We start from the raw sequence: 51,451 nt of genomic DNA, 5'->3' as shown, positions 1-51,451 counted from the left end.
AGGGGTTTGGAATGTGAAAATATTATTTCACTCCTATTAATTTTTAAAATTGCATAAATAGTCATTGTTATTATTAATTTAATAGTAATTGCTATAATATTACTACTATCTATGACTTAGGTAATTAAATTAAATTATATAAATATTATTTAATTTAATTTTAAAGATAAGTATAATAAATGTTATCTAATTATTTTATTTTTTTAATCATCTAACTATAAAAATTATAAAATAATCGCTCGATTATTCAATTTTATTTTGTCATCAATGACTAACGTAAAAATAGAATTACCGAAAAGTCTAAGATAATTGGATAACAAAAAAAATTTATAGTTTGAATGACTATTAATGTAGTTGACCCTAACTTTAATAATAATTCTTATTGTGGAACTATTAACACTAGTTATTACATGAATTTTTTTAATTTTAATATGGACATTCTGACTTTCAACAACAATTTTTTTCAATAATGCTAAACACATTAAATTAATAAATCACACTTTTTACAGCACTTTCTCACAGTATTTTTTTAAACACAATTTTTTAAAATCATTTTTGCACAACAACAATAATGTCAACTTAATTAAAGGTGAGTATTCAATTGAATCGAGTCGAATCGAGTAAAAAATTTTCGAGTTAGTCGAGTTAACAAATCCTATTTTAGCAACTAAAATCAATTTAAATTTTTTTCGAATCGAGTCAAATCGAGTTGACTTAATGAATCATATTATTTATCCTTAATGTTGCATTTACATGGACCGATTATTTAACTAGTAGACAAAGTACAAGATTATTTAACTACATGAACAATATAATGATTTTTCCTTTTTAACTTAATGGGTAAACATTTATCAAAACAACGTAGTTTTGCACTTAATTATTTTGAATTTTAACTTTTAAAAAAATAAACATTTATCAAAACGATGTAGTTTTGTCTTTTTTTATTCGAATTTTCGGATAACTCGAATTGTGTAATTCATATTCGAGTTAAAATGAAAATTTTATTTTTATTTAAGTTGATCCGAATAATTTAATTAACTCAAATAACTTGAACTATTTAATTCAAAATTTAAATTTTATCAAATTTTTGAATCGAATCGAATTTTACTTACCTCTTAAATTTAACCTTAAATTGAGAGATTTTAAATTTTTGGAGTGTAACCTGCAAAAAAAAAAAGTTTGGAGTATGGATTGGATTGTTATGATTGAGTTTATATACATTATATATATAATAACCCTAAAAATTTTAATTTTTAAGAACTAATGAAATAAAGATATGTGATCAATTTTTAAACACAAAAATTATTAATATACACATCTATATAAAATCTCCTCTTTATTTTATTTTAAATGAGTTATTTAAAAAAAAAAATTAAACACAGTTCTTTTGCGCAGACATCCCTTTTCCAACCCTCTCATGCTGTTGCCTTCTCCATTAATAGGTTCAAAGGACCTACTTAAAAATTCTTCTTGATTGCAATCAATGCTTCTGGACAAAGTCTTTGCGCAACTGCTCGATACATTCATTTATATTCTCTTCCTTTTTTTCTTCTTCTGCAACCATGCGGATTTGTACTTCTAAGGGTAAGAATTTCGTGATTTTGTTTATCTAACAACTTTGCATTCGTCTTTCTTCAAACCTATCATCACTTTGCAACCCAATTTTTATTTCCTTGTCGAAAGCCCTTTTTAAAATATGTATAATCAACACAATTTAATATGGCTGTTTCAAGCATTAAAATATGTTGGTCAATATGCTTTATAAATCATCAAATTCCATTCGTTTGCATAGTTTTAACCGTTCATTATAAACATTCTATCAATTTAATCATAATTTTAAAAAATTAATAAATTTACACATTCGATCAATTTAATTTTAATTCTAAAATATTCAAAAATAATAAGTAAATTTTTTTTAAATGGAATATTATTAAAACTTTTGATAAAAATTCCAAAATTTTATAATAAAAAAACATAAAATATAAAACTGAAGAAATATATTTATATTATTTGTAATACATTATATTAGGTTTTAAAAAACTAAATATCAATAATAAACTTCTGAAAGCATGAAATGAAACAAAAGATTCACAATAATTGGATAATTGTCGCAGCTGAGGCTAATCTTTGTCTCAAATCAGAAAAGGTTGTTTACATTACTTTTATTTAATCATACATAGTTGTATTCAATTTAATCACTTAGACAACATGCTCATTTCTTAATCTCTTACTTGAAAGCTTAGAATTTCAAGATTCTACATGTCATGTTTTATTACATACTTTCTATTTGAAGAATTTAGATTAAAATACACATTTCATATATTTTATTCACAACATATTTAATTCATACAAGTATGATTTTGTATGAAAATTTACCTTTTTCGTCATGAGTTTCTTCCCTTTTTCCCCACTTCCATTTCTTTCTCATCATCCTCACTATCCTTCTATTTTCTTTTAATTTTTTTCACTTTCATCTACCTATTTCTTGCTTCTAAAGTGATCAACATGCTCTCTAGGATCTCTATTTCCTCTTTCCTATTCAGTGTTTATTGAAATTTCCAAGAATTTTGGGTGAAATAGTGAGATTTCTTGGTAAGGGACTAAATTGCATAAAAAGCAAAACTCTTCTCCTATTCATATTAGTGTTGGACGATTGAAGCATGGAGAAATGGAGAATTTTATCCAATTTTCTATCAAAATATCTTTAATAAAATATTATTAATTAATAAAATAATCTAAGTTTTAATTATTTCAATCCAATAGCCATAACTTTTTTCTTTTTACTTTTCAATTTAATCCAAAGGCCCAAATTTGTCTATATCCAAGATATTTTCTTATAATTATCTTATTTAGGAAATAACTCTTTTACCCTAATACTTTCTCTACAATTCCATCATTTTCATGACATATTTTTGGTAAAATTTTCAATTTAATCCTTCTCATTTTTTATATGTTCAATTTGGTCCTTATTCATCCATTTTTCTTATTTTCTAGACCCTTTCACCCTTAAGATTCTGCACTATTGGGCCTTCAACTTTTTTATATTTATACTTTAACCTCTCGCATTTTAAATATTTACACTTGAACCACAGAACTTTTCATATTTTTATGATTTAATCCCTAACTCAAATTAATATTTCACAACATACTTCTTATTTCATTTTTCTCTAACACCCCTTATCATTTACTTTCTTTATATCTTATTTCACTAAAAATCTATCTTATATTATTTTCAAGCAATCAGGTTTTGGGGATGTTACATATTGAGTGGCTGACAAGTGACATATTTTGACTTTTGACTAAATCTAGAGACCTTTCTATAATTAGGTGAAAATATTTTTTTTTCTTCTCTTCTCTCGCTTTTTTTTTTTAGATGGCAAAGCTTTTCTGAAGCCGAACCCGAGACAACTATTACATGTTGGATCCATTAAAAAATTCAATCAAAAGTTTCTAAAAAATTGTCATGTATCTGTCACTCAATGGGCTAATGTGCCACATTAGTAAGCCGTCGGTGAATTGACGAAAATTTTAATGGCAGTGACTACTTTGAACAATTATCTTAATTATAATGACTAAATTGAGAAAAAAAAATTAGAGTGACCATGGGTGTAATTTACCCCCAAATTTATTGATTTTTTAGAATTATGACCAAATTGATATAATATATAAATATTTGAGAGTTAAATTTGTAATTATGTCAATAAAAAGGGCCACGTCAGCCTTCCGCTAAAGTTTTAATGGCAAAATGATCAAAAATCAAAATTTGAAAATATTAATGGCTAAATTGAATTTTTTTTAAAGTTGAATGACAAATAAAAAATACTCTCATAACTACGTTAATTATTCGTAAGATTTACTTTACTTCTAAAAAGGTATTAAACTATAACTTATGACATTCGACTCAATGTCTAAAAGGTAAACTACACAGTTAGTTATTGAACTTTCATAAATTTCATTTTGGGCATTAAAAATAAAAAATTACATCTTGGCCACTTTTGTTAATAGCCGTTTTCATTTTAATCATCTGCCGTTAATTTGATGTTATGTAATGTTATTTTAAACTCATTTTAGTCATCTAACTTTAGTAAATTTTCATTTTGAATACCTATACCATTTTTAGAATTAATTTTATTATTATTTTTAAAAAATCTAAATTTTACAAAGAATTGAATTATTCAACTCATCGATATGAAACCATAGTTTTTTTCCTTTTATGAAAAAAACTAAAATTAATTCTACAAAAATGAAATTAAAGAGACAAAATGATTTTTCCCTATAGAAACATAAGTTTTCTATTTTTATTGAAAAAATGAATTTTCGTGTAAAAACAAAAATCTTCTATTAAAACTTAGGTAATCTTTTGTAAAATTCCAAGTTTTCTCCTTTGTTGAGAAAAATTAAAACTAAATCTAGAAAACATAAAAAGTTAAAAAGATAAAATAAGTGATAAAAATAAAAGCCTACTAAAATTGGATAGAACATTGGTACCCAAAATGCAATTTTTTTTTTATTTTATATTTTCGATATCAAAAATCAAAACTTATAAAAATTCCCTTTATCTAAATTGACGGCTCGAATCTTAGTCCGAGGCAAATGGGGACGTTAGGCAGTTTTAGGTTTGGTCTTTTCTATTTTTAAGTATCATTTTCTTCTTACATTTTTTTTCAGAATTTATGTTTTCATTTAGAGTGTTGGAGTTAATTAGATTACTTTTAGATTTTGCTAACTAAATCATCATTTTAACATACTTTTCAATTTTAGATATTTTCAATTTAGTTCTTTTTTTCAATATTTAAACTTTTGTAAGTTCATATATAATTCAACTTAAATTTTTATTTTATTTACTGGACTTTAAACAGTCAACTACAAAGTGGAAACGTGGGACTAGTTATAAGATTAGGGCCAACAAGGCATTAGGAGCCAAAAATTAGATAAAACTATACAAATAATTTTTATTTCTATTTTCACCATCCCCTTCCTCACTAAACACACACACACACACACAAAAAAAAGAAGAAGAAGCAGCAATGTAAATGCAAGAAATGCAGCAGCAGCATAAGATTAAAGAGGAGTTGGAATACTTAAACCTTCAATCATATCAAAAGACTAACTCCCTGAACCCAGCAACTGAACATCTTCTCTACAAAAGAATCAGTATACTCGTCGGTAGTCAGATCGCGAGATCATATGTTATGTCCTGCTACCAGTCTCATTCTGAAACCTCCATCTTCTTGTTGCATTTATTATATGATTGATTGATAAGTGCTGAACCCAAAACAACCAAATGCATGCAACAGGTAACGGGCCACCATTTTTGAATCAAATCAATCGAGATGATGTTTTCTTTTCCGACACCTACTGACATACCAAGTTGCATGTTTTTGTAGTCCCATACCGATCATCACTTTTAAGCTTGTGAGCATGATATAGGTCATGGAAATCAATACAAGGATCCAAAAGAATCTCCATGCCAGAGGACTGCATGGAAGGTGAGCTGCATACACCGGAGTCAATACTCGAATTACCTTAAAAACACCAAAAAAAACACAAAACAATAAGTAATTTGTAATATGGTTAGCTGGTGAATATCTGTCAGGTTTTCCCTTAATATTTGAAAAATTGGGCTCTACTTTCAAACGTTATTATGCCATCAAAGAGTGTTTAGGGAAGAATATGCAATCATGGAGAAACCTTTTCATTTAACATTGAAACGAGAAGGAAAAAGAACTGCAAAAGAAAAGACATACGAGAAAACAATGTAAAGATAAACAACTGAACAAAACATAACAGGCACTTACCACACAAGCTGGTGCAAGAGGTACAAAAGTGAGATTTTTCTTGCAATCTTCAGTTTGTATATTCAAGGTCTGAAAATGTTGACATTGATTAACTTTAAAATTTTATTAATACAAGATTATTAAAGCAACTAAAGAATGATCTTTTTCTTTTACTTTTTTCCTTCTTTTATAAATAAAGAAGCTAATCTACAAAAGGAAAAATGGAAGAAGAGAAGTATGACAGACGAAATTATATACGAGGGCAATTTTAGTTGCCAAAATGACAGTTTCAGGGGAAATGATCAGCAATCATTAGCTACAGAAGCACGTACCTGCTTGCATAAATCTTCGAGAAACTCGGAGTATGCAATGGGTTTTATATCATTGAATTTGGCGAGGAATGAATGCTTTATGATATCAATTAACATTTCACAGACGAAAACCACAAACGCGTTCTGCAGAGTTCAGTTCATACATGACATATGAGCAAACTACAGAAAATCCTCTAAAGTATTCTGATAAGAAAATATCTTAAAACATAAAGTACCATGATTTTATACAGTGACTTACAAATAGAAAACTTTCAAACCAAGGACCTTCTGCTTCCAAAATATTTTGAGCTAAAACGAATAAGAGACATGCTGAAATGTGGAATCTCTCTACTGAGTCTGAGAGGTAAAATAATTCGATAGTTTATATTTGAATAAAAAGATAAAAGAACAGCAATTAGCCATACCACAAAAAAGAAACATTGTTATTTTGGTATCAACAAATAGGAAACATGGAAACGAAATGATATGTGTGTGTGTGTGTGTGTGTGCACACGTACATGTATTTTAATAGTTCCAAGTTTGTTGTTACATACTAACTGATACAGGTATACGAAGTGTGCATTCTGCAGTTACTTCTTGTGCTTTCTAACTGATATTTCAATCAGCTTGGCAGCTCAATATTTTCAAAAGATATGTGCATTTTCAAGCATACTCAACCACAATGGCCAGTAAGAAAAATCCTAACCATCATGTAAGATAGGTTTCAAGAACAAAGATTAAAATCGGTGAGGGGTCCATCGCCTTCCCCCGAAGTATTCATAAATACCTTCTAAAAACACTATCTCTCAGAGGAAGGGAATAAGGCAGTTTGCAGCAACAAACAAGGTAGAACACAAGGAGTCAAAAAAAATATACCAAAAAAGGAAGAGAAGTCAACAATAAAATCGGATGGAAAGGATGGAAAGAGAATGAGAGGTATTGAAAAAGGGAAAGAAGAGAGTGTAAAGCGGTAAATTTCAACTAATCTGCCAAAAAAGAATACATGTACTTTACAGAAAAATAAATATAAAAAAAGATACAGCCTAAAGCAAAGCAAGCCAAATATGACAACCATGATAGATATGAGATATTATCAGGTATATGGAACATTAAAGACCATGGCCATAACTTGGATTCTGGTTTCATAACTTTCAAAATGACTTTAACAGGAAACCATCTACAACATTTCCCATGAATCAAAAAAACATCAAGAATCCAAAACATCAGCAATCACAACACACAATTATCATAAAAAGAAATGTGCAAAGGGCAACTCACCTGAGTATGCCAGACTGTGGATGTTATCCCTGCTAAAGCGCTTGAAGACATTGCTCTTTATCTCAGCAAAGTTATTGGATACCAACAAAGCAAATAGTGCATTATTATGAGCAACGATGCAAGTCGATAAAGTAATTGCCTGAGCTAATAAAATAAAAGAATGAAGAAGTATTAATAGTCAAGGAAACAAATAGAACAAGAATATTTATGAAGAAGGGAAAAAGTCAGATAGAGAACAGTGCTTGAGCATAAGGATATTTGAGAAAGCCATAGTCAATGCTTGGTCAGAAACAAATCTGCGAATCCAGAATGCCATGTTTTCCTGAGAGCAATTAGCTAGTCCTTCTGCAGAATTAAATAGGGTTTCTAACACATCTCCACCGAATCTTTGGCATAATTTATCGAATATCTGTATGTGGACACAAGAAATAATGTATAGAAAATTCAGCTAGATATTGTGAAAAGATATAGCTAATGGTGGTAGAATAAAATGAATACTAGAGGAACACGTGCTAGTTATAAAATACAAAATGAATGAAACCCTAGATACCACCCAACAATCATAAAAATCCCCCCACCCTCCCAAAAAAAAAAAACAAAAAAGAAAAAGAAAAAAGAAACTCTAAAAGACTTTCTAATCTTACTTTAGAAAACCTTCATATGACTCTTTGAAAATAACATACTAGTAATTATTTTACTGTGATGAAAATAAACAACATATTCCAAAAGCATAGAATTTATTTAAGTGTAAGCAGCATACTAAGCAAACTTTGAATCCATGACCTTAATTTCTTTCCTTTGAGATATTCTTCTATACTTCTCCCTCAGAAAAGAAATGTCCCAACTCCCAACTCTAATTAGTTTGATTAACAGCATGGAAGAATATATGAAATAAGCAATTGTGCAGACAAATTTCAATTATGGAGCTTAATGATTAAAAGGCTGGGAGCTAAAATTTCTCATTTTTCAATATATGAAACAAGCAATAATAAATTCTCAACAAGTAGCACTTGTTAGTGTCTCCTGAAGTTAGGAAAACCAAAGTGGACTCCAATTATGAACACCACCACGGTCCAATAGTGTAAACACCTCTAATAGCACTTGCTGAGTTTGTTTGACTCTAGCATTACTAGACTGTGAGATCCGAAAATTCTATTAGTAACAAAGAAAGTCTGCTTGAAGAAGTTATTTTGCATCCTGTTGATGATGACATTCAATCAAAAATCTTTGGAGAGAAATTCCAAAAGCTTTTCCCATATGTTTCCACTTTTTTCCCTCACTGCTTTTATGCAAACTTTTAACCTATAAGTAGAAGAAAAGAACTCCACCCCCCCCCCAAAAAAAAATTTCTAACCAACATGTTCATCAAAGTCAGCCCCTAAATCCATTAAGTACCGAAATGTCAGACAGTTCATTGCTTGGTTTATTGTAACATCTGGTCTGTGCCCTTAAATGCATATCCTGAACCCCTCAAAGTAATTTAAAAATATCCTAAACCCCTCAAAGTAATTTAAAAATAAGTAAAAATCAGGTTCTGCTGTTCATTCTCACCTCCCACACATTGTAAACCACATAGAGTTTGATTGTTCCTTGACCACGAATCATGTGATATATCAGGCTGATATCTGGAAAGCCAAAACTAAAAATTAGAAAAGAACACCGCTTAATAAATCAGTACCACTGGTTCAACTCTTGGTCCACTTGTGGAAGAGCACTAATTATGCCTCAAAGTCTTAAGAAGCAGCAATAACACAATATGTTAATGATTTTATATTACAAACATGCATGCAGTGATAGGGCAGATATACCTGTTCGACCCAAGACAATGACTCCACAGGCCAGAACAAGAAAGCAGCCAAAATCACACAGTTCTGCTGCAGAAGGCCATTTGAACTGCCTGCCACAAACATGGTTAGGTTATTTTGCAATCATTACAAGTTACAATAACTGCGCTATGTCCCAAAATAGAATAATACACCCTAATTTCACCATCTTTCTTTTTTTTTTTTTTTGTTGGGGGGGGGGCGGGTGTCATTTAAATTTATTTCTGCCTACCATTAAAAAAAACACCCTGAAAATTTTCAGGTTTCCAATTTTAGCACCTACTATCACAATACTACAGTTTGGGCTACACAATGTCCAGAAATCACAAGCCAGAATCTACACTCATCTGCTGAAGCATAATTATTTTTTGAATAAAGTGGTTTTCTCAACAAAATAAAAAGAATAATCAGGAAAAGTAAGAGGAAGTATTAAATATATGCATGGATCAGAGTTCTAATAGCCCAATTAAGAAAAAAAAAAGAATGATTATGAGGACTGTCTTTAAGAAAAGCGAAGCTTCCAAATTAAAGGATGAGTCATAATTTAAGGGAATAGTTATACTCTTTCAAGCGTGAGCAGAAAAGAGAAAGTGCAGAGCTGTATGATACAATTTTGTTACAGGAATGGGGAATCCAAATCATTTTAAATGAGTAACGAGGTGTAGTAAGATCAACCCAATAATGCTCATCTATTTGCATATATTTCAGTTGTACATTTCCATGCATGCATTTCCAACAAATCATATGTAACAAAAGTAAGTATGTGCATATACATCTTAAAATGATAGCTAACCTTGTAGTCAGGAGCCTCCAAAACGTAATCAGAACCCTTGTCGGCATGATAGTTAACAAGGACAGAAATGAATCGAAGCAGATGAAGAACCCAACAGATATTAGCTGAAATAATGTTACTACACTTGAGAATGTTTCAAAAAGTAAGCTACCGGAACATAAATTGAAGATTAAGCAATCGACCAGTAGTACACCATTATTTCAGCGTTCTAAAAAATAGAGTAGACATTTATTTTCAATTCACACAATTCAATCTTAACTAAGTAATCAAATGGGGTAAAATTTAAATCAAAGAAAGACTGAATAAGAAGTGTAAGGAAACTTACTATCCGTAAAGATACAGGTAGAAAATTACCAACAAAACCCATCTATTTGTTTTCTCTATTTTCTTTTATCTATATTAAAATTCAAAAAAGGAGAGCTAAGATTACCACTTCACATCTCCATGGCAAGCGGAAGATGGTGTCATATACTCTTTCTCGTTCTTTCTCACTACCAAGTGTTGTAGTGTTCCGCAATGAATTTCCATTATGCATTTCGTCCAAAAAATATTTTAATGGCGATTTATCCACAGTATAAAGATCTGACAAGCCAAGGACCAAAACAAGAGTAGATCTTAAACTTACATTTCCACAACAGATAACTGAAATAAACCACAGAATGTATATATAGAAATATATAATTGTCAGTTTCCCTAATTTTTACCCAAGAAACCTAACTTAAGGTCAGAATCCTCAGTTAATAAAAAAAGAGGACATCTTTCTAAGGAAAGTTCCACAAAGAATTTAGACTGTATGTCAGCATTCATAACTTTCTTGATCCAACATCAGGAGCATTGCTCAGAGAATCAAAAGATAAGAAGATATAAAAATATGATAGTCAACCATTCAATAACCGGTACATGCTTCTGCCAGCACCTTTAGATTCCCTTTGAATCAAAGAGACAAAGACAAAAAACAGGGAGTTGCAACTTACAACAAAAGAAAAGCAAAGGCTATCACAAAAAAGAAAAGCAAAGGCTTTTTTGTACAGCATGCCAAACTCTACCTATGATGCATGCATAAGTAGCATTCTCTTTCATGTTTTACAGAATTATGATGCACATTTGCCACCATTTTGATAACATACATTAATACAAGTCAGCCTCAATCAGAAACTACTTCAGGTCTGCCACATGATTTCCTCCGTTTGACTCAACTATGGTTTGTGAAGAGGTTTGATGGACATCAGACCAGGAGCTCTAAAAAGCTCTTGAACTCATTGAACCGCTTTAATGAGTTACATTTGTTTCTCCAAAAGATTAAAATTTGTGCTCCATAGCAATCTCTTTTCTCAGTCTCTACAACATCAACCAAGACCATTTTAATAACTGCTAATGCTGACATATGAATTATGATTGACACTCTACCATCACCCACCATCATTTATAAAATTATAATAACTGTTTTATTGAATTGGGCAGGAAATAATGATTAAAATCATCTTTGAGCAGCTTATCAGGAAAAAAAATCTTCTTTGAACAGTTTATTTATACTTGTTTCTTAGTTTCGTCTCTATTATGTTCCATACACCAAAATAGATTCTCATCAATTTCGAAACCAAAGAAACTCATAAAAGAATGGAATTGCGAAAAAAAACTCACAGTTAGGATCCTCTGCCATGACCCGTTTCCAATCTAGCGACTCAGATGTTTCCAGCGTATTCACCACATTCCCATTGGCCATTGACTGAGGCGCCACTGGCGGAAACGGCTCCTTCGAACTACTCACCTCAACAACACTCTCGTCCGCCCTTGCTGCCACGGTCTCCATATCATCCCCTCCGCTAGCGACAACTCCATTTACATTCCTCTGCCTCAATTCTCCAAAACCACAAAAATTCTGGCACACGCTCTCGTCCAGAACCACGACGCTCCCGCCACCAACGTAACTGATCCTGTTAACGTTTCCATTGTCTCTGCTCCCATAGTTCTCTGATTTCGACTCAGCCAAGACGCTGCCGCCACTGCTCCCGCGCTGTTTTTCGACCAAATCTTCCGCGATAATCGGGAGGTCAGTCGTAGAATCCTTTCTCTTCTTATGTTTCTTCTTCTTGCGATTATGGCGGGAGGGATTACAGCCGTTTTGGGATTGGAATGGATCTGAATTCGATTGGTAGATTAAAGATGGGTCTCCTCCTTCTAAATATTTATTCTTGCTTAAAATCTCGAAAGAGAGCTTTCGACTACCTGACGATCTCAACGCCATGGTTAGTCGTTACACAAAAAGCACCTGAGGGAAATCCAGAACTAATAATAATTATAATAAAATTGATATAAAATTTATACTCTAGATTTCAAAATTAGATTCGGATGATTTGTTTTGGGCCAAATTGGAGCTAAGCGGGTTGTTACCGGAAATTCGAAGTTTACAGAAATGTGTTCCAGACAAATCTCAAAATTATACATAAAATTTAATTTAGTATACAATTTGATACATAATTTTAATTTAATATAATTATACATATAAAACTTTGATTATGGTTTAAATATATATATATTAAATTTTAATTTTGATTCAACCACACACATTTGAATAAATAAATATATTAATTTATTTTTATGTTAAATAAATATAATTATTCGTGTATAGTGTATACAAGATATAAACAAAAAATGATATGATACACACGTTAGCCTCTAAACTTTGACAACTTTTCTCAGTTTTAGTCGTGACACTTTGAGATTGTGTCACATCACCTAAATATTTTAGAAAAAATTATAATTTTTAATGTGATGATGTGGCACAATCTTAGAGCACCATATCATCACATGGACCAAAACTAGAGAAAATGCCAAGTTTAAGGGCTAATGTGAACCAACAAAAAATTCAGGGATCAAATTGAGAAAAATACTAAATTTAATGACTAAATATTATCGTATCCCTTTCATTTTTTCAACATCTCACATGCTATTGGTGCAAGTGACAACCTTGGAGAAATCACCTTCTACACATAATTTCTTTTAACAAACTATCGGTTCTATTGGTGTTATTTTTTTGGTGGTTGGAGGAATTTTGGGTAACAAAACAAATTTTAATCATGAGCAGCTAGAGTAGAGTAGATTCTCTTGTTAGCGGCTGACTTCGTCATTCGATCCATTTAATGTTATAGCACGTCTTTGGACTAATTGTCGTGTACACAAATTTCACTTTGTAATATGTGTATATCTTTCATTTACCTAAATAGATCGCTTCCTCAATTTAATGCTCGAGGGTAAGAAATTATTGTAGCATTTCAAAATAAACACGCATACCCTAAAAGGGATTTTTATGCTCCATAATTTAGTCTAATTAAATCCAAAACCTTGAGTCATGTTATTACCATAGTATGTTTGCCATAAATCTTCATATGCACTATTAACAAAAAAAATTAATCTCGAACAATTATGCTTCCAAACAAACCTGTCAACACCTTTGAAGAGTGAGAAGCCCCTATCAGTCCACTTTTTCAGCCATTCCTTACTTAATTCATGATAAGATCTGTTGATAGTCCAATGTTTTATGAATAGGGTGAATAAAATTATCAAAGTGTGTACCAACTTGATTATTTTGATCACAAAAATACAAAAAAAAAATGAATTTCACGTGGATGCACATTGCAACAATGCCTCGACACTTCAGCGTCACCATGTGTTTAGCTAGAGCGTCATGCCCTAACCTCTAGCTCGGTTTTCTTGATTTAGTTCATTTTGTTCGTCTTGATTATGTGTTCATCATGCTTTTCCGAATTTCACCAAACACATACGATCACCCGTAACATGATTTGAACACCCAATATCAATAATCCAATTATTCTTGGACTTATCATTCCATCGAGTGGAAGTTGATTGTTTATTACCAAACATCGCCAAAAGAGATTGCCATTGCTCAGCGGTAAAACTAGGAAGTGTCGCCCTTGTTGTGTTCTGTGCTGGTGTTGCTCTATGGTTGGTATCAACGGTAGTAGCGTTGGCTTGCACACTGCCTTTGCCACAAGAAACTTGTTACGTGGAAGATGCGACACTTGTCTTGCCACTGTGGCCATCACTTTTCATCTCCGGCTTCCTATATTTCTCGAGCCACCAATTTGGGTGGCCATGTAAGTCAAAATAGGTAACCACCTCATGCCCCTTGTGACATCAATAAGTTCACAACAAGGTCGACTTATCAATACGATCAGCCCGGCCTTTGTTACTACTCTCCGTATGCACCGCAAAGCCCAGAATTTCGGGCTTCTTTTCCTTAACCTGTGTAATGTTGTGTACACGTTCCTCCTGAGTAATTTGTTGGAATGTCCGATTCAAGGAAGGCAAAGGATCTTAGGAAAGCAATGTAGATCTATTCTGGGCATAATAATCACAAAAGAGACTAAGAAGAAATTTGATGAAACCGGTCATGCTCACAACGTTGTCCATGTGCCTTCCCTAAACATTATGCACACTTGCAACAAATCAAAGGTTCATGATTATCTAATTCATCGCACAAAACCTTTAATTTACTGAAATAAATTGAAACTCTCATATTGGTTTGCTCACAATGACTAATATCTTCTTTTAATTATTAAATATGTGGACCATTGACAACGAAATAACATTCATGTAAATCATCCCACAACGTTTTCACATTATCATAATTGGAAAGCATTGATCTTACCTTCGAATCGATAGTATTGAGAATCCAAGACACAAGCATACAATGGATGGTAACCCAATCATCCTTCGAGTGAGAGGGAACAAGATCTATAATGGTACTGTCAAAAAATCCAAATTTGTGTCGAGAAGATAGAGCGACATGAATAGCATAACCCTAATCATTGAAATTGTCGAGTTTTAATCGAATAGGAGTAATAAAGTCATCAGGTCAATCTTGAGGATCCAAGAAAAATGGAGAGTTAGGTGGAGGAGGAGGAGAAGTCTCACTGCCTATTTAGAATGATGAAAGAAAAAAAGAAGAAGATAATATTCCATAATAATATCATATAATATCCTATTAAGAATCAAATTGCTAAGAGATAATATTATTTAATATCCATTAGAAATCAAATTTCTAAAAGATAATATCACATAATAATATCCTAACAAAAAGTAACTATTCCACAAACTGAATTGGGCGAAAGACGGGAAACAAGAACAAAAAAAGAACAGTGACCTATAAAGTGAAGAAAAGGAGATGAAAGGAATCAAACGTCTCCCACCGCAATTAGAGAAGCCATCAAAATCGATGACAGCAGCACTCCTTGGGATAGCAAGACGATAGAGAAAAAAGAGCAATAACTTATTCAACATATTATAAAAAATGAATATGGAAAAATTTGAGCCTTGATTATTGAAGTAAAATTCAACCCATATTTTAAATAGATTTAATATTATTATCTAAACCTATTTTTAAGCTTTATTTTTGTTCAAACCCTTCAAATATTGTTCAAACCTTCATATTTAAACTAATAACTAAAGAGTTATATGTATTTACAAGCTTCACTTTATAGGAAAAAAAATTAGAACAAAGATCCTCAAAAAGATTTTATCTTTAAAAAGGAAAGAATAAGTTAATGCTTCTATATGAATGAAAAGTCCAAGTCTGAAATAATTAATGCAACTGGAAACACGAAATCTTAAAAGTATTTGTTTCCATATTGGTGAAAATTTCGACTTTAGAATAAAAAATAATAAACTTAAAACACATATATATGAAAACCCAAATTCTCAATTTGAATCATACCATCCTTTCGTCTATTGATATAATGGCAAATTTCAAGTTCTTTTCTATTTGTCTAATTCTCTTATGTATTATCTTCCCTGAAAACTTAAATCTTTACGAATGTAAGTATATATGTGATTGGCATAATTTATATGAGGTTTCAGGTTCAAATTAACTAGAAAATCACATTTCTTACTCCTCAATAAAAATAAAATATATATATCTGTATTATATTTTTTATTTCATTAGAAAAATAATTATATATTGGATGTTTAATTTTGTAAGTAAAACCAGAAAACTTGTAGGTACCAAAAATGATATAGATTGATTTGAAGAAAATGGGAAGAAAATTCAGAGCGATGCGATAACATTGTCCTCATGCCATAGATTGTTTTGCAATGGGTTACATAATTGCTATTGTTGTATTGCAAAACTTGATTTCGGATGTTTTAATGTACAGGTTGATCTGAAAAGATTTGTTCTTATTAATAATCTCATTTATTTTGTATTAATTTCAATAAATTCATGAAATGGATAAATAAAATGATTTCATATTTATCATTTTCTATTAATTGACAATATTTTTATAAATTTTTTAATTTATAATATTTAGCATTTTTTACTTTATATAAATAGTAGAAAATGTTTGGTAAATATGAAAACTATTATAATTTTGTATTCTTTCTCATTCATATATTAGTATTACACCATTGTTTAGCTTGAGGTCACTACAACAAAATAGGTTTTTAGCGGCGCTAGGACCAAAAACGCCACTATAGATTAAGCATTAGCGGCGCTTTTTGAAAAATGCCGTTATAAATCAAGCATCAGCGGCGCTTTTTGAAAAACGCCGCTATAGATCGAGCATTAGCGGTGATTTTTGAAAAACGCCGCTATAGGTTGACCATTAACAGCGCTTTCTAAAAAATGCAACGAAAAAATTAAGCACAATGTGTAATATCCCGATTTTGGGCTTAGTCGGAACAGTAGTTTCGGGACCACAAATTCAATGAGGAAAATTTCATTTTTATTATATTTGTATGGTTTATGATTTCACGGGATGATTTCGTGAAAATTTCGTTCGAAAAATTCGACGTTTGGGCAACCAATTTAGTAAAAAGGACTAAACTGTAAAAAGTGCAAAAGTTGAGTTTTATATGTTAGAGGTGTCTAATTGTCATGAAATTTTAAATGGAAGGTACTTAAATGATAATTAAACCATCGTATAACCTGTTGGATAAAAATGGCCTTGGTTGGGTAAAATTTGAAAGAATAGTAAAAAGGGCATTTTGGTCATTTAGGGGTAAAATGAATTAAAAGACAAATTTTAAACCCCAAATGTGTCCCTTTCTTCTTGCTACAGCAGAGTGTACCAAGAGCAGCTATGGTTAGGGTTTGGCCAAGCTTACAAGCTTAATAGTAAGTGATTTTGAGCTCCGTTTTTAATGTTCTATATATTTTTAAAATCCCGGTAACATGATTTGCTCATTTCTACCATTATTTTGAGTTACGATTTATGTTTAAAAATTTACCCATGAATGATATGCATGTATTTTGATGTTTAATGGTAGAATATGAAGCTTGAAATTGTGTTAAACAACTTTTGCTAAGCGATTTTACGTGAAAATGAGTAAAATGACATAATCGATAAAAATACCTAATGTTCATAAGTACATGTTAAAGTGAGAATTTGATGTTTCCATAGAAGGGAAAAATTATCAGAATGTCATAAAACATAATAAAATAGGAAGAAGTTTAATTTCTGAACCTTGGGGCAAAAATGAAAATATGCAAAAGTTTAGGGGTCAAAATAAAAATTTGTAAAAATATGATTTTTAGACCCATATGAATAATGTGACTAATTATTAGGCTAAATGTGATATTATAGATCAAGGAAATCGAGATTTGGGCTTAAATCGGGAAAATACAAGGTTATGAACTAGAATGGTAAATTGCCATTTCTAGATCCAAGGTAAGTTCGTACAGTTAAATTATTAAATTTCAATATTATTTTATGAATAGTGATTAATATTTATGTATGTTAATTATCGAAAATAAGTAAATTATGTACAAAAGTTACGAAATTGAACTGAGTATTTCGGAGGAATTGAACACAGGAAATGAGTACGATCATTCAGTGAAAAAGATGAATTGACGGTAAATTACCCAAGTAAACCAAGATTCAGAATTTGTTGCGAATTCTCGTGTTTGCTTTCCGTTTAGCTCTTACGAGCTTCCGTTAACTCATATGAGTTTCGATTAACCCTTTTGGGGTTTCATTCACTCGATGAGCTTCAGCTTAGCCTTCTAAGCCTGCTTAGCACTTGTTTGTTTCAGTTAGCCTTTGGGCTTCCGTTTAACACTTGCATGCTTCAGCTAGACTTCGGGCTTCAGATCACGATGTACTCAAATCCGTAAGTCGTTCCTTGAATGGACAAGTTGGTAAGTCGTAAATGTAACGTATGGAAAAAGAAATGTAAGTAATGTTATCATTATTATTATTGAGCTCCATTTTGAAAAATGAGTAAGGGGTCCATGAAATGGTGAGTTCATGATAGTTGGAAATGATCTTATGATAGTGATCATTATATTGTACCAAAACAGATTTGGATAGCAACATTGGTCCAAATTTGAAAATCCATTAAAAATAGTGGAAATTGAATTTGAAGCTTAATAAAATATGAAATTAAATTTTAATGAGCCTAGTTTCACATAAAGGAAACGGTGAAAGTAAAAGAATTCTGTATCATGAGATATTTGAATTCTTGTGAGACAGAGTCGGAGTGATTCCAAAATCCCCTGTCTCAACTTTGGAAAATCAGTAGAAATTGTACAAAAATGATTATGAGTTAAGATTCATATGAATGAAATACTTAATGAGTATACTTTCAGGAGAAAGAGACAGGAACATTATCTGAGTCTCGTACTATGAGATAATTAAATTTTAGTGAAGAAAGGTCGAAGCTGTCAAATAGAAAAATAGGGGATACTTTAAATAATAAAATGTACTTATTTGTTGGACAAAAAATTCTAAAAATTTTATGGTGGGAAGATTTATGATTCTAGTTTCTAGGAAAATTTACGGGTCTTAATTTGAATTTCCGTAGCTCCAAATATGAATAATTTAGTGTCTGTGACTCAAGAAAACAGCTTAACCAGAACATGTGTAAATGTACAATTGAGATAGTTTTACTATGGAAAGCATGTTAGTAAATTGCTTATTATTTTCATGCGAGCTTACTAAGCGTAAAACCTACCCCCTCCTTTCAATTTCTTTTAGTGTTGTCAGGTTAGCTCAGGGTTGGAGATCGTCGGAGGCAGCATCACACTATCAAGCCAACACTTTGAAAGTATAAACAAATATGCTAGAATTATCAAGTGAGTGGCATGTATAGGGACCTAGTTTTATAACATGTGTTATTATAATTTGGCCAAATATATTGGTCTTTAGTGAGCTAATGATTCTGACTTATAAATCTAGCTATTCATGTTATGTCTGATATTGGTGATGTGCATATGCTTATTTGCCATGCATGGTTGGTAATGTGTTATGTGTTGTTATGAGAATGCCATGCTTGTGTCTTGATTGTGGATATATATAATTACTCAAATATGCCATGTCAATTTCTACGAAATGTATAAGTGTATGTAGGTAATTAAGGGTGACAATTGGCTTGGAAAATAGCCTTGAAATTGTCCACACGGGTAGATACATGGGCGTGTGTCTAGGCCATGTGTGACACACGGCTTAAGCACACGGGCGTTTGCCTTGGCCGTGTGACCCTAACTTGTTCATGACCAAATGGACAGAGAGCTCCATGGGCACAGGACACAGGCGTGTCCCAACCCACACGGACGTGTGTGACCACACGGCCCAATCCACACGGGCGTGTGACTCTCCGAAGCAAGAAAATTTAGTTAAGTTGCCCAAAGATTTTCAAAGTTCTTGGTTTAGTCCCGAACCACCTCAATATATGTTATAGGTTTCGAAGACCTATATAAGAGACGATATGCATGTGTCTGAGATGTTTTAATTTTTTGTGATAATTTTGTGGCCCGGTTTTGCATGTTGTGAATGTTTAAGTCCGGTAACGCCTCGAACCCTATCTCGGCGTTGGATACAGGTGATGGGTGTTACACAACGCCATCGTTTTATGTGACCTTTAGTGGAATTAGCGGCGCTTTTTGAAAAATGCCGCTATAGATCGAGCATTAGCAGCGCTTTTTGAAAAACGCCGTAAAAAATCAATTTAGTTTATGCCTTATGGTTTAGGGTTTAGGGTTTAGGGTTTGGAGTTTAGGGGTTTAAGGGTGAATATGGTGAACTACTTGTGTGTGGATTTTTTTATAATATAAATCTAAATAAGATAAATAATAAATTATTATTTTAAAAATATATATGTCAAAATGGGTTAAATCCCAAAAGCATACATGAACAATGGTTTAGTGTGCAATGGGTTAAATCCCAAAAGCATAAATTATGAACAACACAATTATTGTTATAACATCATTTTATATTTATATATTGCATACATAAATATTTATATTTATTCAATATAAAAATATATTGATGTATTTATTTTTAAAATGTGTATGATTAAATCAAAATTAAAGTTTCAACTATACATTTAAACCACAATTAGAATTTCACGTCTACAATTACACATTAAACCGAAATTCATATATAATTCGAGATGTATCTCTATCAAAATTTAGGTGTATACATATAATTAAATATTTAATTATGGTTTAAGGGTTGGGGTTAAGGGTTTATGGTGTATGTTTTATGGTTTAGAGTTTAAGGGATTGGGGTTATGATATAATGTTTATTATTTTAGGGTTTAGAGTTTATAATTTAAGATTTAAGGTTTAATGTCTATGGTTTAAGAGTTTAAGGTTTATGGTATAATGTTTATTATTTTAGGTTTAGAGTTTTTAATTTAGGGTTTATGGTTTAGAGTTTGTGGTTTTCTGTTTTATAGTTAGGGTCGTAGTACTGTTCATGGTTTTAGAGGTTAGGCTATTAAGGTTTAAGGGTTAGGGTTTTTGATAAAATAACAAAAAATCAAATTATTTTAAGGTTTAGGTAAGCAATAAGGTTCTTTTTTAATAACTTTTATCCCTTGTAATATATATATTTAGGGTTTAGGGTGTAGGTTTATGGTTTGGGGTTTAAAGTTTAGGGTTTAGGGTTTATTGTTAGAAAATTGAAACAACATTTGGATTTTACTGAGAAAAATTTTGAAAGTAAAATCATAGAAAAATACATGTCAAAAATAATTTTAAGTTTTTTTGGGTATATGACTGATTTTTTAATTTATATATTAATTAATTTCTTATATAATTGTAAAGAAGATAATATTTATTTTAATATATTAAAATTATCAATATAGTTTAAATTATTTAAGAGATAACGATAAAGTTTATATATATTAAAACAAAATAAGGGATTTTTAGCGGAGCAAAACGGCTCTATTTTGTGTAAAGAAAAATGACTATTTGCGGCGTTTTTTAAAAAAAGAGGCCACAAAAGGTAAGTAATAGCGGCGTTTTTATAAAAACACCGCAAAAAATATTATACAAAACGGCACCGTTTTTTTACCCTAAAATGCCTTAAGACTTTTTCCCAAAATCAGTTCCCCTTCCCCCAAATCCCAAAATTCGACATGAAATCTCTTTTTTTTCCCTCCTTTCTTTTTCAGAAAATCGGTTCCCTCCCCCCTCCCCAAAGAAATCCTAAAACTTCACCTGAAATTAGTAGAAGCAATGATCAAAGAAGCAATGGAGTTTATGTTACCTTCTCTATTTCATTTCTCCAATAGAAAAAGAAAAAACCCTAGCGGCTACACTCTTCCCTCACTTTCTAAACTAACAGATGAAAACAATCACGGAAATGGAGGTTTCTCAAGCTGACTTCGATCTCCTTTTAGTCGCGGAACACACTCATAAAACCTCTGAAGTCAACTACGCCTAGGACCCTCTTGATGCTGAGGTTCCTTCTTTATTTCTTTTCCTTTCAATTTTTTTATAATTTGTTTCTTTGTTTGCAGCTACTTTCCTCTGTTAATCGATTTTAATAGCAATGAGGTTTTAATTATTTTATTCTTATTTTCTTCTTTGGTTTGAGTTTTTTTTTTAAAGAAATCGTGCGGCGTTTCCTATTATCGGTTAAAAATGGTTGTAGAATTTAACCAAATGGGGAGGGGCTTTACTCGAATTAGCTAAATTTCAGACTGTTTTAGGTGCAAAGCAGATGATAAATGGTACTCTACCATGTTCTTGCGTTTACTCCTATTATTAGTTTTTGCTAATGCAATGAATATTGATCATTTAGATGAATATTGGCACGTATGACCAAGGTGCTTATTTGTTTTTACCATCATATGTCATGCGGACACATGGCGCAAAACAACAACGTGAAACTGTTAAAAGAACTCCAAGGAAGCAATTAGAGCTTGTTTTTGAGGTTTGAAATCCTTGAGATTTATATTTATATCTCTATGTTCTGCACTTCCAAGTGTCGACTTATTTCACTTAATTTAATACGTAATTACATATTTTATTCATTTTTTATGAATATTTATTAAATATTATATTATTATTTTTATATAAGATTGCTGTTTTAATTACATAATTGAATAAATGTATAAGTTTGAGCTTAAAAATGAGAATAGTTCTGATAAATAACAGAAGCATTCCATTTTTTTGTGAAACCTCTAGTTTTTCTTGATATGAGTTAACTATGGAATATTATTTTCATTTTCTCATACATATGTATTTGGTGATGCATTTATTGCTTGAGATTTTTTTCAGCAAAAGGATATTCTTAGATATGGAGGTTAGTTCCTTTAATTCCCTCTTGCTCCTAAGCCTGTGCAGTTATGCTGTTCTGTTTTTTTTTTTGTTCTATCTGGTTATTAGCAACAATGTTTTATTTCTCTTTTGTTGAAACAAATTCTTATTCTTGCTTTATGGTGGCATTATTAAAAATTTATCTTTCCATATCATAACTCAAAAAGATCAGTTAATGTGCTTTGACATATGTGGCTTTGAGTGTCGTATAAGTGATTTCCTTACTAGCCTGACTTTGGCTTACAGGTGCATACTTTGGATTGAGCCATTTTTTGCGTTTGAAATGTAGTCAACATGACTGATGATATAAGATGCCATTTCTTATTCTTCATGAGGCTCAGTACTATTGCAATGCCTTGGTCAGGTACTGTGAATGCTTTGGTCAGGTACTGTGAATGCTTTGCATCTGGCATGTATTGTGATGAGTGCAATTGTGTTAATTGTTATAACAATGTTGAGTATGAAGCTGTGAGACGAGATTCTGTTGGAGCAACTTTGAAGAGCAGTCTAAATGCTTTCAGGCCAAAAATTAATAGCAGTTCACATGGTGCAAAAGATAACAAGGTACGCGGGTCAAACTCTTTCTTTTTTCTCTTCACATTATCAAGTACAAAGTTACCTCATAGGTTTTACAGTATTGATTCAACAAAAAGCTGTATGTTCTTTTAGTTGGTTCTTTTATTATTGGGGATGTTATTCTTCATGAGGCTCAGTTAACACGTTTAGCAAGGTCATAACTTTGTTGCCTTTAATTATTGATGGTCCAATAGTAATATACATAATCATTTAAAATGATTTCCTTCTGTTGAAATGTATGACCATGCATTTGATTTTATTACATATTTGATATCCTCTTCTCTAAATTCTGTCTGGTTACATTCTTGGAAAATGGGTTTGAGCTGAGCTTTTTTTTTTTTTTAATAGCAAAACATAAAATTTAAAGTATAACATGAATGCCTTTTTATTTGATAAATCTTACTGCAATTGGCAAACTATTCAATTATTTTAATTTTATAAATTAATTTTATGCTTTATTTATTTTATCTAATCATTTAATATTTCACTATTGACTATTTTTCACCTTTTCTTACTTTCATTATTTTTGAAATATTATTATTTTTAATTATTTCTTTCAAAATAAAAACATTTAGTATAAATTAAATTAATATTAGTGGATTTTTTTTAAATTGTAAATGTATATTTAATGAATTAAAAAACAGTTAAAATCACGTAAATGTTTATACGAGTCTATGTTATGAAACACGTTGAAAATTAACATAGTGATAAGTAAGGAGCAGAGGTTGAAATGGTTAAGGAAATGAAGAAGCGACAACTTGATGGCATGAAGCAGAATTTTAAAGGGTATACAGACACCAAATATTCTACTAATCCACTCACCTTTGGCATAAGAATCAATTCAAATGGATACGAATTGTTAAATGTTAACTAATGATGTCCAAATAGATACGAATTTATGATGTTAGTAAGCTGAAAATTTAGGTGTTAAATGTTGCAATTTATGGTGTCTGAAAGTTGTGATTTATGATATTCGAATGATGTATTTTAAGTTGTTCGAATGTGTCAAAGAGTTGATTTAATATAATGCCTAATGGTTGTTTATTGTTGTTCAAAGCATGATGAAATAAACATGTTAGGCGTGGTTTAATACATGCCTTGCTAACCTGTAAGGTTGTCCAAAACAAGACAAAATTTAGTTGTCTTTAAGATGTTCGAATGTGGTTGTTCAAATGGTTTTTCAAATTTTCCAAATCTGTCTTTAAGGTGCTCGAAAATGTCATATTAATGTTGTCCATATATGATTTTGAATGCTGGAAATTTACAGCATTTAATTTGTTGCTTGAAGTTGATTAAACCATGCTGTAAATGCAAAACATTTATATGTTGTTCACATGCTAAATTAACCATTAGTGAGCTTAAAATTGATCTATTCGACTGTGTTAAATTCATTGTTCAATGTGATGTTATTTATGCTAATGTATTGAGTATCTTGCCTTCATATGTCATTCATTAACTTTTGTTTCTTTTTTCTCAAAATTGGCATGTCATTCATTTGCTGCCTTATGCTGGGCCTACAAGTTATTCAAGCAATTACTACAATCCTGGTGATTATCAGACAGCTGGATCTTACCCAAGCAGTAGTTACACTCATCAGACTACCACATGGAATGGGAGTAATTATGCAAATTATACTACTTAGCAGTGTTCAAACTATACTCAAGATTCAAGTGGGACTTATGCCGTTGGTAATGCAGGTGCAAATTCTTTGCATTATCAGCAGCATTACAAGCAATGGGTTGATTATTACAATCAAACGGAAGTTAGTGGTGCCCTTGGAACAGAAAATTTGTCTGTTGCTAGTACATCCACTCAACTGCCAAGCCCCTACAACTTTTGCTCCACCTTGGAGGCCAGAGACCGGTTCATCTCAAACACCATTGTTGCAGGTTTGAGTTTTTGTTGGATGCATGGTCCAAGATTAGCTGAATTCATGCATAGTGACGACTTGTTTGAGCTAACTGCTGATCTTAAAGTGTGCATTCTATCATTATTTTGTTCTATTTGTATTTTGTTAGATTTTTGGTGTAGTATGATAAGTGTTGTATTTTGTTTGATTGTTCTTGATCAACTTTTTGTTTGATGGGATATATATTTATAACTTGAATATTATTCTTCTTCTCAATATTTTGATAATTAATTTTAATTTTTTTATATTTTTCATGACCTTTATAATATCTTATAATATATTTTTTAAATTTCATAACCTTTAGCGACGTTTGTGGAGAAAGCGCCACTAAAGGCCATGTTCTTTAGTGGCGTTTGTGGGAGAAATACTGCTAAAGGTCATGTTCTTTAGTGGCGTTTGTGGGAAAAGTGCCGCTAAAGGTTATGCTCTTTAGCGGCGTTTGTGGCTAAAGAGCCACTAAAGGTCATGCTCTTTAGCGGCGTTTTTTGCGGCACTTGTAAAAACGTCGCAAATAGTTCTAGTGGCACTTAAAAGCGCCTCTAAAGGCCTAAAAAAACGCCGTTAAAAGTCAATTCTGTTGCAGTGGGTTAAAATTAAAATTAAGATTAAGGGTTATTTGTATAGTAATTACACTTTCTTGTAATTATAAAGAATTATAATTTTCACATATTTGGTTGACGGAGTAATTTATATGCTTATGTGCTATAATATATGCATATATAGGAAGGAATTCATTTATATAGGTATAAAGTATGCATATATTTACATGCATTTTTGTATGATTAATATTTTAATAATCTAATAATCACATTTCATTTTCTAGTTATTAAGATCATGTACGTAAATTTTGTAGTAAATTAAAAATTCTAACTATTTATAGTTGTTTAACGTAAAAACTTTCAATAGTTAAACAATATTTAGAGGTTTCATATCTATTAAAAGATTTACATTCATTAAAAGTACAATTATATTAAATCTATTCAATTGTTCGATTAATTTTCAACTTCAAAATAATCAAAATTTCGCTTTCGAAAAAAGTGTTATACATATATAAGAATTTAATTTTGACATAATATCAAATTTAGCCTTAATGTTTATATATTTTATCAATTTTACCCTTATTATTTTTTAAGTTAAAGTTGGCACTCTACATTTTAAAAGAGTCAAATTTAATCATAAATTTTAAAAGAGTTAAATTGAGAGTTTTTTAACAAAATACTAACTAAAACTTTAAATTTTTGAACATTTTAGTCTACATGACAATCCACATGTACTCCATGCTAACATTTTTTAATTTTTATAATTTATAGTTATAATTTTTAATATATTTCTTTTATAAATTTTAAATTATTTGTTGGCATAATATATATAAGACAAATAGTATTATGCTAGTATAAAGTATTTGCCATTATTTGGTGTCATGCCAACATCGTTAAAAATTTAATATTTTAGTCAACATTTCTGTTAAAAAGCAATTTAACTCTTTTGGAAATATTAACAACCAAATTTAGCTCCAAAAGAAAAAATAATGATCCAATTGACAAAAGATATAAACATTAAGAGCTAAATTTGACATTATGCCTTTAATTTTTCATATTGACGAAGAAAATTAGATTCAAAATAATTAATCCAAAGCTATATATAAACTAAGATCTTAAAAAATACTAGAAATTCTATCACAACGTATGCATATGGAAACTACTTATTTAGAACACGTTTAAAACTAATATACAATAATTAATGAAATGTAATATTCAAAGCTAATAATAATGATGTTATATCAATAATTGTGTTAATAATTTACAAGAATTAAATCAAATCAAAATTTCATGTATAAAATTGCCCAAAATCAAAGTTCATGTATACAATTACACATTAAACCATAATTCATGTATAGTTTTGGGATATATCTATTGATTTTATTAAAATAATAAAAAGACAAAAGTACCCTTAAAATGATATAATTTATTTATAATCAAATGGTATTTTCATAATTTATTTAACTAAATTAAAATTCGATGACACCAACTCAATAAAAAATTTAAATAATAGTATAGATGGGTGAAAACTAAAAACCTTAAAAGGTTCAAAAGATCTTAATACATTAATTTTTTCTTATTAGTAAAAATTCATATTCCCTTTTCAAAAAACCCTTAAAAGATTAAGTGCCATATGAATAAACCCAACATCTTAAGCACATTCGAATACAATAATTCTTCCATATTAGTGAAAAATCATATTCACTTTAAGGAAAAAATTAGTGGCAAAGCTAGAAAATTTTTTGGAGGGTCAGAATTAAATTGTATATTTTTATGATAATAAAAATGTAATTTCACCATTTTAATAGTCTATATCTTTATAATTTTAAAATATTAAATCAAATTTTTATCATTTTTTGGGGCTAAAGTGTAATTTTATCATTAATAATTTAAAATTTTATAAATTATAAAAGGTTTAAATGAAAAATTTTCTATTTTAGAAAGGCCAAAACCCTTGCCAACCCCATTAACTCCGCTACTAGAAAAAACGAAGACCCTAAATTCTCAACATGAATACTATCAAAATTTCATATCATATAATGGCAAATACCAAATTTCTTTCAAGTTATCTCATTCTTTTATGCATTATATTTGTTGACAACTCGAATCTTTACGAATGTATGTTCTTTTTCATATATTTTATTATCATTTTCGAATTTGTTTCAAAAGATGAATTTATAAAATAAATTTTTATATGAAGTTTAAAATAAATTTATGATGTCTAATTTTATTTATTATTGGGTTTTATTTATATTTTTAAAATGTTTTAGGCAAGAACAGAAGAGTTGGTGGTTTGATTGGAAAGAAAAAGGAAGGTGTGAATATAACATTAATAACATGTCGTATAGCCGAATGCCCAGGCCCTCGTGTATGTTATTGTTGTATGATTTGGGATGTTTTGATGAACTCTGAATGTGAACAAGTTTGCCCTATTTAATACTTTTATGTATTTATTCCAATAAAATTCAAATTTATCTTCTACTATACTGCATTCTCGTTAACTTATTATTTGGTTTTTCTTAATGCTAAACTATTAAAATAATCATTTTATTTGTCTCATATTATATTTTAATTATTTATGTTTGAAATTCTATGTTTTAGTCACTTATGTTATTATATTGTAACATTTTAGTAATTGAGCGTTAATTGCCGTTAACAGTATAATAATACACTAACGTGGCACGTTAAATCATCTTTTCACAAAAAAAAATTAAATTATACAATTTGTCCCTATATTTTTTTCGTTTTGAACAATTTAATTTTTTTTCTTTTATATTCTTTGAACTTTCTTCTCTTTTTTTCTTTATTTTCTATTCTCCTCTCCTTCTCTCTCTGTTTTCCTCCCTTCTCCATTTCTTTTAACTTACTTTCTTTATGTTTTCCATAAATATAAAAAAGTTTTAACAAATGGAAAACATAAAAACAACTATCTTAAAAGATATAGAGAAGGGAGAAAAATAGAGAGAGAAGTAGAAGAGAATAGAAAATAAAGAAAAGTTAAAAAGAACATAAAAGGAAAAAAGTAAATTAATCAAAACGGAAAAATATGAGGACTAATTGTAAAATTTAACCTAAAATTTTTATTTGAAATTATGATTTAATGGGCCATGTCAGGTTACTCAGTGACTACATTATTACAGCACGTTAATGTAAGTCACTAAAACATAACATTTCAAATATAAATAACTAAAATATAACCTAAGATAAATAAAAGTGATTATTTTAATAGTTTACCCTTTCTTAATTTAGTTTCAATCTTTAACTTGATATATAATTTTTTAGTCTCAATTTAATACTTGAATTTATTGTCAAAGCTTAGTTTAATACTTATACTTAAGTGTAAATATTAAATAAATGCAGGGGCATAGCCAATGGGGGTTGACAGGGGCCAACGTCCTAAAATGAAAAAATATTTATTTAGGCTCTTTAAATTTTTAAAATTTTAAATTAATAAAAATAAATTTGCACTTTAGCTTTTTTAAAAAGAATAAAAATTCAATTTAATCCTTTAAAGATTATAAAGGTATAGGTTTTTAAATTATGAAATTATATTTTTATTATCGTAAAAATTAAAACTTAATTTTGACCCCTAAAAATTTTTAAATTTCACCCTGAATATAAGTATATTTTCAAGAGGGATATATTGATTTTTGTTTTTTGAGAATTTTTGAGGAATATATCCCTATACACATATATGAGTATGTACAAGATACAAATATCTATTATTTTAAGATTTAATATATATTCTAGTTATTATCCACAATAAATTTAGAGCAGATACAAATATTAACAATTAAATATATATTATTTTAAGATTTTGATATCGACCTACTATAGCTTTAGATGTGGGAGACGAATACTCTTTAAAAAAGAAACCTGAAGTCTCACTCATCTACCAAGTAAAAGATTGTGGGTTTTCTAGGTTCCGTAATTTCCACAGTCCCTTCCAACATCTTAGCAACCTTCCCCATTGATGGTCTCGCCTCTGGCCTATCTTGTAGGCACCAAAGAGCCGTCTTTACCATCCGATCCACCAATTCCAAATGCATTCGATTGTCGAAACAATGCTTAATTTGACGGTCCAAAATGTCTTCCACTTTCATTTCTTTAAACACTTTGTCGAATGCCCACCTTGGGAAATACCAATCTTCACTATTATCCAACAATGAGTCTTGCATATCAAAGTTTCGAGCCCCACTCACCAGCTCTAGCAACACCATCCCAAAGCTATAAACGTCTGCTTTCGGTGTTATTGGATCCATTTTCACCCACTCTGGTGCCATATAACCTCGAGTCCCCCTTATACGTGACATACTAACCATGTCCTCCTTTTTTCGCAGCTTTGCTAGCCCGAAATCAGATATCTTGGGGCAAAAATCATCCCCCAAAAGTATGTTTTCGGGCTTTATGTCGCAATGTAACACCCATTCTAAGCATTCTTCATGTAAATATGCAACCGATCTTGCCACCCCGAGGGCGATCCTGTATCGGATGTTCCAATCAAGAATAGGGGCATTGAGGACTTGGGCCAACGATTCATTAGAGGGGACTGGAGTGGATCGAAAGAGGTACTTGTCGAGTGAACCATTTGGGACAAACTCATACACCAAGATTCGTTGGCCTTTCTCGGCACAAAAACCCCACAACCTGACCAGGTTTAGATGGTGCATTCGAGCGATGATGGTAACCTCTGCCCAAAACTCCCCATCCCCACCGGCCACATTCTTCAAGCACTTCACCGCAACAACGCGGTGATCAGGTAATTCCCCTTTATAAACATCGCCAAACCCTCCTTTCCCAATAAGATTCGAGAAGTCATTTGTCGCCGCTTTCAGCTCAGCGTAGGTGAATCGTTTAGGCCCGCCTGCAGGCAAGAACTCGAGTCCGAACGTTCGAGCCATGTCTCTATACTTGATGTACTTTCTGAGGAACCCCCAAAAGAAAAAAATCCCAGAAATAAGCTCAGCAGCGAAAAGGGTACATATTATCACTAAATTCCTCGTCGTTGTATCGGATTCTTCAGGCGGTAAAGGAAGGCTTATAGTAACGGGACATGTTGTTTCTAACAAGCTCGTCATGCCTCTGAACTCGGATTGTTCTGTCTCGGATTTATCGACGCGCAAGTAGAATGCGGCCTCCGTCCCTGGAGACCAATACCCGAACAACAACCGATCAATCTGGAGTACACAGTAGCCGTGTCCATCAAGTTTGAACGCAAATCCCAAACAATTTGGATTTGCCAAGCATCTGGATTGACACATGGAGAAATTTTGAACCTTGAGATTACTTTGATCTGCACCGCCAGAGAAATTAACGTAATCCAGCTGAAGAAACTTGGTGTTTTCCCCCAGCGGGATTTTGATCTCGCATGAAGAATTATCACCCGATTTTTTCTTGAATCCCGGCGGGCATACGCAAGATGTTGAATCCGAGTTCGTTGCATCCTTCATACAAATAGCGTTAGGCCCGCAAGTTCCATGAACGGTGCAGATTTCTTGAACGGCTAACCAGACGATTTCCCACTCACCGGATCTCAAATCAAAGCTGTAAATCCTGATATTTCCATCGGAATCCAATTTCAGTCTTCGTAAACGATTGGGTTCGCCGAAATCGGAAGAAACCAAAGTCGCCCCATTAGCTTGAACCACTTCCCCACTTGATTCCAGTCTCAGAAACGGATTATCAGTGGCCCAGTATTGAGACGAATTGAAAACAAGGCTTTTGCTGTTCTGGAAGATGAATTTATCGTTATTTGAACGAATAGTCGTTTTCATCTTCTGGTTGGGTAAAATGGTATCGGTTGGAAAATCGAAACTCTGCCAATTCCCATAAACCAGTTTTCCCTCATCTTCCAATACCAGCCTCGTCGAATTCCGATTACCAGTCGCTGATGGCTGCCCCGGCAACAAGTTTTGGCCCGAAGAGTTTATTAAACGAAGCTCGCCATTGTCCCCGATCACAAGAGATGAATTTCGGGTCAGCGGAGAATCATCATTAGCCGACCAAACAAGGGTGTTATTTCCAGATATGTTGTAATACCAAACAGAGAAAGTGTAGAGATTTGCAGAAGAACCTATTGACTTAAACCCAGCAGCGAAGACTTTGTTTGAAGAGATAAGAAACTTGTTTTGAGATGGAGTCCATGGGAAATCCGAGAAGTTGAAGGATCGGTCTTGCTGGGACAACAATGGCGGAAGGTTACAGAGGAAGAGAGCCAAGAAATAGAAGAAGAAGAAAAGCAAAGACATGGTGCTTCAATGGCTGCTTTGTTAATGGAGAAATTGGAGATAGTTTCTTTATAGTATGGACAGAGTTAAAAGTCGAGTATTAATGGCGGCTTTGAATGGATTGAGTTGGTATAACGTAAAGACTTTTTGACTATTGATTTGGTTGGTTACAAAAATTTTCATATATTTATTAATCCATTTATGGGGGAACTGGGTGATGCTTGACTTGAAATCTGAGTGGAAGTTTTTTTTGGGTAAAATATATTTTGGGATTTGAACTTTGTTTCATGGTTTAATTTGGTATTTTCGTTTTTTTTTTTTTGTTTAATTAGGCACATAAATTTAATATTTTTGGTTGAAATTGGTAATTGAATTTGGTTTTATAATTTAAATCGGTTAAAATAAATTATTTATTGTAAATATTAATTTGAACTAAAAAAGTCATAAATACCAATTTAAATTAAAAAATAAAGTTCAAGTAATTAATGGAAAAAAAAACCTTTTTAGTATCAAATTTAACTTTTTATTATTAGATATTTTATCGTGCAGATGAACAAAGACTTTGAGGGGATGTTGATTGTATAGTTAGAAGCTTTCCTTTCACATATATAATTAAGGGAAATTAGCCGGTGGCTGCCGCTTCATACAAGTCAAAGTTTAAATAATTGATAAATTAAGTCATTACTAAATTTGTGATGGTCTTGTGGTAAGTAACCAACGCCGCCTATGGCTATGATGATGGAATACCCTACGCAATACGCCCAAATCAGAAACAAACGACAATCGTATAAAGGTACAGTAACCTTGATACTGAATTATTTTTATGAAATTCCAACCTTAAATATCTTTAAGTAGTAAAAAAAAAAAAAAAAAAAACAAATCATGTGAACGTCTTACTCAATTCTTATATTATCTGAATTTTTCATTTTTTTGAATTTTTATATTCAAAATTTGTAACAGTTAATTCTTTAAATATATAGATAGTCATAATCGGACACTCGGTATTGATGCTGAGACTATAAAAATAGTAGTGATAATAAAATTAGATACTATAATAATGTTGTAATAATTAAACGCACCGTACTACACTCAACTGTCTATCCAAACTCCACCTTAATTCACCAACGCTAGATCAATTTCCAACTTCTCCTAAACATGTTTTACTTCCTCCCCCATTTTCAAATATAAATTATTGGAGCAAAACTAAAGAACCGATGAAGCAAAACACGTAACAAGCCGAGAGTTACATGTGCGCCGTGCTCAAACATTGATTAGACATTGAAGCCTCCCCAAGACATGTCTAAAAAAGGTATAAGCAACCCTCTTCATTACACCCTTCGTCCTAATATTATATTACTATTCTTGATTTTCTCTATCTTCAGGCACCATACAATGACTTAAAAACCACCTTTGCTTTACCCTACATCAACAACATAAATATATAATCTTCTAAATATGTAAAAATCGAAAAATTAAAGGAAAACATCGCTATGAATATTATTATATTGAAAAGAAACTGAGTAAAGATGTTTATACCTACTGTAATAGGCTAATTTCCCAAAAAATAATAACAGAATGAATAAAACTAATGCAATCGGTAGAAAACAAGTTAAAAAATACTAAATTAAAAAACAATCACTAAATTGTGGCCAAATCTTTTTAGATGGAGAAAGCTAAGGAGTTATTAAATTTTATTGACATGGTAAAAGGTTAAAAATAGGAAGATATTATTTTATTTTTATTTTTATTTTTGTTTTAATTATTTTTATTTTATTTTATTTTATTTTATTTTATTATTAAATTAGTTAGACTATTTTAGTAAACTCCATCTATATAAATAGATGTATTTTGTTATTTGAAAAGGATCAATTGTTTTTATATTCCGACTTCAATTTGAAATTGGATTATTTTCTCTTTTCCTATTTCTATTAGAATTAAATTATTTTCTTTTCTCTTTCAATTACATGGGAATTTTGTCCATTTCATTTCAATTTCTTTGTTTTTTCTAAATTCGTCCAATTACTTTTAGCCCTTCCATTTTTTTTATTGTTTTCCAATTAAGTTTTCATTATTTTCTTTGGCCCTAAAATTTGTTTTGACTGCATTTAGGTTCTCCTTGAAGTTGTGCGTTTTGGAGGGTGGAGATTATTTCCCTTTTGGTCTCTCCTTATTATTCGCACGTTCAAATTGGTCAATTTCCTTTTATTTATTTTTGATTCACCCCAAAATTTTGTTTTAAGATTCGATTTAATATTTTTTATTTTCTCTATTTTATTATCAAATTAACTAATTTAATATATTATTGCTATTATTATTATGTTTCTATTTATATTTATTTTGTTATTCTAATACTATTATTATTTATCTAATTTTTAATTATCTATCTATATTTCAACTATTATTATATTTTTATTTATTATATTTATATTTGTATTTATATACTAATATTATTTTCTTTATTATTTTTCTTATATATGTTTTTTACTCTTTTATTAATATTCTATTTTTTTATTTTTTTACATTTTTGTTATTATCTATTTTAAGTTTTATATAACATTCATTTCAAATTTTTATACATTATTTACTTTAATATTTTCATATATTATGTATTTTAAACTTTTTTACACATTATATATTTTGAATTGTTTATATATTTAAAGAGTTTTATATATTATTTTATCTTGAATGGATACTAATCTTTTTTAAATTATTTTATATACTTTAGATCGTTTTTATAATATCCATTTTAAATTCTTTTTATGTATTATTTGCTTAGAATTGTTTTATATTTTATTTTAGATTTTCTTTTTGTATTTATTTGTTATTTGTGATTCATTATTATAACATTTTGTTTATGAATTATTACTTTATGTTGTATATTATTATTCCATCGCATTTTATTCGCTTAAAAGGTCGTGTTTTAATATCGTTTAAGTTTTAAAATCATTTTATTCAAAAGTTTTCAAAATAAGGCAATACTTGAAATTTGACATCTTCGAGAAGATTGTGCCCGAACTAACTGAGTTTCGATTTTCCGTTTGACCAAATAACCAAGTATCCTTTTAAAATTTCGTCTGTACTTTCTTAAATTAAAAAACAAGGCAATATTTTGTGTTTGGAAATTCGGGAAATAATGCCCTAACGTGTTGGGTGTCGAGTTTCCGTTTGACCAAATAACTGAATTTATGCATGAGTTTTGTAAACCCTGAGAGGATCTTGGTTTCGAGGGTTTAAAATGTCACATCCTAATGTATTGGACGTGATATTTTGTTCTTTCGGAACAGGAGAATCTTAAAATCCAACTTGAGTTGTTTGCACATTTTTAAAGGGATCATATTTTAACATTTTTTTTTTTGTAAATTTTCAAGGTTAGGACATTAATTAATCAATTGGTACCAATTTTGAGCGTTACGAGTGTGCTAACCCTTCCTCGTGTGTAACTGACTCCCGAACCCTTTTTCTTGAATTTCGTAGACCCAAAATCATTGTTTTAATAAATCAAAATGTTTTATTAAAATGATCAATCTCAAGGTGATCCGATCACACCTCGAAAATAAATCGGTGGCGACTCAATTTTTGTTTTTAAGTCGACTCTCGTTTTTCAAATAAAAAATAATTTTAACACCTATTAATAGAGATAATTTATAGATTTGACAGACATAATGAAGATGGAAATAATGTCGAAAAGGGAAACCAACCAATACAAGTTGCCGTGACTCATTGGCAAATGGCATTTTGGCTTTTGCAATTTAAAATTTCTATAGTCCAAACAGTAATTTGTGGCCTAAAATCAATGTTGCTGTTGCATTTCCATATTTCCCCTTTATCCTTCCATCAACCATTTCCAAAACTGCTTTTTTTTATTTTCCTTTGGTGCTTCGGTGCTGATATTGAGAATAATTTCTTTTGTTGCACCAAACTTGATCAGTTTAGATTCTTTTATTCTTATGATAATAGCAAGCATAATTTATTTATAATTTATGATTCAGTTGTTTAACTTGACCTAATATTGTCAAAAGCATGATAGAATGCATTCAAACACACCTGAGCATACGGTGTTTTTTTTTTTTTTTTTTTTTGGCATTTTTCTTTCAAATATAGAATCAGCAATGAGCAATTTGATTTTAGTGGGTTTTTATTAAGATTTAAAGTTCTAAAATTTGAAAAATTATTTGCGTGTTTAATATTTAGTTAAAAAATATAAATTTTTATTTTTATTATATATAATGTGTAATAATCACAATGTGAATGTTCCAAAACTTTTACTTCTTCCATTTCCTTCCTTCGTCTTTTCTCGACTCGAGAAATTTTCCGCATACTCTTTTTCAAACTTTTCGGATTTCACCCGAATCATCTTATAACTCTCAACTTCTCTTCGTGCTTTAAAACATCGTTATTTCTGCTTCCTTAATCCTTACCATGCTTTCTATGCTATCGAATCCATCGTTGTTTGATTACCACCGGCCAAACCGGTACTCATCTTCGATTTTAAGTTCATTAGCAAGAGCAATTGGCCATACATGTTTGACAAATTTAGCTTTTTTTTTATGGAAATTAAATTGAGTTTAGATTTTACGCAGGATATTAATATATTTTATATTTACTTAAACATATTCTAGTCCAAATCAAAATATTAACATAAAATTTCATTCAAATTTATCTTTTTTTAAATGAATTATATTAATTTTAATTTAATAATTAATATTTTTATGTATTAGAAACTTAACATATTTTAAATGGGTGTTTACATTATTATATTTTATATTACTATAAATTTAATTGATTTAATTTTATGTGATATAAATTACATAATATATAAAAATAATATAATATAATATATCACAAAATTAGAAACTGAGTCGAGTTAGGCTTGGACCTTGAATGCATGAGCTTAAGTTTAACCCATATTTTAAATGAGACCAATTTTTTTGTTCAAACTCAATTTTAAGACTTAATATTTTTATTCGTACCTTCCAAAAATTTGATCCAACCTTGAGGCTTTGACGGATATATTGACCCTAAAACAACTCTAAGACAAACTCGTGCTACAAAAATACTAAAGTCCTTTACAATTATGTAAAAAAATTATATGAATCCATTACTTTACATCCTTTTATTTTTACCAACCATTTATTGCTCGGAGCTCCTTGAATTCTCAAGTGGTCTGTTGTTGCGTTCCTTCCATATCAACTCCAAGCCAATCGCAAAAGGATTGAAATGAGTGTCTTCCCTTTTAAGCGATTGATTGTTGTAGTAGGTAAATTTTAGCTTGGACCCAAAAAAAATAATACCCGAAGCTAAATGATGCAATCGGTCAGAAATAAATTAAAAAATAGTTAAATTGAAAGATAATTATTAAATTGTGACCAAATCAAAAAGATGGAGAAAGACAATAAGTTATTAAAATTTGTTGACTTGGTAAAATGCTAAAAATAGGAAGATATAATTTTTATTTTATTTTATTTTATTATTAAATTATTTAGGCTATTTTTAGTAAACTCTATGTATATAAATAGGGGTATTTTGTTCTTTGAAAGGGAATCAATTACTTTTGGAGAACTTTTGGTATTCTTACTTCAATTTAGAATTGGATTATTCTCTCTTTTCCTATTTTTCTTGGAATTGAATTATTTCCTTTTCTCTTTCAATTACGTGGGAATTTTGTCCGTTTCATTTCAATTTCTTTGTTTTTTCTAAATTCGTCCGATTGCTTTTAGCCCTTTTATTTTTTATTTCTTTTGCAATTAAGTTTTCATTATTCTTAATTTTAGCCCTAAAATTTGTTTTGACTACATTTTGATCTTCCTTGAAGCTGTGTGTTTTGGAGGGTGGGGATTATTTCCCTTTTGGTCCCTCCTTATTATTCGCACGTTCAAATTGGTCCATTTTCTTTTATTTATTTCTGATTTGCTCCAGAATTTTGCTTTAAGGTTCGATTTAATCCTTTTTATTTTCGCTATTTTATTATCAAATTAACTAATTTAATATATTATTGCTATTATTTTTATGTTTCCATTTATATTTATTTTGTTATTCTAATACTATTATTATTTATCAATTTTTATTTCTATTTATATACTAATATTATTTTCATTATTATTTTTCTTATATATGTTTTTCACTCTTGTTATTAACATTCTATTTATTTATCTTTTCTTTTTACTTTTTTTTGTTATTATCTATTTTAACTTTTTATATAACGCTCATTTCAAATTTTTATACACTATTTGCTTTAATATTTTCATATATTATATATTTCAAACTTTTTTACACATTATATATTTTGAATTGTTTATATATTATTTTTAAAGAGTTTTATATATTATTTTATCTTGAATGGATACTAATTTTTAAAAAATTATTTTATATACTTTAGATCGCTTTTATAATCATCCTCATTTTAAAAAACCTCTCAAAATAAGAAAATATTTCGTGTTTAGAAATTCGAGAATCGTGTCCTACCGTGCTGGGTTTCGATTTTTCGTTCAACTGAATAACTGAATATCCTTTTGAAATTTCGTCCATGTTTTCTTAAATTAAAATGAGGCAATATTTTGTGTTTGAAAATTCGAGAAATCGTGCCCAATCGTGCTGGGTTTCGACTTACCTTTTGACCAGATAGCCAAATATCCTTTTGAAATTTCAAATGCATGAGTTTTGGAAATTATAAGATGATCTTGTATCGAGGGTTTGAAATGTTGTGTCCTATCGTGCTAGATATGATATTTTATTCCTTCTAAGCATGTAATACCCCTACCCGTATTCATTGCCGGAATAGGGTACGAGGCATTACCGGAGTTTACGAATTAAATTTTTTTTTATATTCAATATAGCCCTTTTATAAATATCTAACCTTCCCTGTAATATTAAATCGAGACCAATCCACATCAACCAAATCAATTCAACATATTTTCATGATAGATTCATGCATTTATATAAGATAACGTCATCACATATCTATAACCAGGTTTGTTAACCATACTAATGGCTAACTTTACATTCATTTCACGTTAACATTTACTTTGTTAGCTTATACATGCCATTGATTTCCAAAATAAAGTTTCTTTATATATCGAAATCCTGAGGTTGACAGTGTGATATGTCTCCGACCAAATCCGACCTTCGAGCTCTTAACACTACAAAACAGGGAAAAAGGAAACGGGGTAAGCACTTTGTGCTTAGTAAGCTCATGTAACAAGAATTATACTTACCTAATATTTTCAATACAATATAATAAACATTCATATATCCATTCAATGCATTATTACCCTAACATGCACAAACTCAACATTCAAGTTAGTACAATAATTTCCATGTATCAATAATATATATACCATGATTGATGAGCTCGTCAATACCATGATTTCCATTTCCTTGTTATTTTTCCATATTTATCCCGTTGAATTTATCGGAATTTCGATGGATTTTCAGAGGTACACGTTTAGTGTACAATTCTGGGCCCGTCAATTCATATTCATGTGCGCACATTTCCATTTCAGAGAGCACACTCCCTGAACCTCAACCTTGCGGCGGAATTACCATTCAAAGCTAAATCCCAGCAATATAAACTCATAGAGTATTGTCGGATTACCGGTCAAAGCTAAATCTGCAACGACAATTACTCTAATGAGCTTGGATTTAAATTACCAGTCTAGGCTAAATTCAGACCTAATTCGGATTACCCGTCCGGCTAAATCCATTTTACACATATTCTTCTGGAGGGCTATATCAGATAGGATCACCCGTCCGGCTAGATCCTTTTACCGTCAATTCCTTTTCAGAGATCCATCGAATTTTCCTTTCATTCAATCGGGATTTCTTCCCATTTTATCAAATATATCAATGTTTCATTAATTTTCATACAATGAACACTTAAATCATATTCACATCAATAACATACAATCTCAAGCATTTAAGAATATAATTCAAGTTACACGAACTTACCTTGATACTTGTTTGTAAACAAGAAAATCTACTAATCCCGAACTTTTCCTTTTCTCGATCTAGCTTCAGATTTGAATCTTCTGGATCTAAATAAATAAATTTAATTATCAATTTAATACATTTTATGTTCATATGCAACATTCTCTATAATTCAACTATTATTTATAGTTCATTCAAAGCTGTCTACTTGAGTCATAGTCACTAAATTATTTATAACTTGAGCTACGGAACTCCAAATTAAGATCTGTTAATTTTCCCTGAAACTAGACTCATATATATTTTTACCATAAAATTTTCAGAATTTTTGGTTTAGCCAATCAGTACAGTTTATTCTTCAAAGTCACCCCTGTTCTATTGTCTAACAGTTCTGACCCTTCTTCACTAAAAACAAATTATCTCTTTATACAGAATTCAAATGATGTTCTCGTTTGTTTCTATTAAAAATAGACTCATTCAGAATTCTATACATATAAATTTAAGTCCCTAATTATTTTTATTCAATTTTTTATAATTTTTCAAATTCAGAACAGGGGAACCCAAATTCATTCTGACCTTGTCTCACAAAATTCATTATATCTCAAAATTTACAAATCCATTGCTTACAATATTTCTTCTATGAGAAACAAGACTCAATAAAATTTAATTCCATATTTTTTTCATCTTCTAATTCGATTCCTACAATTTTTGGTGATTTTTCAAAGTTAGTCTACTGCTGCTGTCCAAACTGTTTTAGTGCAAGCTGTTTATTACCATTTTTCCCCTAAGCTTTTAATAAATGATAATTTCGTCCCTACTCAATTAGCCTCTCAATTGAGCTGATTTTTCTCAATTAACATTTTATTCTATCACCTTAAACTAGTTTACAACCTTTAGGAATCATAATTTCAGCAATAGACTTTAATTCCAAACATTTTCACAATTAGGTCCTAAAAATCAATTTCCATTGAAATTGCCTAATAAAATCATCTCATAAACAAATTAAAGCTTTAATTTCATTCTATTTCATCATAAAATTACAGCACTCAACCATGGTGACTTTCAATTTCATCCATGAAATCAAAAACTAATGAATTTAATAGTAGGACCTAGTTGTAAAAGTCTTAGAAACAAAAAAAATACAAGAAAAAGGCAAGGATTAACTCACTTGGTGCAAAAATTATGAAATACCAGCTTAGAGAACCCTCCTATGGCGTTTTTAGCTGCTGGAATTGAAGAGAAATGAAGAGAAATCTAGATATTTCCTATTTAGTCCTAGTTTTATTTAGTTAATTTTGCAATATTCCAAATTTACCCTTAATTTATCAATTTTTCTGCTGATTTCATACCCTTGCCGTCCAGCCCAAATAACTTTTGGGTCTAATTGCCTTTTAAATCTTTTCTCATTAGACTCTTAAGCTATTTAATCACTCTAGCAACTTTTACACCTATTACAATTTAGTCCTTTTCATTTAATTGACTACCCAAACATTAAAATTTCCTAACGAAATTTTAATACCACATTAATAACATTTCATAAATATTTATAAAATTATTTTCGACTCGGTTTTACGAGATAGAGGTCCCGATACCTTATTTTACCCAATTTCTTCAATAATTTTTTTTTCTAACTAATCACTAAATCGATAAAATTTTCCTATCAATATTTTCATACGATTTTCCTATCATATCAATTTTCAAGCAAAAATATTGAAATAAATTTCTCTTTAAATCAGATCTATGGTTACGAAACCATTGTTCCGATAACCTTGAATTTAGGCCATTACAAAGCGAGAGAATATTAATATCCAATTCAAGTTATCCAAACGTTTTAAAGGAATTGTATTTTAAAATCTTTTTCAAATTTTCAACATTAGGACGTTAATTGATCAATACGGTATCAATTTTGGGCGTTGCGAGGGTGCTAATCCTTCCTCGCGCGTAACTGACTCCCGAATCCGTTTTCTAGTTTTTCGTAGACCAAAAACGTTGTTTTAATAAACCCAAATACTTTATTAAAATGATCGATCACAAGGTGACCCGATCACACCTAAACAAAAAAAATTGATGGCGACTCCATTTTCGTTTTAAAGTCGACCTCCATTTTTCAAAATAAAAATGGTTTCGACAATTGTTGAGTGAAATCCTTACTATAAACTCATTTTCTGCCTTCTACAATGAGGGTTGTTGCGATTAGTGTTGTTGGTGGGTTGGATGAGAATTGAGATTGGGTTTGAGTCAAGTTATTTTATGGCGTTAATAATTTTTTCTTCTTTATTTAAGCCTAGTTTAATTCAAAACAAAACATGCTTAAATTTATAAATGATTAATCTAAAGTCTAAACCCAATTTAAGTATATCCCTATTTTTCTTAAAAATAAAAAATAATAATAATTCATGCTACTTTTAATTTATTATACAATAATTTTATATGTTTTTCTTCTATTAAAATTTTAAATATATACAACTTAACATTTTTTAATATTGACATTATAACATTAAATTTTATTATAAGTTGAATTTTTATGTGATAAAATTATAAAAATAAAACAACATTTTACAATATCAAATATAGGTTAGGTTGTATATATATTCCTTATTCCTCTCATTTTGTGCTTTTTTAACAAGTGTGAACATTTTAGACTTCATGATTTTGATAAAAGTTTTCGAAATCTAATTAATGGTCAAATCGATCAAGCTACTAGTTCTCGGTTTGTTTGGTTCGTGCGATTCGATCAAATCAATTATTAAAATTTTAAAAAATAAAAAATATTTTAAAATAGAGAACCAATTCAATTGATCAGTATCGGACCATCAGTTTGCGAGTCAATCCATTCAACCCTTATCTTTGGACCAGTACCTTTGTCGGTCCCATTTGAAAATACTGATTTTGATCAATGAAAAAATCTTTTTTGATCCTATCAGGTCGAGCGAGTAGTCAGTGAAGTTTGAAAATAAAATTAATCGCCAACACCTCAACTTCAAGAGGGTAAATTTTGAGCATTGTTGGTTTGTGAAAAAAAATAATGTAAAAGAAAATAAAGGAATTTAAAATTATTTTTAAAAGTTTATATAATGTAATAGCTTATTATTAGTTGAAAATTATTTAATCAATATAATATTTTGATGTAAAATTAGTAATAAAAATAATCTAGGTACCACTTGTGACGGAAAAAGTTTAGGTATCAACTTAAGAAAAATAATATAATTTAGATACTAATTTGTGGGTTAAGCATTTAAAAAAAATTGATGTTAACTGTTTGACTGGAATTTTTAATCAATATAGTATAATATAGTTTAGGTATTATTATTAGCTGGAATTTTTAATCAATATAATATTTTGATGTACAAATGGTAATGAAGAAATAGTTTAGGTACCACTAATGACAGAAAAGGTTTAGATACCAATTTGAGAAAATGATATAGTTTAGGAACTAATTTGTGGGTTAGGCTTTTTTTTTAAAAAAATTGACGTTGCGGTTTGACTAATGTTTGAACTAACAGAGGTACCAACTTGAGAAAAAATAATTTAGGCATCACTTGTGACTAAAAAAAAGTTTAAGTACCAAAATAAAAAAATATAATTTATGTACCAATTTGTTAGTTAAGCCCCTTGTTTTATACATTTCTTAATTTTTTTTAAAGTTCCCAAATCCCAAACTAATTAAATTGAAGGATAATACATTTAAGCATGCTTAAATCCCACATTGTAAAATTACTTTAATAACAATAGTGTTAATTAAATTAAGACCCAATCGACTTTTTTATCGCTTTCTTAAGCTTATTTTAGGGAGAGCTAACTGAGTATTAGCTTAGTAGACATTCGCCTTACTGCTAGTGCAAAAGGATGTAAGTTTCAAGGTGTTAAAACACTTTTATCCTCCGATTTAAAAGTTGATGATGGGTTATAGATAGTTCTAAGTAGACTTGTTCATGGGTCAGGCTACTCGCCCAAGCCTAAAGGTCTGCCCAAAATTTAAAAGAGTTTGTATAAAAATATTTAGCCTAAAAATGGGCTTGAGAAAAAATTAGGCCCTTTTAAAATAAAGGTCAGGCTCGGGCTTAAACATTCAAAGCTTGAGTTTGGTCCGATCCATTTTTAAAGTTTTTAAAGTTTTTATATTATGTTATTTGTATATATTATGTATTTTATAACACATAAAAATTTAATCTATAATAATATTATATACTACTATAATGTAAACATTAAAAATGTTAAAATCATTATATATAAATTTTCAATAAATAAAAATATATAAAATTATTAAATGTTAAATTAAAAGTAATATAAATATATATATTTAATTTTTAAAAATGTAATATAGTTGAGCTTAAAATGAATTTAAATTTACTATTTATAAATATAAATGGTCTTAGACAAAATCTAGCCCAAACTTAAACAAACATAAATATTATCCCTAAACTCAGAGTTCAACCTACCCATAAACACTTTTAGGCATTATTTTGGGGAGAGGTTTCGCTAGCACTCCCATAGCACTACACACCCACACACAGAGTGGGCAATGTTTTACATAGAAAAGGAAAAAGAAAAAAAGAATAGAATTGATGGAGAAGCCTAAATAAGTAGAGGAAACCCAAAGCTATTCTATTGCTATATATCTTTAGAGTCCCTTGTCCTTTCATTACACCAAGGGTCAGATTTTGCATATAAGTTTTATGAATTTAGGCTGGTTTAAATTAATATTTGTTTTAATACGTAGTTTAACTTCTAAAATTATTTAAAAATATTTAGTTGGTATTTAATTTTTTAAATTTAGTTAGTATTTAAATTTATATTCTGTTATTCAAATTGATTTTTTCGTTGTAATCTAATGGTGACAAATAATAGCTTTACAATATAGCATGTGATTTAACATTGATTTAAAAAATAAAAAATATTTAAAATAAATAAATTAATAAAAATATAAATTTTAGTCTAGATTTTTATGCTAAAAAATTATATTTTCTCTTATTAATTTATATATTTTTAGAAGTATTTTTTAATTTTTAATTATATATTTTCCACTCGCATCATCAACAAATTGATTATTAGTGCTACATCAACATAAACTAACAGTGTTAGTATAGAGGTAGCAATCTAGGTGACAAAATATAAGTTCAAATGCCGATTAGATCCAAAATAAAATTTCGGTACCAACTAAATGGTTTCAAATAAATTCATGGAACAAACTACAAATTAATCATTAATGTTTAATATCTATAAAAATTGTTGTTTAATAATAAAATTGTGTTTAAATTTAACTGTAATAATATATATATATATATATATATATAAAGTTAAGGTATATTTAATATTATTTTTGGCTGTCTAAAAATATTAACTTAATTTTTTGGTAAATTATAGAAGGAGGACAAAGCTCTAATAATAATACGATATACGATTAGTGTAACTCGAACTCAAATCATACCTAAGACAGTAAACATCATAATTATTATGTCAACATGCGAGTTCATATTAAATTAACCTTTAATATAAATGACTTAATTTTTAAATATTATTTTGAGCAGTAAAGTATGCTTTGGGCCGTTCATTGTTGTTCCATCTATCATCATTCCTTTTAGATTTAAAGAATTATTTAGCCCTACACTATACTTTTTTTTTTCCTAAATTGATACTCAAAGTGTTATTTTGTTAATCGATTCAATGTACTGTGGCGCTTATTAAAATGAATAACATGGGATTTTCGACCGGTTAGAACATAGCATGTCGCATTCATCTGTATTGAAATTAAAAATATATAATAAATTTAATAGGAACTTTTAAAAAAATAATTAAACATTCTAACCTTAATCCATAAATGAGTACCTAAAGTATATCATTTCACCAGTAATTTTCTACTTGCGCAAATAATTTGTGGCTTAAACTTCTTTTAAAATAGATTTAATAGTTTAATTAGCAGAGATGTCAATTTAAGAAAAAATAATTTAAATGCTAAGATGAAAAAAATAAAATAGCTTGCAAATCAACTTATTGGTTAAGAAAAAAATTATTGCAATTTGTCTAATATATATATAAATATAAATATGCAAAGCCAGGGTTCTAACCCTTAAAATGATTTTATTTATTTATTTAGATTATTTATAATTTATAAAAATTAAATGAGTAATGGTAAATTTTTACTTTGACCCTTCTTAAAAATTATAAAATTTGATTTAATCATTTAAAAATTATAAAGATATAGACTATTAAAAAATTATATATATTTTTTCTATCGTAAAAATATATAATTTAATTCGACACCTAAAAATTTCTCTCTTTACCCTATATATAGAGAGAATCTTGATTTTTTTAAAATTTATAAAGTTTAACTAAATTTTTCCTATTTTTGGATATATATATTTTAAAATTTTCTAGAATTTACAAATTTTATAAAAATTTTAAACAATTTTTGTTATTTTTGGGCTTAATGTAGACTTTAATTCTTGAAGTATATTGCTTTTCCCACTTTGGTCTTTATATTTTTTGGCTCACTTCAATACTTAACATTATCAGATGTTTTCAATTCAGTCTTTAACATTATCAAACATTCTCAGTTCAATCATTTAGATGTTAAAAAATTGGTTGAGGTATCCAACCAATTATAAATTGCTACATGATATACATTGATGTCACAATAACATCATCACCTAGAAAATCTAAAAAAAATTAAATATATAAAATTTATAATAATTAAAATAAAATATAATTATAATTATAATATACATAATTGTTTAAAAATAAAAAATATGTTAGCATTTTTAAAAATTGTAAAAATTATAAATAAATTTAAAAGGTATTAGAAATTGTAAACTATTGTAAAAATTATAAAAATGATTAGAAATCGTAAAATATTATAAATAATTATTTAAAATTTTAAAACTAGTAAAATTATTATATCTTAGAATAAAGTATATCTTTGCTAATCATATTTAAAATATTAAAATTTGATATAAAAATTGTACATAGTAATGCAATCATTTTTATAAAATTTATATTTTAATAATAATTGAATAAATTTTATATCAATATTTTAATATTTTAAAATATATCAATTTTAGTAATTTACCAATGTTACTGACAATATGTTTATTTAACTTGGTTTCCTATTTAATTTATGGAGTAAGCATTCTTCATTTTTCATTGTGTACATATTCGTTTTATTTTGTACCAAAGTTTTTTAATAAAAAATTCAACAACAGTTTTTAAGATTTTGGTCTAGAAACAAATAATTTATTTTGAAATAGTAAAAATATTTGAAATAATTAAAAATATTATTGATTTGAAATAACATTATTTTTATTATTTAAATAATTTGCAAAAAAAATTTATCCAAATTTATCTACTAATTATAAATTTCGATTAATTGAATTATAAAATGATTATTGTAAGTAATATCCTTCCAAGAAACCATGTCCAAGCTCTAGTAAATGTGATTTATAAAATTTTAAAATATTAAAATATCTAATGTGTTTTTTTTAATTTTAGTAATTTTTTATATTTTTATATTATTTTTAATTTTTAATGTTATATTTTTTATAATTTATTGTAATTTCTTTTCATTTTAAAGATCTTTTATGATTTTTCAAATGATGACATCATTATGATGTCATCGTATAACACATTTCAACATATGATTGATTAGATATTTCATTTGTTAATTTTAACGTTGAAAGTTTAGTTTTATAAAATTTTATAAACCTAATTTTATAAGGGCTAAAATGTGTATTAAACCTAATTATATAAAAGTTTAATTTAAAAAAAATTATTTAACATAGAATTTATATTTATATACTTTTACCATTTTGTAAAATATTGTTTTTAGATTTTTCTTTTTATTTTTAGAGTTTATATATAAATAATAAAATTTATCTACACAGATGCCACAAATCACACTTTATTTGGTGAAAGTAGCAAGTGCATTCTAATAAACACATGCCAGTCAATTTTTCTTAGCATCATTAAATTAAATGTAACTTAAATGGCAAATTGAGCTAAAAAAAATACCAAAATTTAAAATATATACAATTTAGTGGGAAATTATGCTTTAAGCTTTCTTTTACATGTCGATGAATTTTTAATGTTTTCTCTTCCTCTTTTCCAAATTCGAAACCAAAATACAGGTGAAATGTGTGAGAGAGAGAGTTTTTATTCTCCATCACCTTTTATTTTTTTTTGAAAGTGTTTAGGGTTATTTGGGGAAAATTCGAAATTTGTTCTGTGATTTTGATGACTCTAATTCACGAGAACTGAAATAAGAAATAAATTCAGTATCGACAAGCCTTAAGGCTTAAGCCTTTTTTGTGAAGAGAATCGTAATGTTGACATTCTGGCTCGACAAGACACTAAAATTAGATCTACTGCTGACATAAATGGAAACACCATTATTTATTTACAAACTCTTAACTTTTCTATTATTGCTGTTGATTCCCTTATATTGAACCTTGTTTTAATTAATCTACTTCTGTTTATGAAAAATATTTAATAAAATGTCGAGTGATTAAATAAAATAAAATAAAATATTCAAAAAATAAAATAAATTAAAATTTAAAATAATGATTCAAAATAATTTGTTATCCTCCCTACAACTAGAGACGACGAAGCAGAAACAAAATTTTATTTTCTTTTAAAACTGATACAGCTACTATAATTTTTAATTCTAATACATTTCTTGACATGTAAATCTAATAAATTGATTAATTAAAATCAAAGCCAGCTTAGCATATACATATACATATACATATACATATACATATACATATATTCTTTTTAATTTGAGTTTTAGGTACAACCAACAAAATTAAGTAATGTTGTAATGTTTATAACCCATTAAACCTTTATTAAAATGACGAGATAAAACTCTTTAGTTCATTTATAAATACGAGAGTACTTTAAATATTTCAATGAAAATTAAGACCATTTACTTATAACTAAAATTGAAAATGAGAAAATTTCTCTTGTACCTTTCATTTATCTTTTACTTTTTACTATTGTTTTCTTAATTTTTCTATAACAAGTTATCAGATGATTATCTTTTTGATTGATATTATATAGAAAGTAAAATTTGATCCTACGTACAATTATTAACAATTTTGAAATATGTCGTTTTAACTATTAAGACCTATAAATCATCATTAGGTTTTTAGTATTAAACGACAGAAAAAGAACAAAGCTGGTCAAATTTCTAGGTATCACTTCTCACTCTAATCTCTTATATTTTCATTCTTGTTTTATCCTCGAGTTGCTATATTACATTTTGTTTCTAGTGTACTTTTAGTATGTTTCTATTATAAATTTTGAGTGTTTACAATATCTTTTATGAAGTGTTTTGTTTTAATGAAGAATATGGATCTTTTGGTTGAAACCAAGATAAAAAATGAAGACACATGTCTAGCAGTCAGTGCTAGAACACAGATTATACTTAAAGATAGGAAATATTTTCCTCATTTAATTGCAAGAAATGAAAATGTCAACATTATATCTGGTAATGCAAAATTAATCGAAGGCTCTGGAACTGCTACGATATTATTACCCCAATGGACAATATTTATTATAAATGATGCACTATTTTCATCAAAATCCTAGAGAAATTTATTAAGTTTCAAATATATCTATCGAAATTGATTTCATATTAAGATTACAAATGAGAAAAATATTGAGTATTTGCAATTTATAACAGTTATAGTTGAAAAGAAATGTGTTTTAGAAAAATTACATGCCTTATTTTCAAGTTTGTACTGTACAACTATTAGTACAATTGAAACACATGCTATAGTAAACTATAGGTTTATTGATTCAAATACATTTACTAGTTTGCATGATCGGTTAGGCCATCCTGGATCATCAATGATGCAAAAAATAATTGAGATTTCACACACTGAAGAAACAAAAGATTCTTCAATTCAAGGAATTCTCATATGTTGCTTGTTCTCAAGGTAAATTAATTACTAGAGCATCACCAAATAAGATTAGGATAGAATCCTTTGCATTTCTGGAATGTATTCAAGGTGATATATGTGAGTCTATTTATCCATCATGTGGACCGTCTAGATATTTTATGATTTTAATAGATAAATCTACTAGATGGTCACATATGTGTCTATTATTAATTCACAACCAAGCCTTTGCAAGATTACTTATATGAGTAATTAAATAAAGGGCACAATTTTTAGATTATACAATCAAGACAATTTGTCTTGATAGTGTTGGCAAGTTCACATATCAAGTTTTCAATGACTATTGTATGCCTATTGGAATAACAATTGAAAGTCTTGTTGCTCGTGTTCATACACAAAATGGTCCAGTTGAATCATTTATTAAATGGGGATATGTTGTTTTACATGCTATAACACTTGCACGCATGAAACCAACAAGTTATCAAAAGTTCTCCTCATTACAATTGGCTTTTGGTCAGGAGCCAAATATTTCCTATCTTAGGATTTTTAGATGTGCGGTATATGTTTCAATTGCTCTACTACAATGCACAAAGATGAGTTCTCAAAGGAGGTTGGGAATATACCTTGGGTATGAATCCCCTTCTATGATTAAGTATCTTGAACCAATGACATGATTACGGCATAGTTTGTCTATTGTCATTTTGATGAAATAATATTCCAAACTTGAGGGAGAGAAAGAAAACAATTGGTAAAGGAAATTACATGGATGCATCATTATCATCTCATTTAGATCATTGAACAAATCAATGTGAACTAGAAACTCAGAAGATAATACATTTGCAAAATATTGCAAAGCAGTTGCTAGATGCATTTGCTGACCTAAAAAGAGTTACTAAATCTCACATGCCAACTGAAAATGCTCCAATAAAAATTGATGTCCTTGTAGGACAATCTGCTAATGCAAATGAAAATAAGCCCTGCCTGAAGCGTGGTAGACCAATCAGTTCCAAAGATAAGAATCCTTGTAAAAAAGAAAGGAGTAAATGCTCTAGATGATCATATAATAGAGGCGAGTGCCCAAAAAGAGGCCAAAGACATAATTGATCATAGAACCCCAAAAGAGGTTCAAGTACATGACAATAGTGATAATGAAGACATTTTTGCTTATAATGTTAATGCTGAAATAGCAATCGAAAATGAGAATCTTGAACCTACATCTGTTGAGGAATGTAGAAATAGAAAAGATTGACCAAATTGGGAAGACGCAATACAAGTAGAATTAAATTCACTTGCTAAATGTGAGGTTTTTTTGGACCTATTGTCCAAACACCTAAAGATGTAAAGCCGGTGGGGTACAAATGAGTATTTTTGCGAAAATGAAGTTAGATATAAAGCATAACTTATAGCACAATAATTTTCGTAAAGGCTCGACATTGGTTATAAAGAGACATATTCTCCTATGGTACATGCAATCATGTTTAGATATATCTTATAAGTTTGGCAGCACATGAAAAATTTGATATGCATCTAATGGATGTTGTTACAACCTGTCTATATGACTCATTGGATAGTGAAATTTATATGAAAATCCCTAATGGATGTACTATTCCAGAAGAATACAAAGTTTTCTAGGAAGATTTTTCAATCAAATTAAGAAAATCATTATATAGATTAAAACAATGTGGACGAATGTGGTATAATCGTTTTAGCGAATATTTTTTGAAAGAAGGTTATACAAATAACCCATTTTGCCAATGTGTTTTTATAAAAAAATATTTGGATCAAAATTTGTGATAATTGTCGTTTATGTTAATGATTTAAATATTATTAGAACTATTGT

At 29.3% G+C, this 51,451-nt stretch overlaps 2 protein-coding genes across 2 annotated transcripts; both read right to left on the bottom strand.

Moving 5' to 3' along the window:
* Positions 1 to 4,815: 4,815 nt before the first annotated feature.
* On the bottom strand, positions 4,816 to 12,409 carry LOC108458279 (protein POLLEN DEFECTIVE IN GUIDANCE 1-like). Its single transcript, XM_017757614.2, has 11 exons — positions 11,624 to 12,409; positions 10,413 to 10,564; positions 9,983 to 10,086; positions 9,175 to 9,263; positions 8,918 to 8,991; positions 7,625 to 7,775; positions 7,367 to 7,534; positions 6,348 to 6,445; positions 6,110 to 6,232; positions 5,799 to 5,867; positions 4,816 to 5,525 (listed from the first exon to the last, which is right to left on the bottom strand). Exons 1-11 carry the CDS (start codon positions 12,225 to 12,227, stop codon positions 5,325 to 5,327), a joined length of 1,833 nt encoding a protein of 610 aa, XP_017613103.2. The 5' UTR covers positions 12,228 to 12,409; the 3' UTR covers positions 4,816 to 5,324.
* Positions 12,410 to 29,293: 16,884 nt separating this feature from the next.
* On the bottom strand, positions 29,294 to 31,976 carry LOC108458497 (G-type lectin S-receptor-like serine/threonine-protein kinase At1g34300). The gene has a single exon (XM_017757916.2). The coding sequence runs from the start codon at positions 31,817 to 31,819 to the stop codon at positions 29,456 to 29,458; it is 2,364 nt and encodes a 787-aa protein (XP_017613405.1). The 5' UTR covers positions 31,820 to 31,976; the 3' UTR covers positions 29,294 to 29,455.
* Between the last annotated feature and the right edge of the window lie 19,475 nt (positions 31,977 to 51,451).

Source organism: Gossypium arboreum, chromosome 12 (genome assembly GCF_025698485.1).
Source record: "Gossypium arboreum isolate Shixiya-1 chromosome 12, ASM2569848v2, whole genome shotgun sequence".
In the NCBI taxonomy this organism is placed as follows: domain Eukaryota; kingdom Viridiplantae; phylum Streptophyta; class Magnoliopsida; order Malvales; family Malvaceae; genus Gossypium; species Gossypium arboreum.
Note: the sequence above shows the minus strand (reverse complement) of the source record. Positions and strands in the feature narration are given on the sequence as shown.

Excerpts from the sequence above, each read along its gene's own strand:
- LOC108458279 (XM_017757614.2), bottom strand. The coding sequence starts at position 12,227 with ATGGCGTTGAGATCGTCAGGTAGTCGAAAGCTCTCTTTCGAGATTTTA. Across the intron at positions 8,992-9,174 it reads CATTGTCTTGGGTCGAACAG|ATATCAGCCTGATATATCAC; the intron begins GTATATCTGCCC and ends TTGGCTTTCCAG. Across the intron at positions 5,868-6,109 it reads TCGAAGATTTATGCAAGCAG|ACCTTGAATATACAAACTGA; the intron begins GTACGTGCTTCT and ends CAACATTTTCAG.
- LOC108458497 (XM_017757916.2), bottom strand. The coding sequence starts at position 31,819 with ATGTCTTTGCTTTTCTTCTTCTTCTATTTCTTGGCTCTCTTCCTCTGT.